This window comes from Microtus pennsylvanicus, chromosome 11, assembly GCF_037038515.1.
Source record: "Microtus pennsylvanicus isolate mMicPen1 chromosome 11, mMicPen1.hap1, whole genome shotgun sequence".
In the NCBI taxonomy this organism is placed as follows: Eukaryota; Metazoa; Chordata; class Mammalia; order Rodentia; family Cricetidae; genus Microtus; species Microtus pennsylvanicus.
Genome location: NC_134589.1, coordinates 90813887 through 90884733, shown reverse-complemented (window position 1 = coordinate 90884733; position 70847 = coordinate 90813887). Strand labels below are relative to the sequence as shown.

General features: G+C 44.2%; 3 protein-coding genes across 7 annotated transcripts; 2 read left to right on the top strand and 1 right to left on the bottom strand.

The window, feature by feature from the left end:
• The first annotated feature begins 12161 nt into the window (after positions 1–12161).
• Meiob (meiosis specific with OB-fold) lies at positions 12162–43173 on the top strand. 2 transcript variants are annotated; one of them, XM_075989687.1, is made up of 14 exons: positions 12162–12340; positions 17074–17151; positions 20595–20652; positions 22081–22212; positions 23859–23931; positions 27769–27964; positions 30478–30578; positions 31702–31754; positions 31842–31937; positions 35421–35519; positions 36537–36690; positions 37941–38124; positions 39539–39625; positions 42889–43173. In XM_075989687.1, the coding sequence occupies exons 2-14, from the start codon at positions 17083–17085 to the stop codon at positions 42997–42999; spliced, it is 1413 nt and encodes a 470-aa protein (XP_075845802.1). In that variant the 5' UTR covers positions 12162–12340; positions 17074–17082; the 3' UTR covers positions 43000–43173. The 2 variants fall into 2 exon arrangements, with proteins under 2 accessions (XP_075845802.1, XP_075845801.1); XM_075989686.1 differs by lacking the exons at positions 12162–12340; positions 17074–17151; positions 20595–20652; positions 23859–23931 and having other exon boundaries at positions 20670–22199.
• An 11206-nt stretch (positions 43174–54379) lies between these two features.
• Fahd1 (fumarylacetoacetate hydrolase domain containing 1) lies at positions 54380–55580 on the bottom strand. The gene has a single exon (XM_075941573.1). The coding sequence runs from the start codon at positions 55523–55525 to the stop codon at positions 54860–54862; it is 666 nt and encodes a 221-aa protein (XP_075797688.1). The 5' UTR covers positions 55526–55580; the 3' UTR covers positions 54380–54859.
• A 42-nt stretch (positions 55581–55622) lies between these two features.
• Hagh (hydroxyacylglutathione hydrolase) lies at positions 55623–70238 on the top strand. 4 transcript variants are annotated; one of them, XM_075941569.1, is made up of 9 exons: positions 55623–55752; positions 58326–58501; positions 58957–59021; positions 61047–61164; positions 62073–62181; positions 65325–65428; positions 65723–65824; positions 68698–68777; positions 69213–70238. In XM_075941569.1, the coding sequence occupies exons 2-9, from the start codon at positions 58394–58396 to the stop codon at positions 69310–69312; spliced, it is 786 nt and encodes a 261-aa protein (XP_075797684.1). In that variant the 5' UTR covers positions 55623–55752; positions 58326–58393; the 3' UTR covers positions 69313–70238. The 4 variants fall into 4 exon arrangements, with proteins under 4 accessions (XP_075797684.1, XP_075797683.1, XP_075797687.1 ...); XM_075941568.1 differs by having other exon boundaries at positions 55708–56078; XM_075941572.1 differs by lacking the exon at positions 55623–55752 and adding an exon at positions 55925–56078 and having other exon boundaries at positions 68698–68772; positions 69213–69468.
• The last annotated feature ends 609 nt before the right edge of the window (positions 70239–70847 follow it).

Below are 70847 nucleotides of genomic sequence, written 5' to 3'. Positions count from 1 at the left end.
CCAGCAGGGGTCCTGCCTGCCCTCCTCCATCACCACGGACCCCATTCCTTTCCTTTGGCTGGTCTTTGCTTTCACTCACCCCTTGTAATAGTTATAGTTTATTATTATTACTATTACTATTATGATTTTTCAGTTTTCAAAACAGGGTTTCTCTGTGTATCTCTGACTGTCCCAGCATCACCTACAGTGGCTGTGGTTGTCCCTGTCTCAGGCATGTGGAGGCAGGATGACCAGAAGTTCAACGTCATCCTCTGCTACTTTGTAAGTTCCAGTTCCACTGACAATAAATCAGTTTTAGTGACGTACATTTGTAATCCCAGCACCCCAGAAGCGGAGGTAGAAGGGCCGTGGGTTCAAGGTCATCCTGACTACATAGGGAGTTTGATTGATTCTATGAGACCCTGCCCCCCCCAAAAAAAAGAAAGAAAGAAAGAAAGAAGAAAAGAAAAGAAGAAAGTGGATTTGTGTCCACAAGTTTTGCTCTAGAGCATTGTTTTGTTTTCGTTTTCGGGTTTCTCCACTGCCTTGCAGATGCACAGAGAATGACGCAATAAATAAGTCTCGCTCACTGGAGAGCTGGCGTGACACGGACAGAAACAGGACATTCGAGGTCTTTATTGATGAGTGACCAAAGCTTCTGAAACCATTTCATGTGTCGTTGGCACTCTGTGAGAGGGCGACCTAAAAATATCCACCGGCTCCCCAGCAGGCCGTTCATCAACGGCACAGAGTAATTATAATGAGCTTTATTGACATCATAAAAGGGCTGCCAGGTGGTATCCATTCCCACTTATTTAATTGAAGGAATGGAAGATTGTGCAATGCCAGCAAACGCAGCCATCTGTCAAGTCACAATAAAAGTTTGTCCTAGCCGTGACCTTGACTCCTAAAATGACCGTTAAAGAGGCAAAGACATTTACGATGTGAGCGATGTGGCTGACTTATTTTGTTCTTAGTCAACGGACTTCTTCACCATCGTGGTCTTGGGCACGGCTGGGTGACTGTGAGCAAATCAGCCCGAGCATCACGTAAATCGTAAGCTAGGACGCCGACAAAGGCCAAGAGTCCTGAATTCTACTCTACAGCCTTCTGAAGTGAGAGTCAACACATGGAAACAGATTTCCTGTAAAACAAGTGAAGTCATGCTGCAGACCAGTTTCTGGCCCAATGAGGCAAGATTCAAGTACCAAAATAATATTTAATTTTCAAAATTGTGCGTGTGTGTGTGTATAAGTGTGTGCTACATATGTACATGGGTATCTGTGATGTCCAGATGAGGGTGTTAGATCCGCTGAGTCTGGAGTTTCCATCAGTTTTACAAGGCACGTGCCGAGGGTTCTCAGAACTGAACTTGGTCTAAAGGAGCAGCAAGGGCTCTCAAACTCTGAGCCATCTCCTCAGTCCCGTAAATCTTCAATTTTAAGCATGAATTAAGAAGTACATTTTCACAGTATATATACAAAACCTTTTTGTTTCTTTCCAAAACAGGATTTCTGTGTTATAGCCCTAGCTGTCCTGGAACTTGCTCTGTAGACCAGGCTGGCCTCGAACTCACAGAGATCCACCCGCCTCTACTTGCTGGGTGCTGGGGTTAAAGGTGTGCTCCATCATGACCTGGCTATACAAAACTTAGAATAGTGATGAGGTAGTTTTCATAGTGAATTTTATTTCTTTTCTTTTCTTTTTTTGAGACAGGGTTTCTCTGTAGCTTTGGAGCCTGTCCTAGAACTAGCTCTTGTAGACCAGGCTGGCCTTCTCAAACTCACAGAGATCTGCCTGCCTCTGCCTCCCAAGTGCAGGGATTAAGGCGTGTGCCACCACCACCAAGTGTGAATTTTATTTCTACAAAAACGAATATAGTCCAATAGCTTACTCAAAGGATGTAAGAAAAATTCTTTGCAAATTCATGATTGGTTTTCTATCCCTTAGATATTAATTTAGCTCTTTTACCGGGGCCTGCCAAAACAGACCCCTTCTCACCAAAGATGAGAAGAAGGTAGCCTAGGTCATCACTGAGAAGTCCTGTTCTTGCCTGTGTAACAATTTCCACACCAGCCAGCGCTTGTGCAAGGAGAGCAAGCAAGAAACTCCCCAACAAGGTGGCAGGCTGTGTCACACAGGTGGTGGGCTATGTCACACAGGTGGTGGGCTATGTCACACAGGTGGCGGGCTATGTCACACAGGTGGCGGGCTATGTCACACAGGTGGCGGGCTATGTCACACAGGTGGCGGGCTATGTCACACAGGTGGCGGGCTATGTCACACAGGTGGTGGGCTATGTCACACAGGTGGTGGGCTATGTCACACAGGTGGCGGGCTATGTCACACAGGTGGTGGGCTATGTCACACAGGTGGCGGGCTTTGTCACACAGGTGGCGGGCTTTGTCACACATTTGAAGACATGGATTCAGAGAGGGCTGAGGGGAGGTATTTCCACCAAGTTTCAGGAGGAGAGAGGAGAGATAACAAGTTCCCGAGGTCTTAGCTGTGGGCTGGGTGAGCACTGAGCGGATCTGAAGACCAAGGGAACCCTTGAAGCTTCTGGACTTGGTGATCTCCCCAGCCTACACATCCCTCAGACTACAGTTGGGATGAATTTCCAAACATCACATGGAATGAATTGAATCTTTCTGGCTGTTTTGTAATATTTTCAAGAAACCGGGAGACAATAACTTTTATTTTCTTATATTATTATCATAAGCGAGTGTGTGGGTGCATGGACCCCAGGAGCCATTTCTCTTTTCCACCACTGGTTTGGGGGATTCCTCAGGTTGTCAGGAAACCTGGCTTGCTTGTAGGGCAAGCGCCTTCACCAGGTGGGTCAGGTCACTGGCCCTCTTCTGTCCTTAGTTCTCATTAGACGAAGTAGACATGACCAACCGTGTGCATGCCTGCCAAGTTAGAGCAAACTGCAGATGATTCCTGGCTCTCAGCGATCTGGAAACTCCGCCAAGGAAGTCTGACACAGTGAAGTGTAAAAGAATGACTTTTTCTCACATCTGCAAGCATTTGGGAAGTTGAAGTTTAGAAAAACCTTAGCAATGAGAATAGCAGTGTCTACTAAAATGTCATATAAGGTAGTCTATGATTCATGTATATCAAGTTCAAAAATGGGGAAAAGTAAGCCCTGGGACTAGTTGTCAGGACTGTGCTTAACCATGGTGGGGGGAAAGAGGTGAGAAAGAGGCACAAGGGGACTTTGGGGTGCCGGTGACTGTTCCTTGCCGAGCGATGGAAAATGTTGCTCTTTGTGAAAACTCATTGCGCTATATTTGGCATTTTCAGCAATCCTCCTGCCTTAGTTTGAATGACCTGGAATTACAGGCATGAGCCACCACTAGTTTCTTGTACGTTATACATTCTTAAGGAAACATGTAGGCTCTCAGAATTTTTAGCCTTATGCATACAGTTCATACGAGAACTGCCTAATAGAATCTTTAAAACTAGAAGCTGTTTTAAAGAATAGTTTGAGACTACAGCAAGCAAATGATAAAAGGTTCTGAAGAGCTTTTTGTAATAAGCATAGACCCCAAAAACATAAAAAAGAGAACAGTTTTAGAGTCACAGAAAACTTGAGACGCTAGCTCAGCGTTCCCACAGGCTTCACTCTTTGTCCCCAGCTACCAATGTCACATTAGAACTGTGACACGTGCTATAATTAGCAGCTTTAGGGGTTGCAGAGATCTCAGGGGTTAAGAGCACTTGCTACTCTTCCAGAGGACCCAAATTCTGTTCCCTGCACCCAGGTCAGGCAGCTCAAGACTGCCTGTAACTCCTGCTCCAGGACATCCAGTGGTCTCTTCTGATGCCTTACACAGGTGGCATCTGCACACGTGTACATACACATATACACATAAATAAAAATAAACTTTTAAAAAATAATTTTAGCCGGGCGGTGGTGGCACACGCCTTTAATCCCAGCACTTGGGAGGCAGAGGCAGGCGGATCTCTGGGAGTTCGAGGCCAGCCTGGTCTACAAGAGCTAGTTCCAGGACAGGAACCAAAAGCTACGGAGAAACCCTGTCTTGAAAAACAAACAACAAACAAACAAACAAAATAAGAACTTTATATTGGCTATGACAAAACAAAGTCTGTTGCTAACTTAGACTTCCTTAATGTCCTGGTCCTGTGCTAGGACCCCACCCAGGACCCCCTCCTGAGGGCTGGAACACAAATGCATGTGCACCACTTTTGGGAACCCTGCTAGTCAGAGATTTGAGTCTACCGTGGCTTAGAAGCTCTCTCTGAGCTTGGCACAATATGGATGACTCCCTTCTCCCAGCAAAGGCTTTGTGTTCTCTTTATAACCTTATTTGGAGGATGTCTCTAGGCTTGGATGCCTAACATGTCGCTAGTGTGATCCTTGACACAGTGCCCTGCAAATGCTCTTCCCCTGCTGCCCGTATGGTAATTAGATGAGATGCCCTAGCTATTTTGATAGGAGCATGCTGCTATTAATCCAGCTATATGATAGGAGTGTGCCGCTATTAATCCAGCTATATGATCGGAGTGTGCTACTATTAATCTAGCTATATGATAGGAGTGTGCCACTTAATGCAAATTTGGGGATCCCCAGTTACTGTCCCCAATCCTATAGATCCCCTGTATTCTGGAATAAAGCTGGCTGCCTCACAAAAGCAGTCTCCAGGAGGGCTATTTCCATCATTCTCACAGCCACACAAAGCTCTCTGGGTTACTGATGCCCCTTTGTCCTTGTGAACTGGTGACCAACAGACCTCGAGGAAAAGGGGGACTCCACACAGCACCACACCCAGCTGTGAAGGACTTTCTTAACTATATTATTTGAAGCAGGAATACTAGTAGTTTGAAAGTCCTGGTCTCAAGGCTACAACCAGGCTTCCAAGCAAAGGTTCACAGCATAGCAAAACTAAACTGAAGGTTTTTCTATCTGAGGGGTACGGAATAAATTCACAAATATGCTGTTTGGGTCATGTTCTTTATTTTCTGTCCTCTTATTTTCTTCTAAGTTCTATTCTTTCTATTTCTCCTTTGTTTCAATTCTCCATTTCAATTCTCCCCTGCTTTTTTTTTCACCTAGCTTAAAAACATTTTTTTAATAGGAGGCAGCTTGAGGCAATAATAAAGAAGTTATAAGACTCACACCTCATTGGTCATAGCACATTCCTTAGGTGAACGATAAGGACACTCACAGAATGTCGCTCGGGCTGTGGGATTCTGCACCATCTTCACGGGAAGCGTCTGGTCTCAGGGACAGTTCTTTGATTCTTTTGTGAAATGGAATCTCTCCCTAGGGAAAATGTTCTCTGAAAGAACGGTGAAGCCGTGTCAACAGGTACGGCATCACATGCAGCTTCGGGTCCTCTTGTCCACAGAACGTAATCTTTCCTATTTTTTTCCTTCCGTCAGGTCTCAGGACACAAATAACTCTGCTTGTCTAAACTTTACAGAAGCTAGGTGGATCTGCTAATCATACAACAAAGTAAAGGCTAGAAGGCCAAGCTGTAGTCAGTCATTACAGCTCACGGCAATCCTCTCGCACTCCAGCAGGTTGGTCATGAGCAATATGGCGCCAAATTATCTGCAGCTTGCTGTGTTTCCTGGAGAGACGTGAGCAAGCTTTCATCCTGGACAGGGCAGCAACAACAACAACTAAGTAATGACTCCATCTACTTCCGTTTTTGTGAGACAAAGAGTGTGTAGGGATACTTACAGGAGCATGCATGAGGGGTTCCTTACAGGAAGTGGGTGAGCCCAAAACAGCTGTGTCTTGGAAAGGTCTCACCCCAGCATGGGTAATAACCACCTGGAAGCTGCATCTATAGAGTCTCCACTTCTTTTTTTTTCCCTTTTTTTAATGATTTATTCATTTTTACCTTATTGTATTGGTTTTTATTTTTGATTTATGATTTTTAAAATTTTGCTATTTACTTGTTTTTTTTTTATGTGCAGTTTGCCTGCATGTATGTCTGTGTGAAGGTGTCAGGTCCCCTGGAACTGGAGCTACAGACAGTTGTGAGCTGCCATGTGGATACCGGGAATTGAACCCAGGTCCTCTGGAAGAGCAGACAGTGCTCTTGACCTCTGAGCCGTCTCTCCAGCCCCGAATTTCCATTTCCTTTAATCTGGTATACACTCCAGCCTTCCCAAGACCTTGTGCAGTTTTGGTGGAATTACAGCCAGCTGGAAGGAGGTGGCAGAGGGCGTGGCTGAACTCTAGAGTGAGGGTCTAATGGGCCCGATCTTTGTGAGGGGCTCGATGCAGGTAATCACGGCTGTTCGGATGAACATGCCTAGAGGCCAGCAGTCCATGATACAGTGTTAACTGATGAGTCCCGCAGACTCCAGCCAGGCACAAGGTATCACATTCATAGTGGGGGGTTCTGAGGTGAAAATGACTTCCAAAAGCTCCAGTCCAGGAAAGAGACTCTGAAGACAGAAGCCAGCACACACGCTGGTATTCCTACAGGGTGTGCACTTTTGGACATTTGCCAGGTGAGGAAGATGAAGTTCAGAGTCCTGAGTGACACTACTCATTAGTGGGGAGCTTTTGAACAGACACAGCCTGACTTTCACTTTCCGCCACACACGAGAGCTCCCAAGCAAGCCCATTTATGCTCTCATTTTAGAATTTGTCAGAGCAGTTAAGCCACGAGAGTTCCGATTAATGCGCGCTGAATTAAGCATGCTGAGAAATTATCTCTTGTCCTTTTCTCAGCAATAAAGACTATGTAAGTCGTGGTTGAAGTCTTCTCTCACTTCCTTCAGCATTTGCCAGGAATCTGAAGGACAGATGGTTCTCAGGACCCCAGGAAGTCCCCAGCACGTGTTCTTCATTAAAGGTCCTGGAGTTGAATGCCCGGGTTTTGTTCACAGCACACAGGTTCTCTCCTGCTGAGCGACGCCCCAGACTCCACAGGTGCTTGGGTCTTACCTGAAGTCACTTTGGACTCCTGGATCCCCAAACTGTTATTCATCATGATACAATGACTTCAAGATAGCACTTCGAAGTCACGTTACATGTGCTGTTTATAAGCTTGTTGAAAGTGGACTCTGGGTTTGAGGAGGCCCTTCTCAAACTCAAGCAACTGTGTCAGATCTACTTCAGAACCCTTTCAGGCTGGTAAAGCAGTTCAGAGAGTGAAGGAGTTTGCTGCCAAACTTCGTGACCTGAATTCTCTTTCAGGACTCACACGGTAAAAGAAGAAATCCAACCCCTACTAGTTGTTCCATGATGTCCACACACATGCTATAATACATTAAACACATACAGATACACATACACATATAAAAATGTTTTCACTGAGTTCACTTTTTCAAAATCTTTATTTATTTTATATGTATGGGCCTGCATGTTTCTCTGTCCATCATGTGCTTACCTGTGGATGTCAGGAGGCAGTGGGAAACCCTAGTCCTAGCGTTCCAGTGAGTTGTGAGTAGTGATGTGTGTGAGCCAGTTAAGAGCTCCCTCCAGCCCCCAAGTTCACTTTATACACATGTCTACCACCCAAATTCACCTTCACACACACACACACACACACACACACACACACACGCACACACACACACACACTCCTTAGGAAAAGAAGCACATTTAACTTTATTTCTTTTGCAGTGCTGCAGGTCAAACCCAGAGGCTTACCAGTGCTAGACAATCTGTCTACCATTGAGCTACAACTTCAACCTGTGCCAACATCCTTAACTCCAGGACCTTTTCTTCTCTCGCTGTCCCCTTAATGAATACTTTCTCTTAGAAACAGGCATCAGGCTACTGTCACTAAAATATTCCAAGCCTGAATGATCCGCCTGACTCTGCCTCCTGAGTGCTGGGATTAAAGGCGTGCATCACCACCTCCTGGATATTTTATTTTATTTAAAATACTTATTTCTATTCCTGTGTGAATGTGTGTGTTGTGTGAGTGCACGCCGCATGTTTGTTGGAAGTCAGGCATTGGCTCTCCTGGAGCTGGAGTTACAGAGGATTGTGAGCCTCCTGTCTTGGATGCTGGAACTGGAACCCTGGTCCTCTGCAAGCTCAGCATGTGCTTTTAACCCGTGGGCCATCTCTTAATCTTACCTGGGGTTTTGGGTTTTCCAATTTATCTTTCTGGTTTAATAAAAATTCTTCCTTACAGGTTAAGGAGTTAAATTAAGCTAGGTGATGGTGACTCAGCTAGTCACCATTCGGGCTTGGGGGTGTGGTGGGGATCCCCTTCTTCCAACATTTCTTGGAATCCTGACTTGGCAGTCTGTAGGACTTTGTAGAACTTTGATTCTGTGTTCTTGTTTGTAGAGACAGGATCTGATGTTGCCCAGATAGTCATGCTCCACCTAGATAATGGACCGGTGGTCTGTTTCTGTCAACTTGCTCTCGGCTAGAGTCATCTCGGAAGAGGGACCTCCTTCGGTCGAGAAAATGCTCCCATCACATTGGCTCATAGGCTTGCCTCTGGGGCATTTTCTTGACTGATGATTGATGATTGATGGAAGGGCCCAGGCCTTGTGGGTGGTTCTCTTCCTGAACAAGTGGTCCTGGGCGGTCTAAGAAAGCAAACTGAGCAAGTCAGGGAGTAAACAATGCTCTTCTTAAGCTCCAGGACTTCCCGCCCTGACTTCCTCTGAAGCAGACTGTGATGAGGAAGTGTAAGCCACAAGGCCCTTTGCTCTCCACGCTGCTTTTGGTCATGGTGTTTGCACAGCAACAGGAAGCAGCACTTGGCAGGCAGAGGCAGGCACACCTCTGTGAGTTTGAGGCCAGCCTGGTCTACAGCGTGAGTTCCAGGACAGCCAGGGCTACACAGAGAAACCATGTCTTGAAAAACAGAAACAAAACCAAAACAAACTTAGACAGTAACCAGGATGGCCTTGATCTCCAGATCCTCCTGCCTCTGACTTCCAATTGCTCTGATTACAGATGTTCACCATGATACCCAGAACTTTGTGGAATTTTCTAGCATGTTCCTGGGCCCTTTGTTCTCAGATTTATGTTGCTATTTTATAGTGCTTCTTTTTGTTTGTTTGTTTGGTTTTGGTTTGGCTTGATTTTTCAAGGCAGGGTTTCCTTGTGTTGTGTCAGGGTCCATAGGCCCCAACATAGAAACTATTTTTCCCTAACTCAACTGGTACAGAGGCGCGAGAAATAATGAGACACAGTTCACACAGCCATAACGGAAGGACATCTCAGGCTTCATCCATTCCCGAAGATCTACCCATGTTTATTATCCAAAACACCTTTTATTCCCCAGGTAAACCAAGGTGAATACTCATTAATATTCTCTTTCTGGGGGACTTGGGGCTAGCGAAACACCTGCAACTTAAGTCACCATCTTTGGAAACAACACCTCTCCCCAGGTGATCTAAATTTTAACAAAGGAGAAGGAGCAATACATCCTGGCCTTTGTTAGGTGGCTGACTTATTTGGCAAGATTGCCGCAGCCTTGGAAATTAAGTATGGCCAGTGAGCCTGCCTGTAAATATTTTGTATGAAATATGGGCCCACAGTGTTGCTTTGGAGCCTGTCCTGAAATTTGCTCTGTAGACCAGGCTGACCTCGAACTCACAGAGATCCACCTGCCTCTGCCTCCAGAGTGCTGGGATTAAAGGTGTGCGCTACCACCGCCCTGGTTCTAATGCTTCTTAAGACTGTCCTCCAAGTGTCCTTTTCACTTCTTCCTTTTTATCTCTTTGATTGCTTCAATTTGACCCTAAACTTGATTTCCATATCCATTTCTTGCAAGTTCCCTGACAGGTTACATTGTACCTTTTCTCTAGACAAAGATTTGTAAAGCTTTATGAAAAAAATATCTGGGCCAACACATCTGCAATCAAATTATAAGCTGACTAGTCTCTAGAAGGAGTGAGGAATGGTGAACAAGACCAATTATGCCAATTATTGAACATTATAATTGCAGCTCTTAGAGGGGTCTTGAAGATACGGTATCAATGTAAAATTTTTGCAATTATGTGGTTGCTTTGTAATTTATTAAATAACTGTTTCCTTATTCCTACTGGTTAGTATTTGTAACGTTTATTATATACGTGTATACACACACATGTGTATTGTGTTTTCCTGTCTCCCTCTGTGACATGCTCCTTGATGGGTTGACAGCTCTTGTGCTCCAGGGAGGTGGTGACAGGTCCACCTACCATTTCTTTACACAGACATAGAAGCTATTTCAGTCCTGACCTTTGCTCACTCACCCTTGACTTCTACATCGAGTGGCAAGGCACAGGCTTTCCTTGTCTCTAGTTTTGCTCATGTACGTCTAAAGTATATTGACAGGTCAATTCTTTTGTTAAGAACAAGCCAATTAAACAGAACTTCAGAACCAAGTAGAAAAAAAAGCACAATTCTTTGTGCCAGAAAAAAATATTCCTACTTTTATTAATAATTTAAACAATTCTAGGCTTCTGGGTTTGTATTTTGAAATATCATACCTTATGAAAAGCCTGTTGTATCCTGGTGAGACTAATTCTGCTGGCTTAGTCTCATGTAGTTTTCAGCAAAAGTTAATTTGCTAAAGCACCCCAAAGAACAAGCAAAGATTGAAATGTTATTCCTACATAGAGACTCCTTAAAATATATAAAAATTTCTTCTTTTTAAATCTTTTTCTTTAAAAATGTCTTAAAAATTGTCCTAAAATGCCAGTTTTTATTCTTTGGCACAGATAAAGATTTTAAGTCCTTTTGAAGACAAAGACTTGAAGCCAGGAGGTTGTGGTGCACACCTTTAATCCAGCAGTCAAGAGGCAGAGGCAGTTGAATCTCTGCGAGTTCGAGCCCAGCCTTGTCTATAGACAGAGTTCTAGGACAGTCAGAGCTACACGGAGAAACTCTGTCCCGAAAAACAAACACAACAAACAAACAACAACAAAAAGACAAAGACTTGGGCTGGCAAATGGCTCAGAAGGGAAAGGTGCTGTCACCAAGCCTGATGACCCGAGTGCCTTCCCTGGGACACATGTGGTAGAAAAGGGGAAGAGAAATTCCTGAGGGTTGTCTTCTGATCACCCCTCCCCCAAATAAATAAATGTTAAAAGAAAAGATAGAGATTGAAGTGGCATCCAGACCATCCCAGCTCTAGTGGACGGAGGACCCAAGTTTTTTTTAGGTTTCCATGAGCAGCCCAGGCTGGCCTGAAAACATGACACACGAGCTTCCTACCTCAGCCTCTGCAGTGCTGGGATTTCAGGCCTGCACCACTGCTCTGGGCACCATAGCTCATTTAAAACACAGAGGTAGCCAATCATTGATTAGGTTCTCTGAAGTCCACTTCTGAGCACACAGTGCATTTATATACATAGGGTGTTAGGGTGAAATAATATCCTGCTTGTGAGATGATTGTAAGAGTATTACCTGTTTTAAACCAGGCGTAGTGACTCATGCCTTTAATGCCAGCACTCGGGAGGCAGAGGCAGGAGGATTTCTGTGAGTTCGAAATCAGCCTGGTCTATAGAGTAAGTTCCAGGACAGCCAGGGTTACATAGTGAGACCCTGTCTCGACGCTCCCCATAAAAATTATTATTTATTTTATGTAATACTGTCATATTTCCAAATGCTATTGAGTATTCTACATAATACTGTTTGTGCACCTTCTGATGTACGGGCATGTGGTAACCACGTACACTCCCTTACTAATAGCACCTGGCCATCTCCTCTTCCACAACCCTACCGGTTTTTATACCGTGTCTTCCTTCAGTTCACGCTCTGCTTTAAATTTCACTTCAGGTAATTTAGTGCCTGCGCAGAGACATCTGCAATTCTGAGATATTTAGAAAGATTGCTCAGTCGGAACAGCCTGGGACACCAGTCCAGATTCCAACCAGAGAACTGAGGCAAACGTCTTGTTCGCTTCCTTAGCGACTTCCTTTTTCACTTTTATCTGTGCGTGGGAACTTCTTCTGCCCTGCAGTGACCGCAGAGCCTAAGGCCGACTTGCCCTCCGCCACCCAAGTCCGAAAGAAGTTCTCCAATCCCAGGAAGTGACAACGCCACTTGGACTTGCGCACGGCCGCTTGTAAACACGGGTGCGGAGCTGGAGGGCGGCGGGGGCGGGGCCAGCGCACGGAGGGGCGGAGCCATCTTGTGAAGGGCGGAGTCATCGCGGGGTGGGCGGAGCCGTTGTGGCGGGGGCGGGGTCTCCTCTAACGGTCGCGGACTCCAGGTGGTTCGCCTAGCCGGCTGTGTGGAGTCGCAGCTCGCGACGGGCGCCAGGCGGAACCCCGCGTCCGGTGAGCCGCGGCTCAGCCGGCCCGCTCTGGTGTCTGTTCGGCGGCGCGAGACCTCGTTCCAGTTCTGAGAGGAAACCAGCGCCTGGGTCCCGAAGGTTCGCAGCGGAGCGCGCAGGCCTCGGCCTGTCAGGTGCCTGCCAGTCGGGGCTCATTCATTCAGGCGTCTTTCCCCCCACGGGGTGCTCCCTAGTTCTCCTCTAGTCAGGGCCCTCCCAGCCGCTCCGTTTCCTGTCAGCGTCTCCCTGTCAGGGTCTGAGGATGGCCCTGTCCCGAGTCATCTGGTCTCTTGAGGTCAGGTTCCCTCCAGTCAGGTGCCTCACGTGTGGAGGTGCGTTCTCCCTAGGTCCTCATCCTGTCAGGTCTCAGGTCAAGACCTAATCTCAGAGACAGGCTTTTGTAACTTTTTAATTTTTTTGGCCCCATATTGTTATATATTTGGATGCTTGCTCCCCAGTTAGTGGAATTGACAGAGAAACACTAGGGATATGGCGTAGTTGGAGGAGGTGTGCCACTGGGAATGGGCTCTCCCTTTCTACCCTGCTACCTGAGGATCAAGATGTAAACTCTCAACTCCATGCTTGCCTGCTGCCGTCTTTCCTGCCATGATGAGAACGGACTTGGAAGGATATAACAAGAAATGGGACTGGGTTCCTTTTGGCAGATCCTGCCAAGATATCCACTACGCAAACATGCTGCCAGTAAGAGCTGGCGCAAGAGGTTTATTGGGGGAGAGGGAGGAAAAGTGTGGAGTGGTGGCCTAGGGGCCACAACTTAAAGAGTATTTGGAAGAAAGGAAACTGTTTTCTTGTAGGAAGAGAAACAAATCCTAGTCACAAAATATTGTTACAAAATTTGCAGTTTCTGGGGAGAGGTTGCAAAGCTACTCTGTACAGGAATAGCTTCATGGAGCAAACTTCACTTAGCGTCAATCTGTAGAATAAATTAGACACCATAGAAAGTCATCTCCAAGTTCCCTGGAAGCTTCCTTTGCCTAGAACTATAAGCCACACTTGTTTCTATAACTTAAATGCTGTAAACGTAGTATTGGGTATCAACTAGAATTCTTATTTATTCAAAAAGTTAACTGGAACAATAGTATCCTCAAATTACAAGCTTATTATTACTATTTTTTTAATATTTATTTATTTATTTATTATGTATACAATATTCTGTCTGTGTATGTGCCTGAAGGCCAGAAGAGGGCACCAGACCTCTTTACGGATGGTTCTGAGCCACCATATGGTTGCTGGGAATTGAACTCAGGACCTTTGGAAGAGCGGGCAATGCCCTTAACCACTGAGCCATCTCTCCAGCCCCCTTATTATTACTATTATTTTGTTTTTTGGAGACAGAATTTCTCTGTAGCTTTGGAGTCTGTCCTTGAACGTAGACCAGGCTGGCCTTGAACTCACAGAGATCTACCTGCCTCTGCCTCCCAAGTGCTGGAATTAAAGGCGTGAGCCACCACCATGCAGACACAAGCTGATTTTCCTGCCTATACTTCCCAAGTATTGATATCAAAGGTGCACACCGATATGATCATCTAAAAAGGAAAAGAAATGTTAGCAATGAGAAAGTGCAGGGGAATGGATTTTCTGGTGGGAAATTCTGCAGTAGCTCCAGGGCATCAGTGTGAAACCTAGCTTTCAGCCTGGTGGACCACATGATCCTGAAAAGAATAGCAGCCCATGTGGGCATAAACCGACATGTACTTGCATGCACACAGAAACTTATTTGGGCTCACCAGCATCATAAATTCAGCAAAGTTCTTTCTCATTTCCACTCTACTTCTCTGCTTACAGTTTGTTTATTTAAGGCCCAGATATGAAGCCAACTTAGTAAATTTCTCAAAATTTAACTATAGCCTCAAAATTAGAAAATTATTGAGCTGGGGCTGGTGAGATGGCTCAGCGGTTAAGAGCATTGCCTACTCTTAACTCCAAAGGTCCTGAGTTCAATTCCCAGCAACCACATGGTGGCTCACAACCATCTGTAATGAGATCTGATGTCGTCTTCTGGCCTGCAGGCATATATGCAGACAGAATATTGTATACTTAATAAATAAATAAATAAATAAATAAATAAATAAATAAATAAATAAATATTATTTATCCTCAGATGACCTGTCAGCTAAACACATCAGAACAAGTGACTTGCTGTGTTTCATTTTCATCAGAGTTAACAGAATCCTCCTATTTTACACCAGAGTAAAAGTGCCAAGCAATAGAGCATTCTCTGGAGGAAAGAAAGAGTGGCACAAAGAGTTTTGGCCAGGTCATACCATAAACAAAAGACCAGGAAGGTCCTGGAGAAACTGGCCCAGATTAGACCAGCGGTCATCTTTCTAAAGCTGGAGGTGGGCTGGAGAGCTCAGGAAGGGCCATTTGGGAGACCTCGGTGGAAGCTCTGTCAGAGATAGTTGTAGTGTTCTGTCTCTTGTGGAGGGATAGCCTCCTATCAATCACCAGTGGCATTGCTCCACTGTAATCTTAAACTGGCAGAATCCTACCACCGTAACTTCTTTCTTTCCATCCTCACTAAGGACCTAGGTCAGTGGTCCTGAGGCTATGCTCTTAAAATGTCAATTCTTGCCCTATACTTTTATTGTTCCTCCCTGAGACACCTGAGTGGGTTCAGGGAGTGGTTCTGGTGACCATCCTGTAGGTATAGCTCTTAATCTGATTCTTGACCTGAATCACATATCATACAATGCACACATGAACAAATAAGGGAATACATTATGGTGGTATCATATGTGAGGACTGATTATGCCTTGGTTTGGTGGCACTGGAGTTGAAGAAGAGGAGGCATTATAACCAAGTGTGGTGACACATACCTTTAATCTCAGATGCAGGAGGATCAAGAGTTCAAGACTGTGACCTCATATAGTGATTTCAAGGCCAACCTGAGTTACCTAAGTCCCTGTCTCAAAAACCTAAAAGAATACAAAGTTATAAATATAAGTTGATGGTGAATTATATGATATCTGAACTTATATATTTAACTCTTAAATTTTTATTCATCAAAGCACTCAGATAGTGAAGTAAGTACCATTCTCCTACTTTACAAGTGTATGCCATTATGCCCAGCCTTTTTTTTTTTTTTTTGTGGTTTTTCGAGACAGGGTTTCTCTGTGGTTTTGGAGTCTGTCCTGGAACTAGCTCTTGTAGACCAGGCTAGTCTCGAACTCACAGAGATCCACCTGCCTCTGCCTCCCAAGTGCTGGGATTAAAGGCGTGCGCCACCACCGCCCGGCCAGCTTTTTTTTTTAAAGATTTATCTTTATTTTATGTGTATGGGTGTTTTGCCTACTTGTGTGTCTGTGCACCACCTGTGTGCAGTGCTTGTAGAGGCCAGAAGAAGACATTTGACTCCCTGAAACTGAAGTTCTAGATGGTTGTTAGATGGTAGTCATGTGGGTGATGGAACCAAACTTGGGTCCTCTGGAAAATCAGCAAATGCTCTCAACTGCTGAACCATCTCCTTAGTTCCACCCCTAACTTAAATATTTTTATTTCTTTTTATTTTATATATCTAAGTGTTTTGCTGTGTGTGTGTATGCACACACATGTATAGTACATTCATGGTGTCTGTCAAGGCCAGAAGAGGGAGTCATATCCTCTAGACCTGGTACATGGATATTGTTAAGCCAGGATGTCTTATTGAGCAGCAAGGGCTGTTAACAGCTGATTCATCACCCTTCCAGTCCCTGTGCCTGGCTATTTTGTTGTTGCTTTGTTTCTTTTTGAGACAGGTTCTCCCTCTGTCTTTCACAGACTGGCCTGGACTTCACAGTGTAGCCCAGTGGATCTTAAATTCATGGTCAATCCTCCTATTCTAGATAGACTTCCAAGTGGTGGGGTTAAAGATAAGAGCAACTACACAGAGTTTGAACATGTTTTCTTTTCTTTTTAAAATTTAAAATGACATCTTGTGTAGTGAGGTAGGATGTGGTCTCCATAGCACAGGTGCTGTGGTCAGAGGACAACCTACTATAATTGACACTATATGGGCACCTTTCACCATATGGGGTACTGAGAATAGAATTCAGTTATCAGGCTGGGGAGCAAACCCATCTACCAAACAAGCCATTCAATGGCCTTATCATCGTTGTCATCATTATCGTGTGTGTGTGTGTGTGTGTGTGTGTGTGTGTGTGTGTGTATGTGTATGTGTGTGAGAGAGGGGGGGGGAGGTGCATATGTGAAGGTCAGAGAACAACTTTTCTGGAAACTTCTAGGGGGTTTTCCTATCTCAGGCTCCCATCTTGCCAAGGACTGCTGGGATTGCAGATGGCTTCTTTACATGGGTTCCAGAGATGTAACTCAGTTGTCAGGCTTGTGCAGTGCTTTATCCAAGGAGCCATCTCACCATCTCACCAGCCTTTGGACCTACTTTCTACAGGTTAAATCTGAATTAGTTACATCACACAATTATAAAAATTTGCCAGTGGCTAATAATATCTTAGTGTTTCCTTAGCTAATTTTAAGTTTTGCATTTTTTTTTCAAGATAGGGTTTCTCTGACTGTCCTGGTACTCACTCTGTAGGCCAGGCTGGCCTCAAACTCTCAGAGATCCACCTGCCTCTGCTTCCTGAGTTCTGGGATTAAAGGTATGTGCCACCATTACCTTTTTTTTTTTTTTTGGTTTTTCGAGACAGGGTTTCTCTGTGGCTTTGGAGCCTGTCCTGGAACTTGCTCTGTAGACCAGGCTGGTCTTGAACTCACAGAGATCCGCCTGCCTCTGCCTCCCGAGTGCTGGGATTAAAGGCGTGCGCCACCATCGCCCGGCCACCATTACCTTTTTAACAATTTGTTTTTAATGTTTAATTTGTAAATACAAATTATATTTTCTAAAACACAGATTTAAAGCATGGCAAATTCCTTTGCATGGAAGAACTTCACTGCACTTTCAGATTTGCATCCAAATATGGCTAATCTGGTAGGTTTTCACTATTATACTAATGTTCAAGTATTTGCTCATGAAATGTTATGTGGCAACATTACATTATATCACCATTACTGATTCACTGGATACGTATTGACAAGTACATAGATACTCATTGAGTTAGTATAATTGTTAGAAATTAAATACTCCTAAGCTTTGTATTTATCTCAGCTAAATGCAAATTAAAATTTCTTTTATCTATAGAGTAATAGATACAGGGTTATAGATAGGATTAGCAATTGTTTAAAGTGATGGCCAAGTGGGTAAATGTATTTATGTTAAGCTGAGTAGTTGAGTTTAATTCCCAGAACACAAAAAGTGGAAGGAGAGCACTGATTTCTACAGGTTGTCCTCTGACCTACATATATTCGCCACACATATGTGTGTATATATACACGCATACACACTATACAAATGTAATAGTCTTTTGTATTATTTTACTAATAAAATGAAAAAAATAAATTCTCAAATTTACCATTGTAAAATTAAACTATTTTCATTTAACAGTAGAAATTCTCTAAGAAAATTATTAAAATTTACATAGTTTATGTATTTGCAAACATGCTGCTTTAACTTTTTTTTTTTTTCTTTTGGTTTTTCGAGACAGGGTTTCTCTGTGGTTTTGGAGCCTGTCCTGGAACTAGCTCTTGTAGACCAGGCTGGTCTCGAACTCACAGAGATCCGCCTGCCTCTGCCTCCCAAGTGCTGGGATTAAAGGCGTGCGCCACCACCGCCCGGCTGCTTTAACTTTTTTTGAGATAGGATCTTACCAGGTATCCCTACCTAGCCTGGAACTCACTATGTACACCAGATTAGCCTTATAGAGATCTGCTTGCCTCTACTTCCAGAATGCTGGTACTGAAGGTATGCACCACCACACCCAGAAATTTTTATGACTTTTGATGTGAAATTTTGGAGTAAAGAGTTCTAGCATACTGAGGCTTATTTAAGTAAAATCTGAATTGATAAAATGAAGCACTTATTATAAAATAATTACAAAATCACCACATTCTTGTTCTTTGAGCAGGTGGTGTGTGTGTGTGTGTGTGTGTGTGTGTGTGTGTAAAGACCACTATGATGCTGTGGAAAGTCCTTCTGTATATGTGTTGCTTTTATTGGTTAATGAATAAAGAAATTGCTTTGGCCTGTGATAGGGCAGAGTAAAGCTAAGCAGGAAAACTAAACTGAATGCTGGGAGAAAGAAGGTGGAGTCAATGAGATGCTATGTAGCCTCCAGTGGAGAAAGCTGCCAGCTGCCAGTCGGAACCTTGCCAGTAAACCATGAGCTTCGTGGTAAAATATAATAGAAATGGGTTAATTTAAGATATAAGAGCTAGCTAGAAATATGCTTAAGCTATTGGCCAAACAGTATTGTAATTAATATAGTTTCAGAGTGATTATTTTGAGTCTGGGCAAACGGGAAACGAACGAGCAGCCTCCCCAGACACTAGGCTGTCCTTAAAAAACTTTCCATTGTTCTTCCTGCCTCAGCCTCTGTGAATGCTGGGATTACAGGTGTGAACCATCAGGTCTGACTTTCAAGCAGTATGCTCTTTACCTGGCTTTTGCAAGTCAGATTCCTTAAAATTAATAGACTTACATGTAACTTTAGTACTTTGCAATGCAAAGTTTATTGATGTAAAAAAAACTTGTTACAATTTTCCTTGAAACAAACTTTTGCTAATTGTATTTTCAGCTTTAAAATTTTTTATTTATTTTTATGTGTATGAATGTTTTGCCTGCATGTATATCTGTGTACCACATGGTGCCCACAGAGGCCTGAATAGGATATTGAGTATTCTGAAACTGTAGTTACATACAGATGATTGTAAGACACCATGTAGGTGCTGGGAATTGAACCCCCAGGTCCTCTAGAAATACAGCAAATGCACTTACCCACTGAGTCAACTCTCCAGCCCCAATTAGAAAGTTTTATTCATGTTTTTATTAGTATGTTTCTCAAAAAAATTCAGTAAAATGTGCATGTATATGGATTTAAGAAATAATATTAATGTGTATAAATGTAATCAGATGACCAACAGTTCAACTGGAATGTGATAATCTTAAAGTTTTGAGTGTATTTGGCTTATTTTTGTTTTATGTGTATGGGTGTTTTTGCCTGAATGTATGTCTTTGTACCACATTCATGCAGTGCCTATGGAGGTCAGAAGAAGGGATCAGATCTTCTGGAACTGGAATTAGTTACAAACTGTTGTTAGCCACCATGTGGGTGCTGGGAAAGGAGCCCATGTCTTCTTCAAGACAACATGTGCTCTTCACGGCTGATTATCTCTCCAGCCCTCTGACTGTATTTTTTTTTTTTTTGGTTTTTCTGTGTAGCCCTGGCTGTCTTAGAACTTGTTTTGTAGACCAGGCTGGCCTCGAACTCACAGAGATCCTTATGCCTCTGCTTCCCAAGTGCTGGGATTAAGGCATGCTCCACCGCCACCCGGCCCCCTGACTGTATTTTAAATGTCACAAATTATTGCAAGTTTGAAAACAGTTGCTAGGATTCTTCATTAAAGTTTATTTTTTTCCTTTCAGAAAGATATTTTAATTTCTTGTTTGTTTTTCTAGGATACATTTATTTCTTTTTTGATACTTTTATTTCTTAAAGATTATTTTTAATATTTACTTTTTTGGCATTCACTGAAGAGAACGTTAAAACTTTTTTGGGCGGTTTGAGACAGGGTTTCTTTGTGTAGTCTTAGCTATCCTGGAACATTAAAACTTTTAGGAGATATTAGTACCTCCAAAATTTAAGGTTCTAAACTTTAAGATTTAAGTTTGCTAGTGGCAATATCTAAGTTTGTTACAGTCTATATTATTGCCCAATATAATTGGAATAAGAAGCTAAGCAGCCAGGCAGTGGTGGCCCATGCCTTTAATCTCAGTATTCAGGAGGCTAAGGCAGGCGGATCTCTGTTAGTTTGAGGCCAGCCTGGTCTATAGAGCAAGTTCCAGGACAGCCAAGGCTACACAGAGAAAACCCTGTCTTGGAAAGTAAAATCTAAAAAAGAAAGAAGAGGAGGAGTAGGGGAGGGGAGGAGGAGACACAGCTAAGTAGTTTTATGTTAGAAAGCCCTATGCAAAGGAAAGCTTTGAAGACTATGGCAAATTAAATTGCATTATACATGTGTTTTGGATGAATTAAGTAAGGATTGATAGCTCCCTCTAGTGATTGAAAATAAAGTAGAAACATATTAAGTAAATGATTATATTTGTAATAGCAGTTAACTGTCTCATTACTTTGTACTATTCCTTGGAGAATTGAATATTTATGAAGACTGTTAGTTGTTTGTCTGGAATAAATGCATTTAAATATTTCCTAGTCAAAAATGTTTGTTAGAGCTAGTAAAACATAACAAGTCCATGAAATTAAATTTACCATCTACATCTGGGTTTAATATTGTTTTCTATACTCTTTTGTTTTTCAGAAAATAATCGGTATAGTTATTGGGAAAACAGATGTCAAAGGCTTTCCAGACAGAAAAAGCTGAGTTCTATTTAACTCTTTCTTAATTTTTCATTAAGTATGGCTTATGACTGCAGCAAAGTACATTTAACTGACTAAAATTTCTGTTCTATTTAACGCCTTAAGAGCAATAACCAGGCCTTCTACATTCATGGTCACACTTGATTCAAGGCTGTAGATATGAAGACAGATAATATTTTCAATGATTTAATGTGATATTCTCCAACTATATTTTAAAGGCTTTAGGAAATAGTTAATTAAATTTATCAATTTGTTAATTTGTAGTTTCATATTACCAGATACAATAGAGTATGAATAAAAGTATGAACTTGAAAATAATAGATTTACTGACCTTAGTCACATATGTAGCTTTGGCTGTCCTGTAATTCACTCTGTAGACCAGGCTGGTCTTGAACTCAGAGATCTGCCTGCCTCTGCCTTCCAAGTGCTGGAATTAAAGGAGTGCACCACTGTGCATGGCCAATTCAGATACTTCTAATGAGAATGGGTACGATGGACCTGTGGGTCATCTTCACACTGGGTAGAGGATGGCAGAAGGGGCCAGGCTGAGAGGACAACGGTCACATGGAATAACAACAGGAACAACAAAACATTTGGTCTTGGCGGTGAATGTCTGTAATCCCAGCACTTGGAAAGCATCGGCAGATTTAGGTTTTATTTGTTTTTAAATTTTTATTTATTTTATGTGTTTGAGTGTTTTGTCTGTATGTGTCTGGGGCCTGCAGGGTTCAGAAGAGGGTATCTGATGTCCTGGGACTGGGGTTACAGTTATAGTGAGGGTCCTGGGAATTGAACCCAGGGTGTTGGATCCACCTGGAATTACAGGTGCTTGTGAGCTGCTTGATGTGGGTGTTGAGAACTGAGCCCTTAACTGCTGCGCCATCTCTCTAATCCTGCCTATATTACTTTTTAAATTGCCAAAAGCAACAAAGAAAAAAAAATCCTATTCTGGAAAAAAAATGACCTTGCTGACCTCTAGTGGTGCTTGAGTTGCACACAAATTGTTTTGAAAAACTATTCAGATATGAATTATGACTTTGGCTAAAGCTTTTCCTTATCTTGTTGTATCTCATCTATGAAATAATACCCAAATAGGATTTTGTGAATAAATAGTTGTAAAACGGGCCATAGTGAGATCTAGCTACTATGGCTGCTTATTACACTGTACGTGGAAACACATGAAAGCATAGTGTAGTATAGAATATTCATTAGGGGATGATCACAAAATCAAGAGGATCACCAAAAGTCCACGACTAGCCTGCTTTACCCTGTCTCACAAACAAAACCAAAACTAAATAAAACAGGGCATATACATAAGAAATACTATTTTCTGTCATATGTTTAAACATGTTATCATCATTTTATTAAGTAATCATTTGTTCAAAGTCATATTCACCTGAAATATAAAAGCGTTAGTTTTTCCTCAGATATTGGATCAGAAAGATACACTTTCAGTTTCACCATTCGTGATTCACCAGCCCATTTTGTGAATGTATCTTCCTGGGGCAGTGAAGATTACATCAGGCCACTGTCTGAGAACTTTAAGGTTGGTGAGTGTGGTAAGTAGACATTATTTTTTGTTTGGTTGGTTTTTTGCTTTTTTTTGTTTTTTAGTTTTTTTCAGACAGGGTTTCTCTGTAGCTTTGGAGCCTGTCCTAGAACTCAATTTGTAGACCAGGCTAGCCTCGAACTCACAGAGATTCTCTTGTCTCTGCCTCCCGAGTACTGGGATTAAGGGTGTGTGCCACCACCACCCGGCTTGTATTTTTTTTTTTTTTTTTGTATTTTGGTTTTTAAGAGAAAGTTTTTCTGCTCATGGTGGTACACATCTTAAATCCTAGCACTTGGGAGACGGAGGCAGGTGAATCTCTATGGCCAGCCTAATCTACATAACAAGGTTTAAGCCAGATACTGTTACACAATGAGCTCTTGTCTCAAAAACCCAGCTTGGGTAGGAGTGGAAGGAGAGGGGGAAAAGAAGGGGGAGAAAGAAAGAGACAGAATGAAACTCCCTAGGTAAATCACTTTGAACAAGTGGCATTCTCTTGCTTCAGCCTCCCAAGTGCTGAGATCACAGCCTATGCTACCATGCTCAGCAGCACTTTAAAAAATAGTCTGCTTACTGTATGATTCTTATGGTAAGTCTGTGACTGAGTGGAGTCATAGAAGAGTAAAATACATTTATTCTGATCCTTATCAGAAAAAGTCAGTGTTACAAAGGCATGCTTTCTGATTGTTTCCCTGGTACATGATAAGTGATACTTTTACTAGATATTTTGCCATCTATTGTTTATTTCATGTTCCAACTTGCCTCAACCCCACAATTATTATTATAATCATATACCTTTCTATAGACATATCCTGGGGCCAATAGTTATTTATGCTGTGGCTCTGAGAACAAGATCTTGTTGGGTCTCACTATGAAAGAACACCCCATTAGTTTTCTGTGAATGTTAAGGAAAGGGACTAGAATAAAGTATAAGCTTCACTGCTTGATAGATGACAACTTCAGCCTAACAAACACAAGAAAGCATGTGTCCCAGTTCTCCTTTTTGGGAGAAAAAGAGGAGGAAGAGTGATACAGCAATCAAACTATTCTTTTTCAATGCTGCATACCAAACACACATTACATATGTCAGTTAAGCAGTGCTCAACTCTATGTACTTAACCATTGGACCATGTATGTTTCAGGGATATGGATAGTCTCTCCTGAGTTGAAAAATGTTGTCAAACATGTGAACTATGAAGACAGAGAATTTTGAAATCTTCATCAGCTTAGTACAGCTATAAATATTCCTTGAATGAATGCCAGAATACCCCTGTGAAAAGGGAGGACTTTCTGTATTAAAATGTTATAGGTTGATGGTTGTGAGGATAAATAAAATAAAGGATTGTTTGTGGTTAGATGTGGAGTAAAGGTCAAGTAAACATTTGTTTTATTGAAGGGCATGTTGAAACCAAATCAAATGCTGAATGCAAGAAAAATCAATAAAGTAATATTAGTATAGGCCATCTGTTGGAACTTAAAACACAAAGCCCTGGAAATGTTATCTGATGACGTTTCAGGAGCACTTTTCTCACAGGGACATGAGAAGGGGGCTGTGGAGGATGGAACCCAAGTGTGAGGGTCTTCGTTATGCACACTCAGCTCTGATTAATCTTCTGGTGATTTTGTGATGTTACCATACTTTGCCCTCTGTTTTAGTGATAATTGAAAATCCCCTGATCCAAAGAAAGGAGACAGAAAGAGAAGAAAAGTTCAGCCCTGCAACTCCTAGGTAATATCTGTCCAGCCCAGAGAGCAACAGTCTTTGTGTTAGAATGATAATATTAATAATTTTGGAGAAAAACAGAAAACTTCAGAAGTTGCTCTATTTCAATTTGAAAAATGAATTGAATTCTCTCTTAGAATGTTTATCTTTAAATTATAATTTTTATAATCACAAAAGCTAACTTTATATTGATATCTGTGAAGGGTCAAATCAAAAGTCTCTCAAGGCTACCAAAATCCATGGGTGCTTCAGATCCCTTGCACACAGCTTCAACATATTTCCTCTATATCAGAAATCATCTCTACCTATAATACCTACTGTCATATAAGTGCTTTGTGAGTAGTTATTTTCATTTGTATTAGTTATGTGTTGTATTTTTCTGAAATATTTGATACATGATTATGTGGAGATGTCTATGAATGCAGGATTCTCAGATATGAAATATCATGCTTAGATTTGTAAAAACAAGACTCCAGTTACAATAAAACTAAAATATTAGAGGGCTGGAGAGATGGCTTAGCAGTTAAGAGGACCTGCAAAGGACCTGCCTTCACATTAGGCAGCTCACGTCAGCCTATACTCCAGGGAAACTGATGCCCTCTTCTGGCCTCTGTGAACACCACAAACACACATAAAAACACAGACAAAAGCACATATATACAAATAAAAATAAATCTAAAAAAAATCCCTAAACAATAAATGATAAATACTGGAATATATAATACCATATCAGGCTCTCATTCTACTCACACACCCATTGTCTTAGGCCAGGTGGCAAACACCTTTAATCCCAGCACTTGGGAGGCAAAGGCAGACGGATCTCTGTGAGTTTGAGGCCAGCCTGGTCTACAAGAGCTAGTTCCAGGACAGGCTCCAAAGCTACAGAGAAACCCTGTCTCAAAAAACCAAGAAAAAAAAGGATTGTATACACATCACATTCTGAAATGGTTTGATTAATTGTTTTTATGATCCCTGCTCATATATATGAGCTTCACGAGATTAGGTGTATTTTGCATACTGTTCTCCCCATGCCTAGACTGAAGAAAAGCACATGATTGTATTAGTAAATATGTACGGGAGGTGGGAGGAACATGTTCGGGAGACCCAACAAATGCGAAACCTCTTGGCATTTTCCAGAATATCCAGAATAATTAACTTTTAGGTTGAGCAACAGGAAACTGCTGACATTCAACAAATTTTCACCAAAAATAGCAGTTTTATAGTTGGCATAGGTGGAATACAGAGCTGATGAGGAAAGGAAGAAGCCAAGGTACTTCTCAGATGAAATTCACTTCTCAGGGATGAGTAGGGCTAGAAAGTCTTTATCTGGGAAATAATATCCTATTCTGTAGTTTAGGAAGATAAACTTGATTGTAACATGGAGGGTGAGTCACCAGAGATGAGTCAGGAGAAGTGAGACCGTGAAAAACTAAGTAGGAAGGAGGAACTGGACTAGCATTCTGTGGAGGAGGGCTTGTCAAGACTTGTAAAACTCCAGTACACTGTGAGAATTCTGAATGGACTTCACATGTAGCACTACAGAAGTAAGCAGAACAAAGATCTTGACTTCAGGTACTTAGGTAAAGCAATCGGAGTCATAAAAGAAATAATGATGGCTGGCCAGTTAGCACAATTGATTAGAGAATTCCATATGGGGCTAGAGAGATTGCTCAGTGATTAAGGGCACTGGTTGCTCTTTCAGAACAACTCAGTTCTCAGAACCCACACTGGGACTCACAGCCATATAACTCCATTCCAGGGGATCTGATTCCCTCTTCTGAATTCTTCTACTGGTACAAGGCACACATGTGGTACACAGACATATATGCAGGGGAAAATGCACATATAAAATAAATAAGTCTTTAAAAAAATGAGACCTCAGGCTTTTATAATCTCAAGCTTTAGAGTATTTTTATATCCTGTTTAAAAGAAAAGGAAACTGCAGCTTCAAGTCTTGGGTAAGGTCCTACAACTAGTATGATTAGAACTCAACCTAGATGTAGGAGGGAGGGCCTTGGACTTTCCACAGGGCAGGATGCCTTGCCCTCTCTTAGGATTGGAGGGGGTAGGGGAGGGAGGGTGTGCAGAGGGAGTGGGAGGAGGGGAAGGAGCGGAAATTTGGATTGGTATTTTTTTTAAAGTAATAAAATAATAATAAAAAAGAAAAAGAAAAACACCAATGATAGCCTTTGTTGGAGAGGTTGTGGAGAAAGGGGTACACTCATCCATTGCTGGAGGGAATGCAAACTTGTGCAACCACTTTGGAAAGCAGTGTGGCCGTTTCTCAGGAAATTCAGGATCAACTTACCCCTGGACCCAGCAATACCACTCTTGGGAATATACCCAAGAGAGGCCTTATCATACAACAAAAGTATATGCTCTACGATGTTCATAGCAGCATTGTTTGTGATAGCCAGAACCTGGAAACAACCTAGATGCCCTTCAATGGAAGAATGGATGAAGAAAGAATGGAATATACACATATTAGAGTACTACTCAGCAGTAAGAAACAAGGGCTTCTTGAATTTTGCATGCAAATGGATGGAAATAGAAAACACTATCCTGAGTGAGGTAAGCCAGACCCAAAAAGAGGAACATGGGATGTACTCACTCATATTTGGTTTCTAGCCATAAACCAAGGACATTGAGCCTATAATTAGTGATCCTAGAGAAGCTAAATAAGGAGAACCCAAAGAAAAACATATAGGCATCCTCCTGAATATTATCCTTCAGCAGGCGATGAAAGGAGACAGAGACAGAGACCCACATTGGAGCACCGGACATAAATCTCAAGGTCCAAATCAGGAGCAGAAGGAGAGAGAGCACGAGCAAGGAACTCAGGACCTCAAGGGGTACACCCATACACTGAGACAATGGGGATGTTCTACTGGGAACTCACCAAGGCCAGCTGGCTTGGGTCTGGAAAAGCCTGGGATAAAACCGGACTCTCTGAACGTAGCGGACAATGAGGACTACTGAGAACTCAAGAACAATGGCAATGGGTTTCTGATCCTACTGCACGCACTGGCTTTGTGGGAGCCTAGGCAGTTTCGATGCTCAACTTGCTAGACCTGGATGGAGGTGGGGGTTCCTTGGACTTCCCACAGGACAGGGAACCCTGATTGCTTTTCGGGCTGGGGGGGGACTTAATTGGGGGAGGGGGAGGGAAATGGGAGGCGGTGGCGGGGAAGAGACAGAAATCTTTAATAAATAAATTAAAAGAAAAAGAAAAAAGAACCCACAGGAAAAAAATCTCAATATATGTTCTTAACTAAAAGAACATTATTACACTAAAGAACTATTTAAAGACTGTTATAAAAACACATTATTTGATGTTTTTTAAGACTAAAGATATAGGAACTGGAGAGATGGCTCAGCTCTTCCTGAGCCCCCAAGTTCAATTCCCAGCACCACATGGTGACTCATACCATCTGTAACTCCAGCCCCAAGGAGACTGACAGTCTCTTCTGGACTCTACAGGCACTATATGCAATAGTGCACAAACATAAATTTAGGCAAAACATTCATTTACATAAAATATAAATTTCACAAAAATTAATAATAGAAATATAGCTTTCTTAATACAGTCTAAATTCCAACAAAAAGTAGTCTACTGTGATCATTTTTTTAAACAGGGTCTGATTTTATAACTCAAACTGGGCTGGAATTCCCTACCTATATCTTGGTGGCCTTGAATATGTTAGTCCTTCTGCAAATTAGACCTGCATCCCAAATGCTGGGATTATAAGTGTGGACAACCACACCTAGCTATATAATCTAATGTGAACCAAAGTATTTTTAATTAACAATAATGTGCCAACTTTTTGTATTTTTTTCATATAGCAATTGGAAACTACTGCTCAGTGAGAGTCACTCAATGGTAAAAGTTTGTCCCCCTTATGAAGTGGATACCAAGTTACTTTCTTTGATACACTTGCCTGTTAAAGAATCTCGAGATTATTACTCATTGACTGACATTATTGCAAATGGACATAATCTTGATGGGAGAATTATTAATGTGCTTGCAGCTGTGAGATCGGTAAGTCAGAAAAGCAGTCAATTAAAACCATGGCAGGGCACTTTGTCACCTGATTTGTGTTTGGAATGCAGTAAGCACCAGATGGGTCAATGTTTCCTCTTTACCTTGGTAGTAAATTGAATTAAGAAAATAATATTTCTTGGGCTGGGCAATGGTGGTGCACCCCTTTTATCCCAGCACTCAGGAGGCAGAGGCAGGCAGATCTCTGTGAGTTCAAGGCCAGCCTGGTCTACAAGAGCTAGTTCCAGGACAGGCTCCAAAACCACAGAGAAACCCTGTCTTGAAAAAAAAAATTCTGGGGCTGGAGAGATGGCTCAGCGGTTAAGAGCATTGCCTGCTCTTTCAAAGGTCCTGAGTTCAATTCCCAGCAACCACATGGTGGCTCACAACCATCTGTAATGAGGCCTGGTGCCCTCTTCTGGCCTGCAGGGGTACGTGTAGGCAGAACATTGTATACATAATAAATAAATAAATAAATATTTTTTTTAAAAAAAGAAAAGAATTCTCATTATAAGTAAATTAGCATTTCATCTGTAAATCACTAAAAGAATAAAATCATTCAGTATTGTATTTATAAGTGATCCATTAGGTATACAAAAGCTTTGTATACTGGGTTAAACAAAAACACAAATAGAAAGGATAAGCTTATTGACGTGAACAGCCATAATGTTCTTTAAACAAGTCGAAGAGTTAGCTGTGTATATGTATGCTCAGAGTGACTCAGAGGTGGAGGAGGGTGGAGAAGACCTAGACTGCAGTGAGGGCTGTTGAGGCTGGTGCTGGTGAGAAGCAGATGACAGCGCCCACAGAAGTCAGAAGCATTTCACAACTCCTGTTACATCAGCATCTGTTTCAGTAATTGTGACAAGCTCTGAGTTTAGCAGTTTAACAGACAAAGGCACTGCAAAAGGTTTAAAGGTGGACCTTAAACGTATACTTTGAAGGACTTGGAGTGTGGCTCTATGTTTCTCCCACCCTCACCACAAAAAGTAAATCTTCACAAAATATAGCACATACAGAAAATTGTTGTTTAGGATAGAGAATCTGATACTCTATGTGATAATCTTGAATCAAAATCACTCTTCAAGCCATTTCAGCCAACCCTTAGTTGTTTCCTTGACATCCTCTAATATGATATCATTTGCATATAAAACCTAGAAACAGCTCACCTCATCTCCATGAGCATGGTGCCCTCTTGTATGTCATATCACTTTTTTATGCCCTTTATATTCCTGTTTGACTTCTCAACCCCAAAGACAGTATTTTACCTATTCCCCTTGCTATGGCTGACCTCTCTTATCCTCTGGCCTTTGCTTCTTCTGACCTTCTTTTGTAGGTCCTGTTTCATGGAACCTTTGCATTTCTCTTAGGTATTTCCCACAGTGCTCACACACGCTGTGGTAGTGACTTAGGAGAGGATCAAATGGCTAGTCTTTGGGCCTTTACTTGAGGCTACCAGAGATGATGCTCTCTCTGTCTCTCTCTCTGTCTCTGTCTCTGTCTCTCTCTCTCTCTCTTTCTCTGGGAGTATGTGTTGAGAGAGTGTCTCTCTATGTACCAGGCTGGCCTTGACATCACAGAGATTCTCTTGCCTCTATTTCCTGAGTGCTGTCATTAAAGGTGTGTGCCACCATACCCAGTCACTTGTGTTCTTGTGACAGACCCTGCTGGTCAGAGACACAAGACCCTCTGGGTCCACCTCTACTTCTTTGATACATTCCCTGCATTGTGGGCAGAATTGGACATCAAATCATAGTGCTTTTCCTGTGCGTTCCCTCATTTGGTCCTCACATTTTTAACCCCAAGAAGAAGACAAGGGAGGCATCAATATTCAGGAGACTGAGGCCTAGGAAGTTGGAGCGCAAGCTTTCACAACAACTTCATGCCAGACTCTGTGCTAAGCCTTGGGAAGAGACACCCTTTCAAATTTATGTCACAAGCAGGTCTGTCCTGGAGCATTTGTCCTGGAACGTTTATTTAGCTTTTTGTTGTTGTTTTGCTTTTTTCAGACAGTTTGTCTCTGTGTAGTCCTAGCTATCCTGGAACTTGCTATGTAGACCAGGCTGGCCTCAAACTCAAAGATCTCCACCTGCTTCTGCCTCTAAAGTGCTGGGAGTAAAGGTTTGCACCACTACACCCAGGTTTATATATTCAAGTCAGGATCTTGATGCAGCTCAGGCTGGGCTTGAACTCAACTGCAATCCTACCTTATAGTCTTCCAAGTGCTGGAGTGATAGTTGTCTTTACCACAGCTGGCTGTCCTAGTATCTTGACAAATAGTTTTTATTTGTCTCACATTTGAGCACATATGTCTGTATTCTCTCTTCATAGTTTCAAATTTACAAGTTCAGCTAAGTATACCTAGTTTAGGCACAAAGTACATGTAGACAATTTATTAATGATCCTTTCCTTGTTAATATTTAGAATTTCATGGTCAAAAGGAAACTATTTGATTATATTTAAGTACCACTATATATGTAAGAGAGGAATAATAATTTCCTTCGATTTCTAAGGTTGGAGAGCCAAAATACTTTACAACTTCAGACCGAAGAAAAGGCCAGAGGTGTGAAGTTAAACTCTTTGATGAAACAGAGCCTTCTTTCACAATGACATGGTAATCTCCCTTATCTGTCCCTGTGATAGCCTGCTCTTATTACTGAGACAGAAAACTTTCATTTTATGAACAAATGTTGTATCAAGAGGTATCATAATAAGTGTTAAGCAACGTTTGAAAAAAACTTTCTTTCTTGAAGGCTGAGATTTTTCCGTATACAACCTTAGATGGCATAGAATAACTTAGAGGTACTCCACTGTTACAAACTTTATTATTCTGCTTCATAACAAATAGTTTTTTATTGGGGTCCACTAATGAGGAGCAAATCAACCTTTTTGAGATTCACTAGTACCCTAGATAATAGGCTATACTCTAAAGTCCTTCCTAATATCTCTGCCTGCAAGCACCATTACCTATCAAGTCCCCTGAACTATGTATTCATTTGGGAGACACAACTGTAACGGTTAGAAGGCTCAACTTTGAAGATTTTAGATCTTGAATCCTTCAGTTCTAAGTAACCAAGTGCTGGGCAATTAAAGGACTTGTGGAGTAGATGTTAAAGATTAGTATATGCTGAAAACCAACTTTTTTGCATAGGTGTTAAGTATGTCTTGGGCCTTGGGGATGACTTGGCCAGTAAAGATACTTTCCCAGCAAACCTGGCAACCCAAGTTTGATCCCCAGAGTCCACATAAAGGTGGAAGGAGAAAACAGACTCCATGAAGTTGTCCTCTGACCTCCATGTGTATGTTGTAGCTTGAGTGCACACATGTGAGTATGCGTGTGTACACAAATATACATAGTAGTAATAGATTAGAAAATTTAAAGTACGGAGTCTTGCCGGGCGGTGGTGGCGCACGCCTTTAATCCCAGCACTCGGGAGGCAGAGGCAGGCGGATCTCTGTGAGTTCGAGACCAGCCTGGTCTACAAGAGCTAGTTCCAGGACAGGCTCCAAAGCCACAGAGAAACCCTGTCTCGAAAAACCAAAAAAAAAAAAAAAAAAAAAAACATAAAGTACGGAGTCTTAACCTCTTTGGTTACCTGGAAATTGCTAACCCCAGTCACTAAGACAGTTTTTGTTTTTTTCTGTTGGGAGGTTCTTTTAAAGGGGGGTGTTAATACATCACAGCCAGATTTTTCTAATGTATTCACTTTGTTTCACTTCCTTTTAAACAAATGCAGTTGGGATAATGAATCCATTCTACTTGCACAGAGCTGGATGGCACGAGAAACAGGTCTTTTAATTTTATGATTGTGTTGAAAATATTTATTATTTTCATCCCTCATATATTAATTTTAAAAATGACTTCTCTCCAAAACAGTAATATTTGCCTCAGATGTAAGAATAAATTTTAACAAATTTCAGAATTGCATGGCAGCCACAGTAATCTCAAAAACCATTATCACAACTAATCCAGGTAAAATACTTTCTGTTTTTCATTCTTTTGGAAGTGATCATGAACATATGCCAATATTTGTACAATGCATTTAAGAATCAAACTGCAGGTTACATTTTACTGAAGAAAGCTGAGGAATGTTGTGATAGGGGAGACACATCCCTAACGATTTTCTCTAACCAGGTCCCATCTCCTGATATTTATTTAGCAATGAATTCAACAATAGATGAATGTATTGATGAGGTCAGGGCTCTTAGGAATTAATCACCTCTTAATAATGTCACTATCAAAAAAGAACAAAAAAGGAAAAAATAATAATCTTGGGACTAATCCTGCAACAAATGAGGCTTTGGGGTCATTTTATACCCAAATCATGACACAGTATTCACATTTTTGTGGTAAAAACACAAAATACATTATTAGCGTTCTTTAGGAATGCAGCCTGAGGAATGTACTCCTGAGTTTGGTTCCCAGCACCCCTACATCAGGCAGCTCACAAACACCTGCAACTCCAAGGGGATGTTACACTCTCTTCTGACCTCTGTGGGCACCTACACAATATGCTATATCCTGTACAGACACATATATGTACATATAATTAAAAATCTTATTGTTATTTTGAGACAAGGTCTTACTGTGTAGCACTCACTGACCTGGAACTCACAAATTTAATAATTTAATGTAGTATACTATTCTATTATGTGGTATTATTAGCTATAGACACTATGTTGTACAACACAGTTCTTGAATTTACTTTGTCAAGGGCTTAAATTTAGCAGAATATTTATAAAGATGTTTAAACTTGGCTGGTTGTTTTAAATCAGACGTATTTTAATTTCCTGGGCCATACCTACCTACCTTGTAGAAATGGCTTAGATATTTATTACAGATAACATATTACTTTTCCTTATGATTTTCCTGCCCTGACAGTATTCATTAGAGTGAGAGGGAATTCTGTCTTCTCTATGGACAGTCTGAGCCATGTTTTTTAAGGTATCCACTGATTTGATCGCTGCAGCCCTCTTAGCAGTTCCTCCCCTTCAATGTCCAGTAGTTCTGTTAGGACTTCAAAAACATTCATTCACCCACCCATTAATTCACAAATACTCATAGGATGCTCTTGGTGGGGGGGAGGGGGCAGGTTTGAGACAGGCTTTCTCTGTGAAACAGTCCTGGCTGTCCTGGAACTCACCCTGTAGACCAGGCCGGCCTTGAATTTAGAGATCCTCCTGCCTCTGCCTCCCTAGTGCTGGGATTAAAGGCGTGCGCCACCACCACCAGCCATAGAATGCTTTTTATGCACCAACTATATAGACAACTTCAATCTTTTTTAGAACAAAACAGAAGACAGTGGAGGGTCAGATGGATGTTGGATATTACAACCCTTGTTCATGAGGAATCCATCCTCAATTTGAGAAAGAATAGTGATAGGACATATGTAATGGGAGCAGGAGGAAAACTTCCTCCATCCCAAGAAGTTAGAGAAGTCTGGGTACTGTCAGCACAAGTAGTGGATGTTGGAGGCTGGGGTCTTGGGACTGAAAAGCATTAGAATCCTGTGAAGACCCTTTCAAAGTGATTTTCTTGCCTTATGGCATGCCATCTAACTACTCTTGAGAAAACTCATTCTTAATTTGAGGGACAAGCCGGGCGGTGGTGGCGCACGCCTTTAATCCCAGCACTTGGGAGGCAGAGGCAGGCGGATCTCTGTGAGTTCGAGACCAGCCTGGTCTACAAGAGCTAGTTCCAAGACAGGCTCCAAAGCCACAGAGAAACCCTGTCTCGAAAAACAAAAAAAAAAAATTGAGGGACAAATCTTTAAAATACTATTAAGAAACATTTTTAGCTGGGTGGTGATGGCGCACGCCTTTAATCCCAGCACTTGGGAGGAAGACGCAGTCAGATCTCTCTGAGTTTCAGGCCAGGCTGGTCTACAGAGTGAGTTCCAGGACAGGCTCTAAAGCTACACAGAGAAACCCTGTCTTGAAAAACAAAACAAAACAAACATTTTTTTTTACAGCTAGCCAAGGAGCTGGGCCTGGTGGCTCACACATTTAGTTCCAGCACTTGAGAGGCAGAAGCAGGCAGCTCTCTGTGATTTTGAAGCCAGCCTTGTCTACATAGTGAGTTCCAGCACAACCTTGATTACATAGTGAGAGCCTGTCTTGAAAGAAAAAAAGCAAAAAATAAAACACAAAACCATCACCAACAACAAAAATAAACTAGCCATCATCTTGCATGTCTATAATCCCAACACTTAGGAGTCTGAGGTACAAAGAATTTGGGTCAGTCTGAGCTACCTATATCTTTCCTTAACACAAACAAACAAATACAATTTTGGGGAGAGGGATTTTTTTTTGTGTGTGTGTGTAGCTTTGACTGTCCTGTAACTTTCTCGACCAGGCTGGCTTCAAACTCACAAAAATTCACCTGCCTCTGCCTCCTCAGTGCTGGGATTAAAATTGTACATAAGCACTGCCTGGCTAACAAACACAATTTTTAAAAGTAAATAAAAAGGAAAAGAAATGAATATAATATTCAGAAAATCTTGCTGGTCATGTCTGGTAACCTAAGTTCATTCTTTGAAACCTGTGTATAAGTAGGATAGGATCGACTTAAGAAAATTGTCCTCTTCTACACGAAAGTAGTGGCATGTGTGCCCCCCCCATCATCTCTCTCTCTCTCTCTCTCTCTCTCTCTCTCTCTCTCTCTCTCTCTCTCTCTCTCTCTCATACACACACACACTAGCAACAAATTAAAACAATTATTTTTAGTTTTATTATTATTTTATGTGTGTGAATGCATTGCCTGCGTGTATGTATGTGCACCACACGTGTATCTGTTGCTCTCAGATGCCAGAAGATGGCACTGGATCCCCTGGGATTGGAGTTACAGCTGGTGTGAGCCACCATGTGGGTTCCAGGAACCAAATCTGGGTCTGTCTGCAAGAATAGCAAGTCTCTGAGCTATCTGTTGGGGCCCTAAAATTATTTTTTAATTAACAAAATTAATAAAATAATGAAAAATAAACATACAAATAATTTATAATCATATTACCTAGAAATAATAATTTTGCCACATCTAGTCTTTCAGATAATATTATATATTAATGTTTTTCAGTTTAAAAGACTGAGCGGTGGTGGCACACACCTTTGGGAGGCAAGGGCAGGAGGATCTCTGTGAGTTCGAGGCCAGCCTGGTCTACAGAGTGAGTTCCAGGACAGCCAGGGCTACACAGAGAAACCCTGTCTCAAAAACAAACAAACAAACGAAAACAAGTCTTAATACCACAATTTTATAAGGCTGTTCTTTTCACTAGCACAGCTACAGCATCTTTTCATGTTGATTCATTTTGCCTTACAGTGTTAATGGTTTAATGATAATTCTATTGGATTATGATCTTATGTGGTATTATGTTTTACAATTAAGATAATTTTAGATATTTTGTAGTAATTTAAAAGATAATTGTTTGACTTTTTCCTTATTATGCATTTTTAATTTAAGATACACCGGAAGCCAATATCCTTCTGAATTATATAAGAGAAAATAAAGAAACAAATGTGGCTGATGAAATTGACAGTTATTTGAAAGAATCCATAAATGGTAAGTGACCGTCTACATGAGAAAGAGAGGGTGAGAGAGATGACTTTTCACTCTTGGGGTCATGCATTCTAACCAATTGTTGTTTGCTGAATTATATTCCTAGCTCCTCTTTTGTTTTCTTCTGTTGTAATCTTTTTCTGAGACTGGGTCTCACTATGTAGCCCTGGCTGACCTGTAGCTCACTATGTATGCCAGGCTGATGTCTGCCTGCCTCTGCCTTCCGAGTGCTGGGATTAAAAGTGTGAGTCATCACACCTGACATTAAAATTTTTAATTTATCTTATATGCATGGGAGTTTTATCTACATATATGTTTGTGTACCATGTGTACCCCTGGAAGACACAAGAAGGTGTTGAATCCCTTAGAACTGGAGTTACAGATGATTGTGAGTAACCATGTAGGTATTGAGAACTGAACCTAGGTCTTTTGCAAGAGTAGCTAGTGCTCTTAAGCACTGAGTCGTTTCTCCAGCCCCTAATTTTTTAGTGGGGGAGCTTATATTAATATTAGCCAGTCTGGGGGCTGAAGAGATGGCTCAGCATTTGAGAGTACTGGCCCCTATGAGCCCTGCTTAGTTGATTCTGTGGGCTGATGTCCTTGACCCCTCTGGCTCCTATAATCCTTGTTCCCTCTCTTCTGCAGGGTTCCCAGAGCTCTGCCTATTGTTTGGGTGTGTGTCTCTACATCAGCTCCTGGCGGAAGCCTCTCTGATAATGATAATTGGGCTAAACACCAATCTAGAGTTCTGGTGGCTGGAGTGACCTCTCTCTTCTTACCTTTTTAATGCTATCATTTGATAATTAGAAATTCTTCATTCGGTGAAGACTTAATTTCTCATTCCTTTTCTTATTTTGTGATGTTCAAATCCATTATATACACACGTTTAATATAGCTAATGGAGTGTTGTTCTTAACATCTTAAATGTCTTCCTTGAATTTTGTTGCTTTTGTATTGGGATGTAAGCCTTTGTTATATTTGAGAACATATATAGAATTGTAATACTTGTTTTTATTTTAGTAAACACAATAGTTGATGTCTATACAGTGGAACAGTTAAAAGTAAAAGCTTTGAGAAGTGAAGGAAAAGCTGATCCTTTCTATGGCATCCTCTATGCTTACATTTCTACACTGAACATTGATGATGAAACTGCCAAAGTGCTTAGAAATAAATGGTAAGTAGACATTGTTTTTAACAAGTTCATGTTTATACAAAATAACTACTGTTTATTCTTTGCCCTAACAGTGGTTGTATGAAAGAAGTTTTCATATAAATAAACCATAATTAAAGGTTTCCATGACAAAATATATTCTGTGCTGGATAGTTTTATGTCAACTTGACACAAGTCAGAGTTATCTGAAAGGAGAGAACCTCAATTGAAATGGCCTGTGGAAGGCAGCTGTGGGAGAAGGGGGGACATGGGGAACAGAGCATCAGGAAGCAAGAGGGCTCGAGGGAGAGGCAGCTAGGTCCTCGGCGGCTCAATATCTGGGACAAATAGAAGTTTTAAAGTAGGGGGCTGGAGAGATGGCTCAGTGGTTAAGAACACTGGCTGTGCTTCCAGAGGACCTGGGTTCAATTCCCAGCACCCACATGACAGCTAACAACTGTCTGTAACTCCAGTTTCTGGGGATCTGATACCTTCACACCAATCCACATAAAATAAAGTTAAATAAATTATTTTTTTTTAAAAAAAAAGACAGACACTAGAAACAGGTTCAGCATTGAAGCATACATTTGCCTGAATGTAGTCTACTGAAAATTCAAATTTAAAATAAAAAAAGTTTTAAGGTATAGAGATAGAGCCTGGTGTAATGGTGCCCTTCTAAAATCCTAATGCTTGGGAGGTGAAAGCAGGAAAATCATGAATTCAAAGCTTGTGATACATGAGACCCTGTCTAAAAAGCAGAAAACAAATCACAACCAATACAAGCAAAAGGACAGCTGGGTGGTGGTGGCGCATGCCTTTAATCCCAGCACTGGGAGGGAGAGGCAAACAGATCTCAGTGAGTTCGAGGCCAGCCTGCTCTGTCAAGCGAGTTCCAGGACAGGCTCCAAAGCTACACAGAGAAACTCTGTCTCAAGAAACAAAACAAACAACAACAAACAAAAGGACAGAGAGAACTTTCTTACCCTCTTTCCAATGCACCCCAGAAGTTACATTTTGCAAGATATTATGCCTTTTTTCAGTCGGGATAGTGAATTCATCTGTCTGATTATCTCATCTAAGTCCCCACATTTACATTGTGTATGTATGGTCTACCTAGTTTTGGTACAGAATGGATTTGTGGATCTAGTTTCACAGTAAAGATACTAACCTCTGGGATTTTAGAACATTTTACAATGTTATTAGAATGTTAAAGAGATAATACTACTAGAGATCAAATTTGTCACTATCTTTTGAAAATCTTTGTTTCTTTTCAGTTCCAGCTGTGGTTATATTGTAAACGAAGCTTCGAACACTTGTACAATTTGTAACAAAGATTCTTCCAGACTTAAGTCAGTTTTTCTCAGTTTTGATCTATTGGTTGATCTTACTGACCATACTGGAACACTCCATTCCTGCAGTCTCACAGGAAGTATTGCTGAGGAAACTTTGGGTTGCACGGTAAATATCAGAAAAGAAGAAATATATACAAATATTTCTAATCCTCTTGTATAGTGATATTTAAGATATTCATCAGTCTATGTAGTTCAGACTGGTCTTTTCTTTTTCTTTCTTTCTTTTTTTAAAATGGTTTTGAGACAGGATTTGTCTGTGTAACCCTGGCTGTCCTGGAACTCACTCTGTAGACCAGGCTTAGCTTCAGACTCACAGAGATTTACCTGCCTCTGCCATCAGAGTACTGAGATTAAAGGCATGTGCCACCACCAACCAGCTTAAATATGACATTTTATATAGTCAGTTATAAGGGGTAAAACATATTGGAGATATTGGCTGTTGTAGGAGCCTATATTGGCCATATCTCTTCTCCCCAGCTATATACCTATGATGGAGGAAGGTCATTGGTTAAAAAATAAACTGCTTGGCCCTCATAGGTTAGAACATAGGTGGGTGGAGTAAACAGAACAAAATGCTGGGAGGAAGAGGAAATGAGCTCAGACTCGATAGCTCTGCTCTCTGGAGCAGACGCCATGCTCCCCTCTCCTGGGCAGACACGATGAAGCTCCGACCCAGGATGGACGTAGGCTAGAATCTTCCTGGTAAGCGCACCTCGGTGCTACACACATTAATAGAAATGGGCCAGGCAGTGTTTAAATGAATACAGTTTGTGTGTTGTTATTTCTGGGCATAAGCTAGCTAGGCAGCCAGGAGCTGGGCTGTGGAAAGAGGCCCGCAGCTCTTACAACATACCTAGTTCACATTTTGTCCTGGTTCTGCAATACAGACAGCAACAGATACATGAAGATAGGCAGACAATTGTTAAAACCAGGTCACAGCTGAGCATGGTGGTGCATACCTGTAATCCCAGCATTTATGAGATGGAAGCAAGGGGATCATGAGTTCAAGGCCATCCTTGGGTACGTAGTGAGTCTGTAGGACAACCTAGGCTATATGAAATCCTATCTCAAAAAAACAAACAAACAAAAAAAGAATAAGAAAAAGAGGCCGACCGGTGGTGGCACAGGCCTTTAATCCCAACACTCAGGAGGCAGAGGTAGGTAGATCTCTGTGAGTTCAAGGCCTATCTGGTCTACAAGAGCTAGTTTCAGGTCAGGCTCCAAAGCTACAGAGAAACCCTATCTCAAAAAAAAAAAAAAAACAGATCACAAAACTTACCATTAAATTTTGGCTCAGAATTCTGAGCCAACTTATTGGGAAGAATTTTTCCTGCTGAACCCTTAACTAGCTTTAGTGATTCTGGTGATAGTTTTTCAAGCTTTATTCCCTATCAAAGGAACTGAGCTGCAATGCTATAAGCACAACTCCATTTCTAGTGAGCAAATGTGTTTCACAGTGTGGTCAAATGTTATCCATGTCTACTTCAGGAACACTTATTTGATCCTTTTTTTTTAACCAGACAAATGAGTTTCTTGCAATGACAAATGAGCAGAGAACAAAACTGAAGTGGCAGTTTCTTTTGGAAAGAAGCAAAATTTATTTAAAAGTGAGTATTTTTAAAGTAGTGTTTTTTTATAAATTCAAGCAGTAAAAAAAATCTTCATGGGGATTTTTCTTTTCAGAGCTGAGGCTAAAACCAAGGCCCTTTCATATGCTAAACAAGTGCTCTACCACCAAGCAGCACCCCACCCAGCTCAGGAGTGTGTTGCCCTTAATAATTCTCAATTCCAGATGTGCAAAAGGTTTTAGCTGTCATGGAAACAATGGAAATAGTCATAGAATAAAAGGAGTTAGCAATGACACTAAGTAGGCTAGTGAGGAATGACACTTAATGACAACTTCAAGACAAGGCAGCAATCCCCAGTCCTGCCTGTGTGTGTGGCACTGCTCTTTGAGGAGTGAGAGGGCTGTTAAATGGCAGTTCAATGTCTTGCATCTTAGCTGACATAGCCGTGGTGTGAACTCCAGTTTCACCTTTCCATATCTTAGCCTGTGCAATCCCCAGATGTGCGTTCACTTCACCCAGCCTGTAGACTTATGTAAGCCTACAACTGTGAAGGGCCAGTGCTGACTCCCAAGACGCTCTCCAATGTTAGAGGATAAGGATAAGGGAATCTTAGTATCAGAACCGGGGAAGGCAGGGGAGTGTGTGACAAATTCTTGGCTCTTGTCCAGGTCACTGGTGAGAGGACAACAGCCGGTGTTCTGTCCTTCTGTGCTTTTAGTATTTTCTGTTGTAATCCTTAGGTACTGAGTTCCAGTTTGTATTTGGATATTTATTCTATTAGAATTTAATATTGAGGAGATGTACAAACATGTTCATGAGCACACATGCATTAGTGCTCAGAGCAATGCTGTCCTCATACTATACAAACTCTACAAATGGCAGAGAATGAAATAGGAGTGTCAGCACTTTGATATAACTCTAATGACCCTTCTGCGGTCTTTGTGGATGCTGTTTCTACTCCACCATGGCCTCAAAAGCAGCTGTACTATTTGTAGATGGTCTTTCTCTAGTAACCTCAAAGTTAATCTGAACAGACTGCAGATATGGAGTCAGCAATGGCCTCACCAGTATTTCTAGAACTTAGTTTTCAGGTTGTAGTTACCATTGGTCTCAGACTTAGGAGAGAAGTTAGTCATATGCTACACCTCCCCACACTCATATGGACTCACAAAATGTTCTTTTCTATCTTCATAAGAACACACATGAGGTGGTGGTGCATGCCTTTAATCCCAGCACTCGGGATGCAGAGGCAGGAAGATCTTTGTGGGTTCAAGACCAGCCTAGTCTACAAGAGCTAGTTCCAGGACAGGCTCCAAAGCTACAGAGAAACCCTGTCTCGAAATAGTATCTGTACTGGCTACTCTTCCAGAGGACCTGAGTTCATTCCTAGCACCCACGTGGGGCTCACAACAGACTTTAACTCCAGTTTCAGGGGATCCAGTATCCTCTTCTGGACTCTGAGAGCACCAGCCATGCAAGTGATGTACAGATATGCATGCAAGCAAAATACACATACATGTAAAATATGCATTTTTTTTTGAGATAGGGTTTCCCTCTGGGCTTGGACCTCATTATTGACTGGTTTCAAATTCTAGGCTACCCTCTTGCCTCAATCTTCCAATTACTGGGATTACAAGCATGAACTTTTATGAGTTTGTGGACTAGTGATGGAACCCCATAGTCAAGACTCTACCAATAACCCATATACTTGGACTCTAAATGATATTTAAATTGGACTCATGAGATATCTTGGGCAGATATAATATGGTTATAGTATGCATGATATATGATGAAGACCAGAGTCTGTAAGCCAGGTGCAGTGCCTTAAGCCTGTATTTACTTGGGAAAGTAAGGTAAGAGCATTGCTTGAGGCCAGGAGGTAGAGACCAGCACATGAAATGGCAATCATAAAACCCTATCTCAAACAAGCAAAAATATAAATGTAAGAATTATTGTTTGACAATTTGATCAAGTATGCCAGCTAGGTAATCTTAGTACCTGGGAGGTAGAGGCAGAAACACCAGAAGTTCCAGTTCATTCTCAACAGTATAGGGAGTTTGATGTCATTCTGGGTTATATGAGTATATGAGACTCTGTCTTAAATCCAAAACAAAACTCTATAAAGATGAAATATTTTCTATTTATTTATTTTGTATACAATATTCTGTCTGTGCGCATGTCTGCAGGCCAGAAGAGGGCACCAGACCTCTTTACTGAGCCACCATGTGGTTGCCGGGAATTGAACTCAGAACCTTTGGAAGAGCAGGCAATGCTCTTAACCACTGAGCCATCTTTCCAGCCCCATGGATGAAATATTTTCACCAGGCATTGGTGGCACATACCTTTATTCCCAGCACTCGGGAGGCAGAGGTAGGTGGATCTTTGTGTTTGAGGTCAGCCTGGTCTACAAGAGCTAGTTCCAGGACAGACTCCAAAACTACAGAGAAACCCTGTCTTGAAAAACCAAAAAGAAAAAAGATGAAATATTTTCTGTTTTGTTTTGGTTTTTCAGGTTGGTTTTTTTTTTTTTTTTTTTTTTTTTTGGTTTTTTGAGACAGGGTTTCTCTGTGGCTTTGGAGCCTGTCCTGGAGCTAGCTCGGTAGACCAGGCTGGTCTCGATTGAACTCACAGAGATCCGCCTGCCTCTGCCTCCCGAGTGCTGGGATTAAAGGCGTGCGCCACCATCGCCCGGCTAGGTTTTTGGTTTTTTGAGACAGAGTTTTTCTGTAGCTTTGGAACCTGTCCTGGAACTAGCTCTTGTAGACCTGGCTGGCCTTGAACTCACAAAGATCTGCCTGCCTTTGCCCGAGTGCTGGGATTAAAGGTATGTGCCACCACTGCCAGGCAATAAAATATTTTCTATAATTCTCTTATTTCAGTTAAAAAATGGTTGCCATTTAGCTGGGCGGTGGTGGCGCATGCCTTTAATCCCAGCACTTGGGAGGCAGAGGCAGGTGGATCTCTGGGAGTTCGAGGCCAGCCTGGTCTACAAGAGCTAGTTCCGAGACAGGCACCAAAAGCTACAGAGAAACCCTGTCTCGAAAAACAAAACAAAAAAAAGGTTGCCATTTAAAGTGATTCCAAGCTGGGCCCAGCAGTGTACACTTGTAATTCCAGCAACATGACACCAAAGTAGGAAGATCATGAGTTTGAAGCCAGTCAGAGCTACACTTTTCTGTTTCAGAAAAGCACAAATCCAAACAACAACAAAAACTTGTACTTCTCCCTTTGTGGCCATTGGTTTTCAACTTTGTGTACAAGGTAGTGTTTGAATCTAACCCGCTGTCTCTTTTTGTCCTCAGTTGATTTCATCACACAGAGCAAGGGCTGGACTGAAAGTTAGCATACTCTCCTGTAAGCTTGCGGATCCCACTGAAGCAAGCAGGAACCTGGCTGGACAAGGACACACTTAAAACCATATTTTGTTCCAAAATATGTTAAAGTATAGAAAGTTGACTCTTTAAAATGGAATGTTTGAGAATTATGTGTAAAAACATATTTTGCCTAATGTAATAAAACTATTTCTTAGGTTGTCACTGTTTCCTACTTGGAAAACGATTTCTAACAGCTTTGCTGTCCTCTCTCACACTGGGAAACAGTTGCTCATGTACAGTAATAAATATGCTTGATCTTCCTCATGGGTGTGAACGGTTTCTTTGTCTCTGGAGGGTTAGAACCTTTCAGTTATCTTCCTTGTAGTGTGGTGGCACATATTTGACAGGACACAGTAAAAGGCTCTGATGTTGGGCAGAAGGCAAGACTGTGCAGGAGCTGGCCCTGGCTTTGGTGACGACACTGAAATTACCTGGTGCATGCAAAGGCTTGCTGACGCAGGCTTGGCACCTGTGACTCACTGGGGAGGAGACCGGCTTCAAGAGCTACAGGATTGATGTCTGAGTCCCAAGAACTTTGAAGAGGGAATTTTCCCAAGATACAAAGGTGGCAGCTGCTTTTCATCCTACTCTTCTCTGAAGCAGCACAGGGCACAGTGCTCAGCCCCACACAGATCTGGGCTACTTGTTTCAGGAACAGGCCCTTCTGTAAGACCAACCCTAGCTCGACACTGACTGCAAACTTCAAATCTGACCCATTGCTCTGCACAGAGCTGGACGAAGACAGAAAGTGAGTACCTTGGACTCTCTTGTGATGCTGTTGCTGGAAGGTACATGCGCCTTATTCAATGCAGTCTATGGTTTACTATATGCAGTCATGGTGGTTTGCCAGATGATCCTGGTATATCCTAATAGATGTGGTAGTGAAGGACTTGATCTACACAGCAAGATGGAACTGGTAAAGTGCTTTCTCCCATTCTCTTTGAGAAGGAAATGTGTATCATGTAAGCTATGTGTCATCAGGGTGACAAGAAAGGAGGGAAGAAGAGTTGGAGCCATTTGGCTGGGAGAAGAGAAGTGAGAGCCATAGCAGGATTCACATCTGCTAGTGGCTGAGAGTGGCATGTGGTTGTTAGCTATAATAAAGTTCCAAAAAAAATACACTTGAAGGAGGAGAGATTAGCTTTGGCTCATGATATCAGACATTATCCCTTCACCCATTGCTTTTGCTTGAGGCTGAATACCATGAGTGGTGGCATGTATCAGAGCAAAACTGCTCTCCTTGTAGAGACTGGGAAGCAGAGGGAGGATAGGTTCCCAAGAACATACCCCCCAGGATCCCTTCCTTCTGCCAGGTCTCACCTCCTAGTTCCCCACCCCTGTATTCTTCAACGGGGTTTTCTTATGGCAGGCTGGCCTTGAATTTACAATCCTTTTGTGTCAGGCTCCTAAGTACTAAGATTATAGGGATAGTGTTGAACTTACTGTATACTGAAGGTTTCTTGATGTTCCTGTCTCTGCCTCCCAGGTGCTAGGATTAGAAAGGTGTATACCCATGCCTGGCTGTGTCCTTAGTTTCCCATGCCTCCCAACAGCCAAGCAATGAACTAATCCATTGATGATATCAGAGCTCTCTTGAGCCAGTCATTTCACAGACGTCCAATAAGGACAACCAAACACTTTTGACCCAAACCATAATGGTTCCCTCACTGGATTCCACTCTGGCATGCCAGAGGCTTCTGGGCTATGCAGGTCTGTAAGCACCAGCTTGGTTCCTGTGCCAATGTCTTCAGCTATGCTGGCTGTCTCACCACATTCTCCTGGGTGCCCTGGCAATGCTGTTCCCTGGCACAGCTGAGTAACAGTGTGGCCAGCAGAGGGCTCTAAATTCCGTGCTCACAACCAAGGTGACCTTATCTCTGTCTTGGTTCTGAACTGTCACCGAGGTGCAGGATTTTACTGGTGGCAGGAATCTGCCTGACCTATTGACAAGCCGCACCAAATCAAAGGTGTGTGTCAAGTTTAAGTTATGCTTTTATGTGATTAAGTTACAAAAGCAGTCAAAAAATCTTTTTAACTAAGATCAAAAGCAAAATCAACATCCGAAATTTAATTTGTAGACTAGCTAAAATGCAGGCATGCAAAGAAGTAGAGGTACCCCACCTCAGTTCCAAACACCACCACTCTTCCGTGCTCCTATCTGCTTCCCCAGGAACTGCTTTCTGCCAGATACAGGGCTCATGCCGGGCGATTAGACAACTTTTCCTTTGTAGACTATGCTGTAGTGAGTTTATTGGTCTCATTCACAATATGTGACAGAAACACCATTTGTGTATGTGCACATTCTTTATCCTGAGAAATCCTGGGCTATTTCACAACTACTTTTAATCAAGTTTTATATTTTTCATAGAAAATAATAGATAACAGAACAGGATAATTATAATATCACATTTTTAGCTTGTGATTCATGTTTTTAATGTACTTTTTAATATTCCGATAAAACATATATAGCATAAAATTCATAATCTTAATCATTTTTACTTATACGAATCAGTGGCATTAGTATGTTTATAATGTTGTGTGCTCATTACCTTTCCAAACTGGTTTACTTCCTTCCATACTGCAACTTCACACATTCTCCCCTCCCTACAGCTCAGGTAACCTCTGATCTACATCTCATCTCTGAGAATTAGGCTATTCTGGGCACCTCACCTGAGTGGATCCCACAGTGTTTGTCCTTGTGACTGGCTGCCTTTACTTAGTATAATGATCTTTAAGTTCACCCATTATGTAATATGTGTCATTCTTTTGTATAGCTGAGAAATACTGCTTTAGCTGGGTATGCTATATTTTACTTATCTGTTCATCTGCTGGTGACATTTGAGATTTTTTTTTTTAACCTTTGGGCTATTAGGAACTTTACTGCACTAAACATGCCTGTGCAAACATACAACACTTTTTTTGTTGTTGTTTTTCGAGACAGGGTTTCTCTGTGGTTTTGGAGCTTGTCCTGGAACTAGCTCTTGTAGACCAGGCTGGTCTCGAACTCACAGAGATCCGCCTGCCTCTGCCTCCAGAGTGCTGGGATTAAAGGTGTGCGCCACTACCGCCCGGCATACAACACTTTTGTATGTCTTTCTTGCATGTTTGTCTTCTCTCCATCCATATTAAAGTATATCATTTACAAATTATATTATAGATATAAGCATATAATTTTTTTGAAATATGCCTGCCTCTTTCTTCTCAGTCCTGAGATTGAAGGCATGTACTCCAAACCCATATTAGGAATCATCTTAAGTGTGCAATGGTATTTGATTATATTCACTGTCCTATATTCATATAATGAAATATAACCATTAAAAATATAAGACTTGGTCCTCTTGTGGGACTCCTGGCAGACAGAGTTGGGGCTGTTTCTGATTCTGTTGCCTGCTCTTGGGACCCTTTCCTCTTGCTGGGTTGCCTTGTCCATCCTTAATAGGAGAGGAGGTGCCTAGTTTTCCTGAAACTTGATATGCCATGGCTGGGAGGGCTGCACTTTTCTGAAGAGAGGGGAGAGAGAGTGGATGGGGGAGGCGAGGAGCAGGGACTGGGAGGACAGAAGGAAGGGAAGGGAAACTGTGATCGGACTGGGAAAAAATAATTAATTAATTAATTAATAAAAATTTATTTTTTAATCTTTATTATTTTTTGTTGGTGGTGGTCTTTTGAGACTAGGTTTCTCTGTAGCTTTGGAGTCTGTCCTGGAACTAGCTCTTGTAGACCAGGCTGGCCTCGAACTCACAGAGATCCACCTTCCTCTGCCTCTCGAGTGCTGGGATTAAAGGCATGCACCATCACTGCCCGGCTACATTTCTAGATATTAAATTGCTACTTTCTCTGTGTGTGTGCTTATGTATCTTGTTTTGCAGATCAAGCTGGCTTCAAATTCACTATGCATCTTAGGCTGGCCTTGAACTCCTGATCCTTCTGCTGTCACTTCCCATGCACTAGGACTATAGCATGCACCATCATGCCTAGTTCATAAATTGCTAATATATTTTTATTTTTAATATTTTATTGTTTATGCGTATGGATGTTTTACCTGCATGCATGTATGTGTACCACATTCCTAGTGCCTGCAGAGGGCAGAAGAGGGTATCAGAGCCCCTGGAACTGGACTTATAGACAGTTGTAGGCTGACATGAGTTCTGGGAACTGAACTTGAGTCTTCTGCAATGAGCAGTCAGTGCTGTTAACCACTGAGTCATGTTTTCAGTCCCATAAATTGCTAGCTAACATTACTGAATCTTTTTTTTCCTTTAAGACAGCCCGGGGGGGGGCTGGAGAGATGGCTCAGTGGTTAAGAGCATTGCCTGCTCTTCCAAAGGTCCTGAGTTCAATTCCTGGCAACCACATGGTGGCTCACAACCATCTGGAATGAGGTCTGGTGCCCTCTTCTGGCCTGCAGACATACACACAGACAGAATATTGTATACATAATAAATAAATAAATATTTTTTTAAAAAAAGACAGCCCGGGCTACCCTAGAACTTGCTCTGTATACCTGGCTGGCCTCGAATACACAGAGAACCACCTGCCTCTGCCTCCCAGTGCTGGGATCAAAGGTGTGTGTCACCACCGCCCGGCTCTGAATCTTTCTTGTATAACTTAGAAATGGCATCTTACTGGTATCACCTTATATGTGTCAGGGAAATTATTTCCCAGATGGGCTATAAAAGCTCAAACAGAGGTAGAAACAAAGACAGCTGAGTGGACAGACTCTGTGGCTGTGGATTCAAGCTCCATTTGCTGCTCTCAGGCCGCCCGTTCAAAGTTTCTCCTTTTGTGATTCTTAATTACAAATTCTCATGGCAATTGGGAAAACTCGGGTTAACTCTTGCAAAGCACGTAGCCTTATGTACTTAGCCTTTGGACAGCAAATGCCAGTTATTGTTGTCTTTATCACTTAGTAAGATTTTGTTGTATGAATTTTTCCTAGTATATTTTGACACTTATAATTACTTTTTAAAAATAGGTATAAAAATAGGTATACAATATTTTATTGAGCTGGGTGGTGGCACACGCCTTTAATCACAGCACATAGGAGGCAGAGGTGGGTGGATCTCCAAGTTCTAGGCTAGACTGATCTACAGAGCAAGTTCCCAAACAGGCAGGACTACAGAGAGAAACCCTGCCTTGAAAAACAAAACAACTGCACTACTCCAAATAATTGTTGAAAAGAAATTTTTTCATACACTACATTCTGTTTTTCCATCTTCCAATGCCTCCTAGACCCTCCCCACCTCTCCACCCTTCTAACGCCCTTCCTTCTTTCTTTTTCTCTAGAGAAAAAACAAGCAAACAAAAATGGCAAATGAACTAGAATAAAAAAAGAAAAAGTACAGAAAACAAATAAACACACACAGACACATATACACACAAACCTATAAAAACAGAAAATCAGGCCGGGTGGTGGTGGCACACACCTTTAATCCCAGCACTTGGGAGGCAGAGGCAGGTGGATCTCTGTGAGTTTGAGGCAAGCCTGGTCTACAAGAGCTAGTTCCAGAACAGGCTCTAAAACCACAGAAAAACCTGTCTCGAAAAACCAAAAACCAAAAACCAAAAAAAAAAAAAAAAAACCCAAAAAACCCAGAAAATCAAAAGCCATATATATATAAGCAGAAGACAAGTAAGACAAAAAAAACCCCAAACAAAGCATATACAGAAAGTATATAAAAGATACCATTGAGTTCATTTTGTGTTCTTTATCAACTGCTGGGCATGAGGCCTCCCTTAAGTGTGGTTAATATACTCAATGAGACTCCATTGGAGAAAATAATTTTTCCTTTACAAGCAGATGTCAACTGGAGAGAGGTCCTTGGTTAGGCGCATGCACCTATGTCCACTTCCCCTCTTAGCGCTGGGACACTGTCTGACCTGAACCTGGAAAGGCCTGTGCATTTTGACACACACTGAGGTGACATTTGCATCAGTCCTCACTGTTTCCTTGGTGTCATCCATTCCCTCTGACTTTTACTGTCTTTCCACCTCCTCTTCTGTATAGCTAGCTCCCCAAGGCCTGTGAGACACTTAAAATTACACTTCCATTTCCCTTTAAGCAGACAAAAGTTGACTGTGTGGTGGTGGTGCACACCCTTAATCCCAGAACTTGGGAGGCAGAGACAAGTGGATCTCAGTGAGTTTGAGGCCAGCCTGGTCTACAAAGCTCTAGGACAGCAGGGTCTACACATAGAAACCCTGTCTCGGAAAAAAAAAAAACAGACAAAAGTCTTAGCATATTTGCTTAGTGTTCATAGTGAAAAGAAATGGAAAACCAACCTGATAGTGGAGTTACCATGATTACATTTGTAGAGATGCAGCAGGGGGGTATTTAAAGAGATGCAAATTATCATCTAGTCATGGTACTTGGCCGTGGTTAGAGTATGTAGGGTTGGGAGAGGCATTCTGAAACTTTCATGCTGTTACACTAATCTAACTAACGTCTACTCACCCCAGACAGGGAACCAATGACAGACCAAAATAGGAATACTACCAAAGTCCAACTTGATAAGACAATGAGTTTTATGTGGTTACTTATAGGAGTGTAGGTGTGAGAGTACTTACTGGAGCAGAAACGAGTCAGACAGTTGTATCTCCAAAGCCCGTTTCACCATGGATAAAGTTGCATGAAATCTGGAATCTCAGAGCTCACTGAAGAATTTGCAGATAGTTTGACAGAAAGCTCAATTTGTCTGAGCCTCTTCCAGGCAATTCAACCTGCCTTCTTCAGGACCTTCTCAAGCAGCACTGCCCCTCCAAAAGCTAAAAGATCCCTTCCAAGTTGGATCTACTGGAACTAGAGGGGTCTCTCTCTTCCAGGCAAGTTGGCTGATCTCTGCCTCTTCCAGGAAGTTCAGCATGTCTGAAACTCTTCTGGGCAGCTCAGCATGTCTAAGAACATCTCATAGCAGTCCTGTTTACATAAGCTTGGGGAAGGAGGGTTCTAGACTTCTGGTCAGTTTCAGGGACTTCCTGAAACTATTGAGATGTTTGTTTCCCGAGACTTTAAGTAGCTTCTCTGAAGAACTGCATGTTTCACTTTACTTCAGAAGATCCTATCTTAAGGGGCTTCCATAAAATGGAAAGCTTTATCTTGGAGGAAATAGCTACATAACACTTGTCAAGTACAAATTTGTATATTCTCTTTCCTACACATTTTGACAAAATGCACCTAAATCTTTAAGTGTAAACCAGATAATCAGTTTCATAGCCTTTTCCCCCTAAAGAATAAACACTCAATGTTGTGTTTGAAAACAGTTCTCGCCTTGTTGTGTCTGTTTAAACACCAGAAACTAAACCTGTGGAGAATGTTGCCCCACACCTCACCCCATTAACTCCAAGTTTTTAGAGATTTCCCTGCTTCTGTGAGGAGCAGGGATGCCTGATGCGGCTCTGAGGGAGACAAAGTGCACTATGTCTGTAGACTACTTTACTGCTCTCTCCAACTGGAGTCATCTGCCCACTGAGTTTCCATCCCGTCCTTTCCACCTGCTTTGCATTTCCTTGTTCCTTCACTTATCTTCCTGAGAGCACCCCTTCAAAACGTTACCTGGACAATGATTCCCATCTTATGATCTGCTTCTGGGACATATGATCTAAGAAGATATACCAATTAAAAATAATTAGATGAGTTTTCACTAGCCTGAAAAGGTGTTCAAGTGAATGGATAATACTTTCCCCTCTGGTACTGGGGATGGAACCCAGAGTTTTACACGTGGTGGTGGTAAGCAAGTACTTTATCACTGATTTTATATATACACTCTCTTCTTTTTTGTGACACAGATCTACGTAGTCTGGCCTTGAATTTGATATGTAGCGAAGGATGAACTTGAATGTGCTGGGGAGAGGGTAAGAAGGTGCTGGAGGTCAGGTAAAAGACAAACAGCAGACTCCTTTATTCAGCTATGGTGAGAGCCTTATATGCCCTCTTCCAGCACCCAGGCTGCGTTCCCATCAGTTGACATTGCGCGGTTGCCCCTCATTAGCTAGGCATGATCAGGACCTCTGACAGCGCCTGCTGATAGATCCTCGGGCAGACTCCAGGCTGGCTCTTCTCCTGGCCTTGTAGGTCCTATCTTCCTATACTTGAACTCCTCCTGATTCTCCTGCCTCCATCTCCTGAGTGCTAGGCGTGTGCTGTCAATATGATGCTAGGATTGAACCTATGACCTCATGAATATGAGGCAAGCATCTCATCACTAAGTAAATTCTCAGCAGTCCTCTCCCCCACTTTCTACTTTTTCTTCTTTACTTTTTATTTGAGACTGAGCCTCACTAAATTGCACAGACTAGCTGTATACTCTGTAGCTCGTACAGATCTTGAATTTGCTATCCTCCTGTCTTAGACTCATGAGTAGCTGGGCCTGGCCTAATGTTCACTTTTTATAGATAACCAGTGGATTTTTATTTTATTTTTTAATTTTTATTTATTTATCTATTTATTTTTGGTTTATTGAGACGGGGTTTCTCTGTGTAGTTTTAGAGCCTGTCCTGGCATCAACTCTGTAGACCAGGCTGGCCTCGAGCTCACAGAGATCCACCTGTCTCTGCCTCTGGAGTGCTGGGGTTAAACGCACACACCTCCAACAACAACCAGTTTAAATTTTTTGTTTTTTGAAACAGCCTGGTCTACATAGGAAGGTCCAGGCCTTGAACTCCCAGAGATTCACCTACCTCTGCCTCTTTAATGTTGGAATTAAAGGCATGTGCTCCAGTACATTAAAAAACATCGCCAGGCGGTGGTGGCGCACGCCTTTAATCCCAGCACTCCGGAGGGAGAGGCAGGCGGATCTCTGGGAGTTCGAGGCCAGCCTGGTCTACAAGAGCTAGTTCCAGGACAGGCACCAAAGCTACAGAGAAACCCTGTCTCAAAAAACCAAATAAAATAAAATCACTGTAACAGAAGTCAAGACATATTCTGCATAGACTAATGTATTATGAAATTATTTTATGTGTAATTAGCAAACAATTTTTTTTGCATTTTGAAACAGTCTATGTATTCTTGGCTGTCCTGAAACACACAATGTAGACCACACTGTCTCCCCAGTGCTGTGATTAAAGGTATGCACCACTATGTCCGGTGAACAATGTTTTGTGTTGTTTTAAATTTGTATGTGTATGGGTGTTTGGGCTGCCTGTATGTCCATGCACCATGTGCATCCAGTGCTCACGGAGATCACAGGGTATCGATTCTCTTGGACTGGAGTTACAGACAGTAGATAAGTAGTCATGTGGATGTTGGGGGTCAAACTTGAATCTTCTGGAAGAGCAGTGTTCTTAACCTCTGAACTATCTCTCCATATCTGAAAGTTACAGTTATTAAATCTACTGAAGGGTAATTTGACTTCATTGGATGAATCTTCCAACTTTTTCATAGATTATATTTATTTAAAATAAGTTGAAAGAGTATTTATCTCCTGGGTGTGAGGTTTTTTTTAATATTTATTTATTATGCATACAATATTCTGTCTGTGTGTATGTCTGCCGGCACCAGACCTCATTACAGATGGTTGTGAGCCACCATGTGGTTGCTGGGAATTGAACTCAGGACCTTTGGAAGAGCAGGCAATGCTCTTAACCACTGAGCCATCTCTCCAGCCCCTGGGTGTGAGGTTTACTGTGATTTTAGCAGCTGAGAAATTGTGGGAGTTGAGTTCAGTTTTTGATTCTTACTTCCAAGGACTTTGTGTGCTACAACTGTAATGCTGGTGTCAGATGTTTGTGACAAAGCTCATTCCAAGCCAGGCGGTAGTGGCGCAGCCTTTAATCCCAGCACTTGGGAGGCAGAGGCAGGCGGATCTCTGTGAGTTCAAGACCAGCCTGGTCTACAAGAGCTAGTTCCAGGACAGACTCCAAAACCACAGAGAAACCCTGTCTCGAAAAACCAAAAAAAAAAAAAAAAAAAAAAAGCTCATTCCATTGCTTGGTGGACATTGGCCCCATGGGCACTGTACTTTCTGGGCACTAGCTTGTACCTTCAGCTTGCTTAATTGCTCTGTCAACTTAGTAGATGTTTCTCAGTTGAACCTTGTACTTGCTAGCTAGATTAAAGTACAGCTTCAAATGGGCGGCATGCCCTTTGGGCTCACTGTTTGACTTTGGGAACCCAGCCACACGAATCAGGAATTATCAATGTGCTGATTTCACCAGCACACCCTAATGTCTAAAACCAAAGAAGTGACTGACCTAGAGTCTTTCATAATCGATGAAAATCAAATTGCAGAACGGTGCGGACTGATGTGGAAATCACAATAGCCAGTATAAAAACCAGGTTGGAAAACTATGGTAGTGGCATATACCTGTTATTTCAGCAGCACTCAGGCGACTAGGGAAAGAGGATCATGAGGTACAGGCAAGCCTGAGCTACATAGTTAGATCCTGTCCAAAAATTCCACTTAAAATAATATCCATATTCAGATTTGGAAGAATTTATACTAAATGTCTAACTTTGGTGGTCTCTGGGTAGATGAAATCTTAAGGATTTTTCTCTTGTTCTTTTCTTATCTAAAATTCCTAACTTGCCAGGCAGTAGTGGTGCATACCTTTAATCCCAGCAGAGGCAGAGGCAGGCAGATCTCTGTGAGTTCGAGGCCAGCCTGGTCTACAAGAGCTAATTCCAGGATAGGCACTAAAAGCTACAGAGAAACCCTGTCTTGAAAAACCAAAAATAAAAAATAAAATAAAATTCCTAACTCATTTGTATTAAACATTGACAGCTAAGTAATTAAATAAACTACTAAAGATAAAATAATGGAAAACTTAGGTCAGGTGGATCATGAATTCAGGGTCATCCTGGGTTATAATAAGATTCTGTTTAAAAGTCATATTTATTAAACCAATATCACTATGGGACTTCATAATAAATCATAATTAAGCCTTGGGCTCACAGAATACCCATATGTTTAAATTTTCTTATATATTTACTTACATGGCACTACCTATACTTTGGTTAAAACTTCAGACTCTGAGTTTGTGACAGTTTCCTTACAAACTGGCCCTGTCACAGTTGCTAGCCTCTAGGTCTACATTGTCATCAGGATGATAGGGCTAACAAACCTCACAGCTTTGTTAAAAACACAACGCACAGGAACATGGAATGAACTATAGTTGGCATAATGCCTAGCAGCACTGATAAATTACTGAAAGGGGGCAGCAGACTCTGTACCGGCACAGCAGAAGCCTCCACTGGGCCCCGAAAGCTGTGCTGGACATCCTGAGGGCTCTTCTATCAGGAAACGGTGCAGGCAAGAGCAAAGGCAGCATTTCCAGGCTGTCGGTTTCTTAGGGCCTCTTTGATTGATGTGGAGGGACTGGTTCACTTTGTTAAAGCACAGTGCTCAGGAGCCCAAGACCAAAGTCTGATGCCCCAGAGGAAGAAGTACCCCTCCCCCACAGGGAAAGAAAGTACACTTTCAGGTCACATAAGAAACGTGTTTATTTGGAAAACAATTTCAAGATTACCTCCCAAACTCAGAAGTCACAACCCAATATATACACTCCAAGTAAACAAGGCAAGACTTCAACAATTGCTCCCTTAACAAAACTTTTATCTGATTTTGGGATGAAGAGCTTTCCCTAGTAAGAACCAACTGGAGTGTATAAACAGCTTTCCTAAAGGGTAACATCATTAATGGAGATACAGACAATTTACAGAAGTCTTACTCAGTTCAGTTTCAGAGAAGAAAATTACAACTTTTCCGAGCTTAGTTTAACACATCTCCTCTTGGGAAGCATTAAATATTCTTTAGTGTGGTTATTCCCATTTTCATTTCTGCCCCAATTTTTAAAATCATGTTATTTATTTTTAAGGACCCATTTTAGATTTTCATTAAGATTGACATTTAGTTACTTCACTTGCTTATGTCTCCTTTCTCCTGTGACACTCGTTAAGAACAACTCAGTATTCTGACTTTTTCACCTTGAACTTCATACTAACCACCCCATCTATTCCAGCCTCGATCTCATCATTTTCTTTAACTGGCCCAACTCCCTTTGGAGTCCCGGTCAAGATAAGATCTCCTTCTTCCAAGGTTACTATCTTGGAAACGTAGCTAATGATGTAGGGGATGGAAAAGATCATAGACGAAGTTTTGCCCTCCTGCCTGAGTTCACCGTTGACCTTGAGCCACAGACTTAGGGCGTGAGGGTCAGGGACCTTCTCCTTGGGCACGAAGGCGCTGACAGGACAGGAGGCCGTGAAGCTCTTGGCCAGGGTCCAGGGCAGTCCCTTCTTCTTGCACTCTTCCTGCACATCTCTGGCAGTCATGTCCAGGCACAGAGCGTAGCCGGCCACGTAGTCCATGGCGGCGGCCTCGGGGACGGCTTGAGCACGCCTGCCCAAGAGCACACCCAACTCCACCTCGTGGTGCAAGTTCTGGCAGTAGGCGGGCATTAACACCGGTGAGCCCTCGGGAGCGTACGCGGTGGACGGCTTCAAGAAAAGCACAGGCTCGCTTAGCACCGCGCTGCGCATCTCCTTGACGTGGTCTGCGTAGTTCCTCCCCACGCACACGATATTCTTGCCCCATTCCCAGAAGCGAGACAGAGGCTTGGAGGAAGCCATGGTAAAACCTTGTGTCACGTGACCGTTGAATCCCGGGACTACGGGGGCCTCGAGGGGACAGCTGCCTTAGGACGCTGTTGAGGCCGAAGCGGCCCGCCCTTCCTTGCGCAGCAGCTGGACGCTGGGGTCAGCGGCCCGGAAGAGACGAGGAGGCGTCCGCTCAGCCACCCTCCGCCGCCCACACCTTCGTCCAGACACGGTCTCCGGGCCAAGGCTCCCAGGGCAGGGTAGGGTACATTTTGGGCAGGAGCTGCTGATTGGCTGGGGGCGGCACCCGCGAGACAGACACTGGTTGGCCGTGCTCTCTATGGGCGGGCACTGTCGGATTGAGGGCGTGGCGTTTCGGTAAAGAGCAGGAGCTGGTTGGTTGGGAGCAGTGCGAGGAGGACACTGATTGGCTGCTGTCGCCAACGCTAGTGTTGATGCCCACGACGTTGGTGTTGCGGCTCGGCGACCCGGCTGTGCACCCCGTGGGTCATGGTGCTGGGTCGCGGGCCGCGGTGCCTCCGGAGCTTGTCAGTGCTGGGAGCCGCCTGCGCGCGCCGCGGTCTGGGTAAGTGTGTCTGGGCGCTGACGCGGCGCGGCGCGGTGCCGGCAGTCCGGACGTCGGTTGGGCGAGCCCTCGCCGCCTCCGGGCGCAGGTGCTGTGCGCTGCCGGGCGGGCGAGAAGCGGGGCCGGGCGTCTTCAGCTTAGACCAGCGGCGCTGACAGGGTCAGTGGCCGGGGACAGAGGGCCGGCACCTGCTCCCACCCGGCCGTAGTCGGACTCCAGTGCCTTGGTCGCAACCTCGGTTTCTAAGCCAGCTGCTTTTCCTCCTGGTGTCCAACTAGTGGGGCAACAGTGGGTTGGTTGCCAGCGCTCCGGAGCTGGCCGGCCTGAGTGCAGCTAGCCGGGAATTTGGAAGCAATCGTGATTGAAAGTGCGTGGTCCATCTTTACTAAGCAAGAAGCCCTCTCGTTGAGAACCCCAGAAGTACAGGTCTCTCCAGTTAAGGAATAACCTTTAGTGTTGCTGCTGATGAGCTAGGCGAGCGCAGTTACTGCTGGTCAGCTCCGCTTATGGGAGTCCGCAGCTCAGCATTTGGTGCTCTAGAAGCCCCGCTGGATGAGAAGATGGGACTCTCTGGGAGTCTTCAATTTTTAAACAATGTTATGAGCAAAATAAAACGTGTCTGGGATTTGGTCTTGAACACAGGCTGCAGGTCCCAACTCAAGCAAAATGTCTCTAGTTGCAAGCTGAAGAGCAGGGAGCATCTTCTGGGCAGTGTCAGGCTAGTGTGGTTGGGAAAGAGGGTGCTGGAGGTGCCCTCAGTTGGTGAATCCCTTCTTTAGGAGTTATCATGTCTTCTCCAGGTTACTTAACTTCTTTTGAGACCTAGAGTGTGTTGAGCACTAGTAATAATATGTTATTTAGCCATTCACTGTTCTGCCAGGAAATACATGAACAGGACTCATATTCATCTCTCTTCACCCTTCTGCCCTCCATGGGCTTGGGCAGTGCCAGGGCTTAGGGAGTTCAAATATTACAGAAACCTGATATTAGAGAAATATTTATTTTGCTGAACATGCCCAACTGTTGTGCCAAAAAGGAGAAATGGGAATCTGGGGCTTAACTCAGCGAGAGAGCACTTCCCTAGTATTGGGCCCTGGGGCACCACAAAACAAACAGTTCCATTTGGTTGGTTTCCCTTGTCATGGTTGTTAGTTGATAGCACTAGCTATCACAGGGTCAAAGCTGTTGTTTTCTGGATTCCTGAGAGTCAGAATGCCACTGTCTCTACCACCTTGTGTGGCTTTCCCCTCTTTAAAGCCAAGGCAGAAAACCTTTTTGGAGGCCCCATGTTTCAGGTTGAATGCAAGTTTTACTGCTGAAAACTGTTTTGGCATCTGAATGGGTGGAGTAGTGTATACCTTTGTCCCCCAGTCCCTCGCTGCCTCCTTGGTGCACCCAGGCCAATCCTTGCCTGGATAATTGTTCTGTGTCGCTCATGCCTGAGTCTCAGACAGCCAGTGCCTTATTTTCAGGAGCTGGCACTATGTGTATTTTTTATTGTGCTGGCCATTTAGTGTAAAGTGCTGTTTTCTCATCTGGGTAGAGACCTGAGAAGGGCTGTCTGTTCAGAGGACTGAGCTCTTGTTAGTGCAGAGGCCTTGACTGGAGGGCGAGCAGCCATGCTGTGGTGCCTTGTTCTGCCTGCCTCAGCTTTGAGTCACACCACAGGCAGCTGGGAAGGCCTGTAAGAACTCTGAAAAGAAATGTCAAGATTCCAAGTCTGGCAAAAGGTGTAGCTAACTTGCCTTGCATGTGAGCCCAGGGTTTTGTCCCTTCCACTGCAAAAGACAAATGAAACTGAAAGAGGCTGAGACAGAAGGATTGCCGAATTTAAGGCCAGCCTGGACTACATAATGAGTTTTGGGCTAGACAGGGATATAGAGGGAGATCTATTTAAAAAAAAAAAAGCACTCTGAGACAGAATGCTGGTGTATTTCCCACTCAATTTATGTTTTGGTATAAAAGCTGTTTGGAGAATAAAGGAGAGGAATTCTTAAAAAAAAAAAAAGCAAACAATCAAACAAAACCCCCAAGAACCTAAAAAGCACCCCCCACACACACACACAAACCAAAACAATAATTCTGTACCTGAGATGGGCTGGCTTACTTAGTCCCCACTTTCCTGAAGGATGTAATGAATAGGAGATTTCCTCAGAGGAGCTTGGGAAAGCCAACTATCAGAGCCCTGAGTGCAAGGGTATGGCTGCTCTGAAGTCTGGGTGAGGTTCCTCCGCTGTGTCTCTCCAGGTCAGGTCCTGCCGGGAGTCCTTCTGTATCACACAGATTTCAGGAAGAGTCTGACTGTGGAGCAAGACATGATGAAGGTTGAGCTACTGCCCGCCCTGACTGACAACTACATGTACCTGATCATTGATGAGGACACCAAGGAGGCTGCCATCGTGGACCCGGTGCAACCCCAGAAGGTAAGGTGTGTGTGGCTCTTCTTAGCTCCCTGAACCGTACACCCAGCACCCTGCCTTCATCCCCGGGGGTTACAGCCACAGTGTCTTTGCGGTTTTGTGGAAGCTAGGTGGAAATCGGTTCATTCAAAATAGTTATGTCTAACCACAGGCCTCTGTGGCAAGCCTGACACATACTTTTAACCCTCCACGCCTAGACACGTGTGAACCCTGAGATCCTCCTCATCTTCCATGCTTCTGCTCCAGGGCTGTGGATGACCTCAGTCAGAGCTGCCCAGGCTCAGAGTGGTGATGGGTGGGACAGAGTAGTTAAGTTGGTGAAGTGAAAGGAAAAAGAAAATGACTGACCTGTAGTCTGTCATTGTGGGTGGGGAGAGAGCTGGGCACCCACTCTGCAGGCAGGTAAACCAAGAACAGAAGTGTGACTGAACCTTGATTCTGCCTCCCCGTGCCTGTAGGTTATAGAAACAGTGAAAAAGCACCGTGTAAAGCTGACCACAGTGCTCACCACTCATCACCACTGGTAAGTGCTTAGGCTGTGGATGGACCTGGGGTGGGGTCAGCTATTCACCTGAGAAGTTACTGTCCATAAAGCAGGGAAGGGGTCTAAGAATACACCAAGGCTCCACCTTCTTCCTCCTGGGCCACTGACCTCTGGGTTCCACTAATGCAGCAATTTCCAGGTGAGGTATTTGTGGTGTGTGGAGGAACAGGATAGGGCCAGCATTCTCAGGCACAAGGGCACTGCTGTCCCTTTAAAACTAGGCTTCTCTGGTCACAGAAGGATCCCAGTGGCTGCCTTCACATATCTTAGGTTCATAAAACGTGCTGTTGGCATCCACCCATGTCAGAGAGAAAGAGAAGGTAGACATCAGCATTTTCTTAAACAAACAAAACCAACAAAATGGGAGGTGGAGGTGGGTGGAGCTCTGAGTTTAGAGCTCCCCTGGTCTCTAGTGAGTGCCAGGCTGTGAGACCCTCACTTTTTGGAGGGGAAAAGTCTTATGTTTCCAAAAGTGTTGATTGACTTTTGTTGTATGGTTGGTTTCGGTGTTTTGAGATGGGATTCCACTCTGTGTGGCACAGGCTGGCCTTGAACTTGGGGCTTTGGGATAGTGCTGCCCAAAGCCCCATTCCTGGTTTTTATTATTCTTTTGCTCTCTGTTTTTGAGCCAGGGTCTCTGGCTGGCCTAGAATTTGCTTTTGGATCTTTTAAGGCTCTTCAGAAGTAGAAGAAATGTTTGTTGGCTCTTAATCTTCTTTCCTAAATGACTCTGTGAAGAGAGCCAGAGCCTCTGTCTCTGACCCTGCCCTGGGTATGTCAGAACTGGGAGCCCACAACTCTGCCGACGGAAGGAAGCTTGGGGCCCGTGCCTCTCAGTCACTCTGTCTTTGTGGCTGCTTTAGCCAGGCCCCTGAGGTACTGGGTGCAACTTCAGCACCTGGGACACGGAGTTTGACCTTAGACTTGGCCTGGACTGCACATTATAGCTGCTCTACTTTGTGAGGCTCCTTCCCTGGGCTTCCAGCTGCTGGCACTTCTACCTTTGTGATCTGATGGCATATGCCTCACAGCCATCAAACAAACACTGTGCACACTTTGTGTTTTCTGTTCCAACTTAGTAGCTACTACTTCAGATGCCTTTTTCCTGAAACTGTGGCGGAGTCTGGCTTTTTCTATCACCATCTCACGCTTATGTCCTCGTCAAGCCTAAGGCTGAGCTAAGGGTCTGGCCTGTAGCTCACAGGCAGATCAAGTTGTGTTATTGCTCATTGGTAGTGACATTTTCAAAGGTAGGCAATGAGGTGATGGTGCCTACCTGGCCTGTGTATGATCCTTGTCCTGGAGGCCATGGAGCAGAGAGCTGGGTCACTTGTTCCTGTTATCTTAGAGCCCTGCTGTTCCATGGATTGTTTGGCTATGGAGTGGAGTAGCCAAGGGACTGACAGGGGAAGGTGTTTCCCATCCCCATCTTGGAGCTAAAGATGCCCACAGTGTGTCTGTGCCTTTACCATGGCCTTGCCCTCTGCTACTCTGGGGAACTGTGGGAGTCCCTGGTCCTAGGAGGTGCCAGCACCTGGCTGTCCTGTGCTCTGCATGCAGACCTCCTGCAGGTAGGCAGGATCTAGGTTCTTGAGTTCCCGGCATAGCCTTTGCCAGTGCTGGCCCAAACTGGGATGCATTAGGTGAACCTTCCAACCCGCATGCCCACCTTAGTGCCCAATCTCTGAGCTCAGAAGTACGGTCAGAGTGAGGCTTCTGGTTAGTGGGAGCGCTCCAGGTAACTTCCTGTGCCCTGAGGTGTGGGAGCCATGCCTGGGACCCTAGGTCTGTGTGACCTGCTTTCTCTGTTCAGGGGCGTGCTGGACACCCTGAGACACTTGTTTTTGGTGTTGCCAAATGGCAAGTAAAAATTGGTTCCGGGTTGCCTGTTTCTACTGAAAAATGTATAGGCAAAGTGAAAACTCCATTTGGTCAGGGGTTAAAGGCAAGCAAGCAGCCCCTCCATCTCATCAGGTTACCCCAGGCCTCGTGTTTGACTTCTAGGGACCATGCTGGTGGCAATGAGAAGCTGGTGAAACTGGAGCCTGGGCTGAAGGTTTACGGAGGTGACGACCGCATTGGGGCCTTGACGCACAAAGTCACACACCTTACCACACTGCAGGTACACAGGAAGCCCTTCCAGGATGCTGGGGCCGCAGGCATCATTTGGAAAAGGGGCTGATCAGGCAAGGGGGTCCCTGGACCTGTCTCAGCATTGCTTGAACAGTCCTCCCTTCAAGAGCATAGTGAAGTCGAGCTGTGGTGGCGTACACCTTTAGTCCCAGCACTCAGGAGGCAGAGGGAGGTAGATCTCTGAGTTCAAGGCCAGCCTGGTCTACAGAGTGAGTTACAGGACGACTAGAGCTGTACAGAGATACTCTGTCTCAAAAAAACCAAAAACAAACAAAATAAAACAAAAAATAAGAGCATAGTGAGAAAATCAACTGCAAAATGTGCCTGGACACTGGGGAAGACCTCAGAGCGGGCCTCCGAGTCACTGGGGAATTTGAATGGGGCCTCTGGGGTCCTTTTGACTTCTGTGACGTGACAGTAGAGCTGTGTGGAGATGGAGGCCTTTGCTAGGACACGCAGCTGCACTGCTTGGGAAATGGGTCAGAATGAGACAACTTGAGCAGAAAGGCTGTGCAGATGTTCTTGTTGACTCTGTCTTGAGTCAGACATTGCTGGGTCGGCTTGAGGGTTGACCACTTGAAGAGCTGGGGAGGTGGTCAGAACAGAAGTATCTTTAATGGGAAAATGACTGGTTTAGATTTGGCTCCGTTCTGGAGACTAAAACAAAATAAGCTTCTTGTGGTTTTGTCCTTGAACAAACACATCTGGATTATCTGCACCTGAGCCACACCTTAGCCAGGATCCTTGGGCCCTGCCTGCGGGCTGTCCAAGCCCTGGGATGCTCTGTAGGTATCTCGCGTGCAGTGGAATAAACGTATTCAGGTGGTCGGGAACAGGAGGGTCACAGTGCTGCCACTTGTGAAGTGGTCGGAGCTCATCCCAGCACCTCTATTTCAGGTGGGGTCTCTCAGTGTCAGATGTCTGTCAACACCCTGCCATACTTCGGGACACATCTGTTACTTTGTGAGCAAGCCTGGTAGCTCAGAGCCCTCTGCTGTGTTCACAGGTGAGTTGGGGAGATGGGGGGGACATCTATGTAAAGACTCTGTTTGGCATTGGCCGTGTGAGGAAAAAGTCCTGTGAGAGAAGCAAGGTGTTTCCTGACACACCTTCTAGCAGGGGCTGCACCTTCTCCGGCCCTGCATCTCATATAAGGAAGCCACAGCCCAGGATGGAGCCTGGGATTTGTTCAAACTACTGAGTGCAGAGGTGCTCTGAGTTGAGGCTGGGCTGCTGCTTGCCTGGCTGCTGCTGCATCATGTGGTTGAGGGTCACCATCCTGCAACCTCAACCCTTACCCTCTAGTAGCCAACAAATGGAGGAGAGCTGGCTGAGGAAGGCCCCAGGGGATCCCAGTATCCTTCCTGCAGGCTTGCAGAGAGCCCTGTTACCTGATCTGGGTGATACGCACCTAGTGACCCTGCAGAGCCAGAAGCCTGACTTGAAAGTGGGAGGTTCACATGCTGAGGCCAAGCCAGCCCCTGGAGCAATGTGTGTAGTTCACACTCAGCGCAAGTAGGTTTGTCCAAAAATCAGGAACTTTCTCCTTATGAATAAAATCAGAACGGTGCAGGTGATAATTGCAGACTGTGACCACAGTGCTCAAGCGGCACGGGCTGGGGTGGGGCAGGGGGCCAGGCTCCTGCCTCTCAGAGTGATGATGCCACTGGGGCTGTGTCAGCCTGGGCTGGGGGACATGCCAGCATATTCTAATGAGGTCACAGCAGCACGGTTCAGATGGGAGGAGCCCTGGAGAGATACTGAGGGGGAACTGGCTGGAGACTTGGATCTCTGTTCTGTAAATATGCAATTGCCCAGGAACCCAAGCTTTTTAAAAACACGTTACAGAATGCCAGGGTTTTGTCTTGTTTTGTTTTCAGCGCGGTCTCTGTTGCCCAGGCTGGCCTGGAACTTGTGGCAGTCCTCTTGCCTCAGCCTCCCGAGTGTGGGGTTGCAGGTGTGAGCGTGCACTCCTGACTTGAGTTCCTTGTCTTCCTCATGGCATTGCGTGGTTTATGCGCAGACCTTGGACCCTTTTTGTGTTGGGGCTCACCTCTGCCCTCTGAACTCTAGAGCTGAGAGCGGAGCTGTGGCATGGAACATGGCAGCTCTGCTGTGTCCATGTTGTCGCTAGAATTGGTGGTTTGGTAAGGCTGTGGTGAGATGGTGATAATCACATGGTCCTCAGCTTATGACCTTCCAGGTTAACTGAGGTGTAGACATAGCTGGCCCTCCCCCGTTGGCATGGCTGTGTGCCCTGCAAAAGTCTGTGTTGGTGTCTGTAAGAGCAGATGGCAGGTTATCATGGACCGATAGTCAGGACATGCCAGCTTTGAGGTGAGAGAAGAGGAACACCTGTGCTGGTTAATTTTCTGTCCGCTTGACACAAATTAGTCTTCTGGGGAGAGAAAAAAGAAAAAAGCCTCAATAGAGACAAATGTCGTCATCTGACTGGCAAGTCTATAGCGCATTTTCTTGATTAGTAATTATGGGAGGACCCAGTCCACTGTGGGCATTGCTACCCCTGGGCACGTGTGTCCTGGGTGCTTTAAGAAAGCAAGCTAAGTCGGGTGGTGGTGGCGCACGCCTTTGATCCCAGCACTTGGGAGGCAGAGGTAGGCAGATCTCTGTAAGTTTGAAGACAGCCTTGTCTATAAAGTGAATTCCAGGACAACCAGGGCTGTTACACAGAGAAACCTGCCTCAAAAATAAATAAATAAATGAATGAATGAATGAATGAATGAATGAATAAATAAATAAATGAATAAATGAATGAATGAATGCATGCAAACTGAGTAAGCCAGTGAACAGCTCCTCCGTATGTCTGCCTCAGTTCCGCCTCCAGCTTCCTGCCCAGCTTCCCTCCATGGACGTTATAAGACGAAGTAAGCCCTTTCCTCTCTAACTTGGTTTTCACAGCAACAGAAAAGCAGACAGGAAAGCACTTCTGTCTTAGAGCTTTGCCAAGTAGGCAGCCTGGGTTTTCACATGAGTTCTGGGCATCAGGCTCGGGTTCTGATGCTCGTAAGGCAAGCACTTGCCAACTAACCAGTCTTCTCAGCCCCGTTCTGTTTGACAGTGCTGTGGACAGAAGCCAAGGCCTTGTGTGTGTTAGGCAGATGCTGTAGCACTGAGCCCCAGCTGAGCCTGAGGCTGGATCTCTGAGGACTCTGTCCTGAGAGGTAGAAGGTACCGTGTAGCATGGAGGAGGCCCCACGACGCCCTGCACTTTCTGTGACTGTCCTGGGCAGCACCTGGCATGAGGGGCCAGGTGTCTTCAGGTCATTTTATAACTGCACGGTGTTCTCTGGGGCATCACAGTGAGGGCCAGTACGGAACGTGTACTGTTCAGTAGTCAGCCACCACTCCAGCTGACCTAAGGGGACGGGCGTAGGGAAGGGAGGCGGGCATAGCTGAGAGGAGGGCGTGGTAGGGGGGTCAGGCGTCTTGTACAGCTGGAGTGTGCGATAAGGCCTGTTTAAACTGAGATAGGCAGGCTGGGCACTGGGAGACAACAGTGCAGAGATGGGGACAGACTGTGCAGAAAGTGTGCAGGAGGGATGAAGGTTGGACTTCAGGTGTGGAGGCCCAGGAGCAGAGCCAGGTTCTCTGGGCAGGGGCAGTTAAGGTATAAATGGCACCACGAGTACCCACTGATGTGGGCTGGCCACAGTGGAAGTCTAGTGTAGGGAACAGAAGCAGCCAGGTTGTCCTGCCCATGCTAGGATGAGGCCAAGAGCAGTGCTAGTCTGGGGTCATGAAGGGGGCGCCTCAGGTATTCCAGCAGCAAAGGGGGAAGGGTGCAGGAGAAAGGGGTCACCCAGTGTTGGAGGAAGAGACCCAGGAGGGCTGCTGAGAGCCAGGAAGTGGACTAGGTTTGTGATGATCTCAGCTAGGGTGGGACTGGGGCACTGAGAGCGGGTCAGGGTGCCTTGGCTTTCAAGCCCCAACAGTGAGTTATGGCTGCGGTTGAACCTGGAGGCTGGCAGAGTGGAGAACTGTGGGTGGCCTTGCACCACGTTGGGTGAAGATGCCTAATGGTGGCGTGGTGGCGGGTGGCTTTGAGTCATGTCCTGGTGCCTGTTGGTAAGTTTGGCGCAGGTGGCCAGGGTGTGAGCTAGCCCTGAGGAGCGCCGCTGTGTTTTCCAGGTGACACGCTATTTGTCGCTGGCTGTGGGAAGTTCTATGAAGGAACTGCGGACGAGATGTACAAGGCTCTGCTCGAGGTCTTGGGCCGGCTCCCACCAGACACGGTAGGCGGTGCTTCCCTTTCCCTAAGGCCCCACGTGCTCAGGAGGCAGATCTGTTGTAGGCCCAGGAACCTGTCCCTGCTTTCACAGCTGGCCCCACCTCTGAGCCGAGGAGAGAAGAGGGCAAAGCTGTCACCTAAACAGTTTTTATTAGTACTTAATCTATGTGTGGCCCTACAGTATCTCTAGTTGCACACATTAAATGGGGTGCTACGTCCGGCTGAGACATGATGCAGTCCTGAACCCTCAGGGTTTCCAAGGTGGAAGTCAAAGCCCATGTGTTGGTTCTTTCTTCAGAAAGTCTACTGTGGCCATGAATACACCATAAACAACCTGAAGTTTGCACGCCACGTGGAACCAAACAATGCTGCCGTTCAGGAGAAACTGGCCTGGGCCAAGGTGAGTGGGCCATTTCTGGAGCATGTCCTGGGGTGCATCATGGTGCAGTGACTTTCCAAGGGCCTGGATGCAGACACAGCACTATCTGCGGAGTGGGTGGAAGCCGGGTGTCACAAGCTCAGTGCTGGTCACTGCAGTAGAGTCCATCTGACTGCAGGGCCCAGCACAGGCTGTGGATACTCACTACATCTTAGCATAAGAGACTCGGCTCACCAGGCAGTGGTGGCGCACGCCTTTAACCCCAGCACTTGGGAGGCAGAGGCAGGCAGATCTCTGTGTTTTCGAGGCCAACCTGGTCTATAAAAGCAAGTTCCAGGACAGGCTCCAAAGCTACGGAGAAACCCTGTCTCAGAGAGAGAGAGAGACAGAGAGAGACACAGAGAGAGAGAGACTCAGGCTCAAGGGTCCAGCCTTATTCCCCACATACTAAGCATTAAGTTGAATCCTCTGTGAGGAGCCTGCTTCTGCTGTCACCCAGACAGTAGGGATCTCATCTGAAGGGGTTGATCTCCACGATGGCACCAGCGAGCTACCACATCCTAGCCCCAGGCAGTGGGCTGAGTGCTTTGTTCGACACCTGTCACTCACTGTAAATACCATCAGAGCTGTGTGGACCTGGGAGCTTCATGTGCGGTGCTTCATTATATAAGTCCGTTGTATTGTCTACGATAGGAGCCTGTCCAGCGTCCTTTCCAGATCAGCAAGGGATTTACAAAATAATATTAGAAAATTCAGTTTACCTGTAATCCAGGAGGGAGGCAGGAGAATTACAAGCTTGAGGCCAGATTAAGGCTACATACATTCTGAGCACCATGCCAGCCAGGACTACATAGTAAGACCCTGTCTCAAAAACAAACAAAACCAGAAAAATTCAACCTGGAATGGTGGCATGTACTTAGTTGGAAGTACTTGGGAGTCTAAGCGAGGCAAATGAGTCAGGAGTTCAAGGCCAGTCTCAGCCACAGTGTGTGTTCTTAGCGAGCCTGGGCTCCGTGAGATGACCACCACAACACGGAACCCAGTGCTGCGTCAGGTGTGGTGGCACGTGTCTAATCCCGCTTACGAGACTGAAGCGCCGCATGTTCAAGGCCTCCTGGGCAGCATATCAAAACCATCACCTCAAAAAATTTTCAAGCCCCTGTTATATTCATACCTGATTCTCAGAGTATGCGTTTAATACTCACCTATCAGTGAGATTATACTGTATGCACACTGTCCATACTGTAATACCACTCTGCAACTTACTTTGTTTCCTTATTTCCTCTGGGGATCAAACCCAAAGCCTCACAATGCCAGACAAACCGAACTTTAAGGGTAATTTACATGCATGCGAATGTCTTGAATGAAGTCTGTGGTTAGCTGAGCTTTGACAGTGCACATCCACATGAGCCCGGCCCCAGTCAGGCTAGACACCGCGGCTCTGCTCTGCTCTGCAAGGCACTTTTTAACAAAGTTGATTTTGAACTCAGGACCCCTGGAAGAACAGGCAATGCTCCCAACCTCTGAGCCATCTCTCCAGCCCCCCAAAGTTGATTTTGATGTTGTATATGAGTGTCTTACCTGCCGGGACCTGTGTGCATCATGTGCATGCCTGGTGCCCGTGGAGGCCAGAAGAGGGCGTCAGAGCCCCTGGAAGTGGAGGGACAGGTGGTTCTAAGTTCCCTGTGGGTGCTGGGAACTGAACCTAGATCTTTTGCAAGAGCAGCAGCTGCGGAGCCATCTCTCCAGCTCCCCTCCCCCAAGGCACTTTGACCCTCTCAGCGCCTTGCCATTGGCAGCTGTCCTGTTGTCTAGCACAGTCCATGACCTTATCTAGAGGCTTGTATAACAATCATATGACCTTCCTCGGCCCTCCCCTGCTCTTGCTCAGCCTCATTTTGAGGCCCATTCCTGCTGGTTTTGTCTCTGGGTACATCCTGTATTACGTGGCTCACTATGGGAGCTCATCCATCTGTGGGTGCGCCCTCGTGTGCTTTCCTGGTTTACAGGCTGTGAGCGCTTGTGGCTGGTGTTCTGTTCCTGCTTTTTTTTCTCTTCTGCTCTTGGCTATATGGTTAATAGTGGAACTGCTGGATTGTATAGCCAAATGTATTAACTCTTAAACTGATCTTCAAAATTTGAAAATTGGGTCCTGTTGTTTTATGTTCTCCTCTTAACCCCCGTAGTTCCTGACACTTTGCATGCTCACTAACCATCAGTGCTACTGGTCTCTTTCCTAACCCTTGGCTGTGTGTCCTGGTGATGGAGGGGCCATGTGGGTGTCTGCAGTTGCTGTCCCAGCTCTGTCCCTGAGGCCTCCATGTTAGCCAGGCAAGAGTTGGGCAAGAGCTGCATGGAGACCCCTTGGCTTATAAACGCAGCTTCTGCTCAGTTGTGTTAGCACTGTCTCTGCCATGGTCTATGGTGCTCAGGAGCAAGGCTATCCATGCAAGGTAGTGGCCAGTGCCGTCCAGTACTCTACTGCTTGGCCACTCTGCAGGCACTTGGTGGGAGCTCCTGACAGGAGAGTAAGCCCCACACCCTGTGCTGGGAGCCCAAGTCACTCACTGCTCTTCATGCTAGTTTTCTTGTGGGGAGGGTGTGTGTTTTGATTGTGCAAAACATAAAGCTCACATAATGGAGACAGGACGTCCTCCCTTCAGAGACAGCACAGGCAGAAGTGACATACTTGTCACAGTTGTTTACTCTCGGGGACGCAGTGGGAGACGACTCTAGTCCCTCCTGTGAGCCCGGCCTCCCTCCACAACCAGACGTCCACCTGTCCACTGACTGTTCTCTGCTCTGCCTCCCGGGATGACTTGTGTTGAAAGCTCACTAAGCTATTTGAAAGTAGGGACCCATTGGTCCCTATGTGACAGTGTCATCTTTTGTAGGAGAAATATGCCATCGGGGAGCCTACGGTGCCGTCCACTCTGGCAGAGGAGTTCACCTATAACCCCTTCATGAGAGTGAAGTAAGATGGTTGCGGGGTCCTCTCTTGGCCTTACCTTCCTGTGGTAGTTCAGACTTCATAATTTTGTCCAAGTTCACCCCCATCAAAGAGATGGACCAGAGCTAACCTGTCCTGAGGTGAATGAGCCTGACCCTCATACCCTAGCTTTATTTAAAGTGTGCCCAAGAGGGCAGGTTTTGTCCCGTAAAGGTGAGGATATGCTTTTCTTGACATCTTGGCAAGGATGTGGGGGACCCTTGACCTATGGGGAGAGCCTTTGGAGAGCTTCTTTAAAGATCCCTGAAGCTCTGGGACTCTAGGCTGGGTGGGCAGCATAGAGTTGGTGGCCTTCCATTTGCATATTGCTGGAAAGACCTGCTTGGCTTATTCCTAGCTGTTCTTCTGCATGAGGGTGTCTGGGCTCTGCCCACACCCTGCTATCTCTTGCCTATGCAGGGAGAAGACTGTGCAACAACATGCTGGGGAGACGGACCCTGTGACCACCATGAGGGCCATCCGCAGGGAGAAGGACCAGTTCAAGGTGCCACGGGACTGAGGCACACAAGAACAGGGACTTTTAAGTGACTGTCCTGCTGCTCTTGCAGGATCTAGTCTGCTTTTATTTTAAGTTAATCCAGAGCCCTTAGTTTGTGTTATCAAATGTTCTAATGCATATTTATAAGAGAAAAAGTTAAAAGTATTTATTCCCATACCCCTGCTTATGGACTCTGCATTATCTCTGGCTTTAGATGTCTAGAGCCCCAGGGTCCTGTGCTCATCAGGCGTGCAGTTTGCACCTAGTCTCTGAGTGGTGCTGGCTCTGGGAGAGGCTGAGTCGGACTTCCCACCTTGGCTTCCTGGCTCTTCAGGGAGAAGGATGTCTGGCACTCTCCTTGACTTTCCCTTCCCCTTCCGCCAGTCTCTGTGGTCCATCCAGACCCAGCCTCTGGGTACTCAGGTCTGAGTGGGGCGAATGGAGACAACAGACGCAGATACCCCGTGACACCAAGGGCCAAGACAGGTGGAGGAAGAATTTGAGACCGGGGTGCCTGGTCTGACCCCCCAGGGGACAGTTTGCCCTGCCAGTGTGGCTCACGCTTTGATCTGTGCTAAGGTCAGCATCCCTCAACCTGTCAGAGCTGTGTATCCTGTCCCGCTGTCTGCATTGCTGGCCTGTAGTTCCTGCTTCCCTTGGGTCTGCTGGGGCATGTGCCCTTGCAGCTGCCTGCTGTGGTCAGGGTGCAGGTGTTCTAAACTGCATTACTGGCACACAGCTCCTCTTTAGAGATGGCGTAGGGTAGAGCTGCTAGTCCTGCCCGATTTCTCCCCCCGAGGTGGCATGGAATGGAACTTGCAGATTGTCCCCATGAGTTGTGCATGTGATAAGTGTTAAAACCATGTGTGCTCAGCGAGTCCTGCCATAGCTCTGATAGACATCGTGCTTCCCACCAGCCTCCAAATAAATGCAGTATCCCTCTGTGAGCCTCAGTGTGCAGAGATCTCAGAGCCCAGATGCCTGCTGCAGAACGTGTGTACGCCATGCTGCCGTGCATAGTGTGTTTAAATGTTCTGCACCACCCAGCTCCCTTTGGCCAGTCCAGGGGACATTTGGCATGCCCCCTCTGAAAGATCAAGTCCTAAATAAGACGGTTTGCATGTCCAGATGCTGTCCCTCTCTGCCCACCCCAGCCACTCACTTTGGTGACCTAGGCACCTGACCTGAGGGGTAACAGACACTGAGATCTTAGCAGGTAGTAGACAAGCCTTACTGTCCAGGGACGCGGGAGAGTGTGATAGAGCATCAGAGGAGCAGGAGACACGCACGGTGTGCTCGTTACCTTTCCAGATGTGCTGGCCAGGGGAGGCCTCACATCTTACATTTGTGTAAAAGGGTGGGAAAGGGGCTTAAGGGGGGAGGTGAAAGTTTAGGGTGAGAGGAGTAGAATGCATATTATCTGGGGGTGAGGGTGGTGGTCCCGAGTTCCAAGACAGTCAGGGCTACAACGAGAACCCTGTCTTGAACGCCCCCCCTCCAAAAAAAAGCATATATAAGCCAGGTAGTGGCACTTGGGAAGTAGAGCCAGATGTTTG

Coding starts and splice junctions, on each gene's coding strand:
- Meiob (XM_075989687.1), top strand. CDS start 17,083: ATGGCAAATTCCTTTGCATGGAAGAACTTCACTGCACTTTCAGATTTG. Junction 17,152..20,594: donor ATCCAAATATGGCTAATCTG/GTAGGTTTTCAC, acceptor TTTGTTTTTCAG/AAAATAATCGGTATAGTTAT. Junction 31,755..31,841: donor CTGGATGGCACGAGAAACAG/GTCTTTTAATTT, acceptor TCTCCAAAACAG/TAATATTTGCCTCAGATGTA.
- Fahd1 (XM_075941573.1), bottom strand. CDS start 55,525: ATGGCTTCCTCCAAGCCTCTGTCTCGCTTCTGGGAATGGGGCAAGAAT.
- Hagh (XM_075941572.1), top strand. CDS start 56,003: ATGGTGCTGGGTCGCGGGCCGCGGTGCCTCCGGAGCTTGTCAGTGCTG. Junction 56,079..58,325: donor CTGCGCGCGCCGCGGTCTGG/GTAAGTGTGTCT, acceptor GTGTCTCTCCAG/GTCAGGTCCTGCCGGGAGTC. Junction 65,429..65,722: donor GCCGGCTCCCACCAGACACG/GTAGGCGGTGCT, acceptor TTCTTTCTTCAG/AAAGTCTACTGTGGCCATGA.